Here is a 72,089-nt window from a genome sequence, read left to right on the forward strand (position 1 = left end):
AACTCCCATCAGCCCCAGCCAGCCAGCTGGGGCTGATAGGAGTTGTAGGCAAAAAACATCTGGAGAGCTACTGTTGGCCATCCCTGCTCTAGTACATTGCATTGGTTCTGCTGGGGTTCAAACCCCCCCCCCCCGGCTTGGAATATGATTCTGTGCTTGATATCAGTCCTGTTGATCTGGCATTGCCACAATGGCACTGGGTTCTTCTGGGCACTCTATGCTTTGCACTGCTCTGATGGGCACTCTGTGCTTGCCCTGTTACTGTGGACACTCTGTGCATTGTGCTGGATCTGCTGGGCTTGCAAATATGCCCCCCTTCAGTTTCTACTGCAGAGATTCTCTGGTTTGATGATAGCCCTGTTCAGTTTGCACTGCTACAGTGGCACTGGATCTGCTGCACACACTGCATTGGTTCTGCTGGGCTTGTAAAAATGGCCCTCCATCTTCAGTTTCTACTGCAGAGATTCTATGGGATTTTGATTCTATAGAATTCTAAGTGAATTCTATGCTTTCACTTCTGGTATTAGGCAGTCCTAATGTTGCAGAATGCAGGCAGGCATTTTGCTTGAATGCCTGTGACCACTGGTGAGGGAGAAATAGAAGCAAATGTTACAATTCTCCCAGATACCAGACAGTGCCTTTTGCCTTCTCTCAGTAATGTGTTAGTACTTCAATCAATGACATACAAAGGAATTACAGAACTCCAAGGATGTGACTCACCTATGAACACTCATGAAAATGCCTTATACTGAGAACAAAGTTTGAATCCAGTGGTACCTTTAAGACCAACAAAGTTTTATTCAAAGTATACACGTTTTTTTGCAAGCACACTTCTTCAGATACACTGTATTTGAATAAAACTTAGTTGGTCTTAAAGGTGCCACTGAACTCAAACTTTGTTCTACTGCTTCAGACCAACACAGCTACCCACCTGGATCTGCCTTATACTGAGTGAGACCTTTGGTCTTTCAAAATCTTTTATATTACCTATTACCTTTTAACAGGAGATAGCTGGGACTGAACTTGGTACTTTTTGCATTCACAAGAGATACTGTACTATTGAACCAAGGCCTTACCACAAATGTTTTGATGAAACAGGGTTGCCAGCCTCCAGGTGGGGCCTGGATATCTATTGGAATTACAAGACATCTCCAAATGACAGAGATCAGTTCCCCTTGAGAAAATAGCTGCTTTGGAAGGTGGACTGAATGGCATTACACCCTGATGAGGTCCCTCCCCTTTGCAAACCCCTCTGCCCCAAGGGTCCACATCCAAATCTCCAAGAATTTCCCAATCTGGAGGTGGCAACCCATTTTCATGTTTCTCTCATGATCAGATTTGTGGTGTCTCTGCAAATCTCACCAAAGTGATTGAAAAAAAATTGAACAATCAAACCCTAGAGCTTAGATTAATAGCACTGTTATTTGTCCTTAAGGAAAGGAGGAAAAAGTTATATATTAATGTCACACTGTGGGGAGGGGCTTGGGTGGCGGTTCTGTAAGTCAGTCTCACTACCATCATGCCTGGTAAGAAGATGGGTCCATATGCTTGTTTAATTTGGTGCCTGCTCCATGACATTTTGTTTATTATTTATTCTTTTGTATCTGTTCTGCTTGCTGTTTTCTTAGGTTGCCTTCTGCTATCCACACTTCCCATAAAACTGGCATGCTTTCTTTAATCTGACTGAAATTTAGTAGGAAGGCTCTCTGGGGTCAGGGGTACAATACCTGAGGAGTTCATCGTAATGGGGTGAAGGAGTTACAACCATAAATATGTTATAAACTTTATCCCATACTCAGTCCTCATGTTTTGGTCTCTGTTATGCTGGAATAAATTTTCAGTGCTTCATAAATTTTCTACAGTCATGCAGCTCTGCCCCACTTGCTGCTTAACATAGTTGAAATTATGTATTATCAAGAAATTCAACACAGCATTGAATTTTTTTTTGTGATTCCACATTTTAGAGTGTGATTTTTCTGCTGTGTCTCTGTTCCTCTGTGTTCTAAAAAGGGCATGGAAGGAAAGATTTGGAGGCAGCAACATGAGAACCCACAGGAGAAAAAAGAGGCTTTTTTGTTGTTGTTTATTCACTTGTAGAATCTAGGAGGGATTTAATTTTTAGCATTACGCACTGATGTGGCTTAGCCCATGGACCCCAGGAGCATGTGGATGGCTCACCAGATATTAGATGTAATTTAGGGCCAAAAAAAAAAAAAAAAATACAAGCCTGCAAAATTCTACATCTGAGGAGACCTAGAAGAGGCAAAAGTCTTCTTGTGGATTCAGAGAGAGAGAGAGAGAGGTCGGTTCTTATTTTTAATCCAGATTTCATCACTCTTTTGGTGTTTCCATGCTGGTTTTGGTGCTGCACCACGTATCACAAAATGCATTTCAATCCATTTCAACCTACTCACATGTTTCAACAGCTGTGACCATCCTCAGTTTTTGCAAACATCCACAAGGTGGCAATGTAAATCAAATAATCACATACACATGGCACAAATAAAATTATGTTCTAAAGATATACAGAAAGGTTAAGGTAATTTGACAGCAGAATTTCTCACAAAATTTAAAATTTAATGTTAATACTTAGACGTTTTTGACTGTGCCTAGCTGTTCACTGAGGATTAAAAATATTGAAAGAAAAAATCATTCTTCTAAGAGACAAAAATCATGTGGTAAATCCTACTAAAGCTGACTGTACCACTAGACAGGCTGGTGGAGGATTAAATATTATGAATGCTTTCAGCATGTTGGGACCCTGACACACTGTAGAGAAGTCCTGAGCCCCTATGTTCTAGTTTCTCACATTTGTGGGGTTTGCATTTTCAAATGTGCAACCTTTGTCTATATCTTGACTTCTTAAATGTTTTGAACTGATGCTTTAAATAGTTTTCTAGTTTGGAGTTTCAGAGATGATATATGGTTGGAAAGGCTTTTTAATTGGGGTTTCCATACAGTCATCAATAATCTGCAGTAATCTGGGCTGTGATGACTGGAACTATGGTAAAGGCAGACTTCAGGCAGATTGTTGTGTATGTGGACTAATGCTAATATTATTTGTGTTCCTGCCTGGCTCATTGGAGCCTTTAGCCTGAGCTTGGGGTCTAGAGCTGCCTGAGATCTAAAGGCATATTGTGGCTGGTGGTGGGGAGAAGCCTGCAATGTGTCAAATCTCATTTTATGTTCCAAGCTGAAGAACAACTTCGGAGATTTATGGCACATGATTCATAATACAGCTGAGCATTGTGAGCTGTATAATTATTATTTGTACATCCACATACATATACTGCATGTGGATGTGCAAGTAATTATAAATGTCAAGCCCACAGCTTTTAAAAACCAGCCCTTTCTTTGATCTACTGTGTTCTGGCTCCAACCAATTCTCAGACTAATGTGAATCTTCTAGGATAACCTAGAACTATTCTCTCTTGTCCCAGCTGAAGGAAATCTCCCAAGCAGCATTGCCAGTGATTCACCAAATCCACCTTTTGTAGAATCTCATGGTGGGAGGAACTTCTCCAGTCTTGTTTTCTCTTGACTTCTGCTTTTCTCTCATCTGTTGAAATAGAATGAGGACACAATAGAATGGAACATAAGGGAAATACAGAATACATATCCAGAATGGAGAGCCAGTTTGGTGTAGTGGTTAAGTGTGCAGAGTCTTATCTGGGAGAACTGGGTTTGATTCCCCACTCCTCCACTTTGTTATGGGAAATGCTTTTGTCTCCTTTATAATGGGGAAATTAGCAATATGGAGACTAAGTAGAGTGAATTAGGAGCAAAAGGATCTTTTCTTCAATAATGCAAAGGTTGAGTTTTCAAGCAAGAATACTCCAGGCAAGTATATTTTATAATGTTTACTTAAACTATGTAAAAATAATACATTTACACACACAAATACACAATACAGGCAAGCAAGAGGCTAGGAAGGGTAGAGGTTATTGATAGAGGAATTGAGGGGGTCTTGAGGAAGGCAATATTACCTGGTCCAGATGTGATGAGGTCCAGTTACAACTTGAAGATGTAGACATGCACTACCATGTGCCATGTCTGAGAACTCCCCTTACTTAGAATAATGGGGGGGGCACCAATTACATGTTACATGCGCTCAGGCTGACAGAGAGAGAGAGATGAAGCTTTCTCTCCTGTTATAATCTTTTCCGGAAAGGAAGAGGTCCTCCCAAAAGAGGGGCTGGCTTGTGGTGGGCAATGATTAGCCTTTTCTGGATACTTGATTGGTTGCTCACCTCAGGCCAATGAGCAGAACTGACTCTGGTCACCTGAATGGATCACCAGGTAACAATACAAAGTGCTGGTTTATTAATGTCCGCCCATAGGTTACAAAAGGTCAGGATATGTGTTAATTGTTTAGGAGGTTTAGCAAAGATACCTCTGAGGAGAGGCAAGCACAGAGATCAAAGAATTTGTCTAGGTATCAGACATTACCATAGCATTAGACAAAGAGAAGCTGAGTTGCAGCAAAGAGCCAGGGAGATGGCTGATTAATCAGTAGCTGAGGATTAGGGCATGAGCAATACTTACCAGTAGTCCCCATTGTTGTTATGCATTCTGTTTGGGCAGGGGAGAGGGCCATGGAGGGAACCTTTAGGTGAGACTAGAACAAGCTCTCTTCTGGGTCTACTCCATTTTGAATGGAGTATTTTCTTGGCCTGTTTCTGATCAAACTCCATTTTGTTTCCATAGCTTGGGGTCCCCTTTAGCTTGTGGCAGAGGCAGGCAGCACCTTCTAGTCACAACTTGCACCTGCTGGAATGGCCTTGGGTCAGCCATAGCTCTGGTAGAGGTTGTCCTTGAAAGGGCAGCTGCTTTGAGAGTCCTCTCAGCCCCACCCACCTCACAGGGTGTCTGTTGTGGGGGAGGAAGATAAAGGCGATTGTGAGCCACTCATTCAGAGTGGAGGGCAGGATATAAATCCAATATCTTCTTCTTTCTTCCCACTTGCAAATTTCTATTCAAGTCAAGCTATAACCTCCATTTTGCCAGGCACTGCTGCCTAATTCTTGCCAGCTACCATTTTTTCCTAATAGGAACTGAGTCACTTCATATGACTAGACAATAAAAGACCTTTGCTTTCTTGGGTTGTGTCTGCTGCTTTTAAAAGCTATTTCCCAAAACTGTGTGTGTTTGTGTGTGTGTGTGTGGAAACCCCTTAGTCAGCATTTAGTTACTATGCATTGCTGGATTTTTCACACAGCTAGGGAAAAGAATACTGCACTGGATGTAAGAAAGAACAGGAAAGGCTCATGATTCCCCAGTCAGACTTTAAGAGAATCTAAACAGGTTGTTACTTGGTATATTAAAATAAATTATAACCCCCAAAAATCTGTAATGGAAATGATTAATCTCTATAACATTCTCCATGAAATGTTGCATTTTTTCAAAGGCTTTCTCTTCTTTTTGCTGTCTAAATGTTAGGCATACCATTTAATTATTGAACATCAATGATGAAAAAAATGTATTAATTATGCATTTGCTAGGCCACAAAAAACATTTTAACTGGCTACAAAATGATTTTGTATGCATAAAAGTTAACATTTAATAATACCACCAAGAACATTTGTTTTAAACATTTCCATGTTCCATTCTTGTCTAATTAATATTTAACCATTCAAGAGATTAGTTATGCTCTTTTAGTTTCTTCCTGTGTGTATCTAAAGTTTTTTCTTGGCTATCTTTGCACAATCTTTGTGCAATACCCTGAAAAATAATTTGCTTTAATGACCAATAATGAAGTGCTATTAGGTGCAGAAATATTTATGATGATCTGTGGAAGATTTTTATATGATGAATCTACCCTTGCACCTCTCTTTCTGGATCTGTCTTGATTACTCAAACTAATAGGAAAAGTCATACTCAGAACCTCAATGGTTAACCTGTAATTAATGGTCTGATATTATAAAAACTCTAATGGATAATTTAGCAATCCTATCTGAAACTTGAGTGGTGGAAACGTATGACATGAAAGCCAGTTGTTTTCATTTGGGAAGTTCACCAACCATGAGTTTGGCAATGGCATCTACTGTTGAAAACTTCATCATTACAGGATTACTTGGTAATGGAGAGTACTGCATTGAAGTGGATGGTGATCCTTAGCAATGTCAATATGATATATTTTGTTTTTCCCCTCTATTATCTCTTTTATAAGATGCTCAATCCCTAGTACTACTATGCCTCTAATCAACCTAATGGTGTGATAGATACTGGAAATAGTTAAATACAGCTTCTAATGTTGCTTTTATATTGTCTCTGAATGAGGGGTCAGGGGAGGGAATCCTAGGAACTCAGACTCATCTTTGTTCTCTTTTCTGGCTGCAGATTGTCATGGAGCTGAATGAACTCAGAGATTTCACTGGCTGTATTTTCTATGTAGAAAGCATTGTGATATCCTCAGATAGCTTTCACTGAACATGGTCCTCTTTGTAAAGCTTGTATATAAAACACATGTAGGATATTTAGAAGCAATTTATAGAACATATGTAGGATATTTAGAAGCAAATTGTGACAAAACACTTCTATTATTCCTTTTTATTCCTAAAAGAAGAAGAAGATGAAGACTGCAGATTTATAACCCACCCTTCTCTCTGAATCAGAAACTCAGAGACTGATTACAGACCGACACTTTGGGTCGACTCAGAGATGCCTCTGAAGTTGGTCCAAATAATCCCTCCACACAGAAACATCTGCCGGGCATCCCCAGGCCACACTCACCCCATCCTTCCGGCCGCTCCACCTGGCTTGAAAAGCAACCACTTTGAAAGTGGTTGCAAATGTTTGAGCTGGCTGGTAGTTGCTTCCATGCTGTCTGAAAGGGGAGGGGCGCAAGTGAGGCGGCAGTGTGGCAGTGTGGAACTTCCAAGCTGCCCAAAACTGTTTCCAGTTGTTTCCAATGAGAGCGCTGGTGCGCATCAGCGCTTCCCTCGAGGGGGAAAAAAAAGGAATCTGGCTTCCGGGTCGCCTTCTTGTGTGGAGGCTCCGAGCTGTCTGACGGACCGGAGGCGGGCGGCTTGCGGGTGAGTGTGTGTAGGCTCCTGAACGGCTCTTTTTGCGCTGATTCAATTCAGGACACCTCCCAGTCGCCCCAAAATGTCCATGTGACTTACAATCTCCTATATCTTCTCTCCCCTTGATTGATGTAATTGTAACAGTTAAAGGTTAAATTGTAACAGTGAAAGGCACAAACAGGCATAAGAAAAGGCCTGCATGGTTAACAAACAAAGTAATGGAAGCTGTAAAAGGTAAGAAGGACTCCTTTAAGCGGTGGAAAACCAGTCCAAGTGAGATTAGTAAAAGGGAACACAGGCTGTGGCAAATCAAATGCAAGACTGTGATCAGGCAGGCAAAAAGGGACTATGAGGAGCATATTGCAAAAAACATAAAGACCAACAATAAAAATTTCTTCAAATATATTAGAAGTAGGAAACCAGCCAGGGAGGCAGTGGGGCCCTTGGATGACCATGGGGTAAAAGGATTACTGAAGAAGATGAGAACTTTTGCCCGCCCCAGAACCACTAATTTTGGAAGGGGTGTTGAAAGACCTGAGTTAGATTGAGGTGACAAAAGAGGAGGTCCTACAACTGATAGACAAATTAAAAACTAATAAGTCACCGGGTCCGGATGGCATACATCCGAGAGTTCTGAAAGAACTCAAAGTTGAACTTGTGGATCTTCTGACAAAAATATGTAATCTTTCATTGAAATCTGCCTCCGTTCCTGAGGACTGGAAGGTAGCAAATGTCATCCCCATCTTTAAAAAGGGTTCCAGAGGAAATCCGGGAAATTACAGGCCAGTGAGTCTGACTTCAATACCGGGAAAGTTGGTAGAAACCATTATCAAGGACAGAATGAGTAGGCACATTGATGAACACGGGTTATTGCGGAAGACTCAGCATGGGTTCTGCAAGGGAAGATCTTGCCTCACTAACCTGTTACATTTCTTTGAGGGGGTGAACAAACATGTGGACAAAGGAGACCCAACAGATGTTGTTTACCTTGACTTCCAGAAAGCTTTTGATAAAGTTCCTCATCAAAGGCTCCTTAGACAGCTCGAGAGTCATGGAGTAAAAGGACAGGTCCTCTTGTGGATCAAAAACTGGCTAATTAACAGGAAGCAGAGAGAGTATAAATGGGCAGTCTGCGCAGTGGAGGACGGTAAGCGGTGGGGTGCTGCAGGGCTCGGTACTGGGTCCCATACTCTTTAACTTGTTCATTAATGATCTGGAGTTGGGAGTGAGCAGTGAAGTGCCCAAGTTTGCAGATGACACTAAATTGTTCAGGGTGGTGAGAACCAGAGAGGATTGTGAGGCACTCCAAAGGGATCTGTTGAGGCTGGGTGAGTGGGCGTCAACGTGACAGATGTGGTTCAATGTGGCCAAGTGCAAAGTAATGCACATTGGGGCCAAGAATCCGAGCTACAAATACAAGTTGATGGGGTGTGAACTGGCAGAGACTGACCAAGAGAGAGATCTTGGGGTCGTGGTAGATAACTCACTGAAAATGTCAAGACAGTGTGCGTTTGCAATAAAAAAGGCCAACACCATGCTGGGAATTATTAGGAAGGGAATTGAAAACAAATCAGCCAGTATAATAATGCCCCTGTATAAATCGATGGTGCGGTCTCATTTGGAGTACTGTGTGCAGTTCTTGTCGCCACACCTCAAAAAGGATATTATAGCATTGGAGAAAGTCCAGAGAAGGGCAACTAGAATGATTAAAGGGCTGGAGCACTTTCCCTATGAAGAAAGGTTGAAACGCTTGGGACTCTTTAGCTTGGAGAAACGTTGACTGTGGGGTGACATGATAGAGGTTTACAAGATAATGCATGGGATGGAGAAAGTAGAGAAAGAAGTACTTTTCTCCCTTTCTCACAATACAAGAACTCGTGGGCATTCGATGAAATTGCTGAGCAGACAGGTTAAAACGGATAAAAGGAAGTACTTCTTCACCCAAAGGGTGATTAACATGTGGAACTCACTGCCACAGGAGGTGGTGGCGGCCACAAGTATAGCTACCTTCAAGAGGGGTTTAGATAAAAATATGGAGCACAGGTCCATCAGTGGCTATTAGCCACAGTGTGTGTGTATATATAAATTTTTTTGCCACTGCGTGACATAGAGTGTTGGACTGGATGGGCCGTTGGCCTGATCCAGCATGGCTTCTCTTATGTTCTTAAAGGTACATTGAAATTTGATTTTTTTTTAAAAAAAATTGAATTTTAAATGTTATATGCTGACTAATTTTTTTATTGTCCGTGTAATATATAATTTTAAATATTACCCCTCTTTCCTTATTTTCTTTCTGTATTGCTATCCTTTTTGTAACCCCCCCACTAATATATATAATAAAAACACACTTGTATTATATTGGAAGTGGAAGACTGTACACTGTCTCCTACCTCAAAAACTGCATCATAGATTTAGAAACATATAGAGAGGTCAGGACACACAAAGCATCCTTTTTTTCCTGCTTTCTGATATTATCTCTTTGAAGTAGACTGCTATTCCTAGGGACAATACTTCCTTCCTTTTTTCCTTCCTTCCTTCCTTCTGTGAGCAAGAATCCCCCTATTTTCACTTATATACGGATATCGTGATTACCCGTTTGGTTGCCAGGGTGCCTGGAGTTTCAACTCACACACTTCTGCTCTAAGACGTGGGTTTTACCTGCCATTTTCTGGCAGACTTATGTAGATACTAAAGACCTCAGCTTTACAGCAGCACTCTCTATCTCTAAATGGGTACTAGCCAGGAGTGAAGACAAGCTCTCAATCGCCCCATGCGTGTACAATATTGGCTGTTGCAGTGGAAGAAGTCGTGCCGCCATAAGCGGTCCCATCAAGCGGCTTCCAGCCCTTCCCCATGAAAAATCCTTGTTAGGCTAACATAATCAGCGACCATTTTCCTTCACTGCCAGACTCCATGACAGAGAAGCAAGAGGCTCACGTATCCAACAGCGGCTTTCAACATCTGCACAAGGCAATCATGCTTATCTTAGGCGTGTATCCTGCCAGACTGCCCAAGCTTTTGTCAAATGGAACTCTAGACAAAGAATGGTGCCAGCCAGAGGAGTAAGAAGAGGAAGACCAGCCTTAACCCAGAGCCAGAGCTACTGTGTAGATCGGGTGTCACCTTAGATATCAATTCGGCCCTCTATTGTCACTTTGAGATAAGTTTGTATAGCTTGTTTCAATCCCCTCCACTCATGCCTCCACCCATGCCTTGCCCAAAACTGTCACTTTGGAGCCTCCCCCTGTCCCATTGTTACCTGGAGATCCATTCAGGTGACTAGAGTCAGGTCTGCTAATTGGCTTGAGGTGGGCACCCAATCAGGTACCTAGAATAGACTAATCAGTGCCCACTACAAGCCAGCCCCTTTTCTGGCAGGATCTCTTCCCTTCCAAGAGACTATAACAGGAGAGAAAGCTTCATCTCTCTCTCTCTGCCTGAGCAACATGTAACCAAATTGTTCCCCTCTCCCTACTCTAAGTAAGGAGCATCAGGCGTGGCACATGGCAGGACATGTCAATATTGTCTAGTTGTAACTGGACCATAAGTCCATCAGGATCAGGTAGTATACCCTGTCTATGTTTTGCCCTTGTGTTACCCCTCTATCAATTTCATATCTGTTTTCTTAGGTCTGTATGTGTGTTGTATGATTTTATGCCCTTGTATGCTTGTCTTTATTTTATAATAAACACCCTTGATTATTAGACAACATCGTTATTGAGTGACTTCCAAAGGAGAAACTTCTGTATATACAGATCCAAAAGATCTCGCTAAAGTCTAATTGCCCACCCTTTAATTTCCCAAACCTAATTTTAGGGCAATTCAGGTAACACTTCCTTCTTTCCTTCCTTCCCTCCCTCCCTCCCTCCCTCTCTCTCTCTCTCTCTCTCACACACACACACACACACACACACACAAACACGCAAAGAATGAGCACACTCTCCATCTTTGGCACTATGGATATAGGACATAAATTCTGCATTGGCATCCGTTATAGCTAGTTAGATTAGATCCTATCTCTGTCTCTCACCTATGCTATCTAAAATGGAGCTCCCTGAGTAAAGGACTCTTATTGGTTTGAAACTGACAAAAGGCTCCATGTAACTTTGTAACTTTGCTAGTACACACAGTACTGAGAAGTTGCTGCTGTGTGTAAGCCTAGAGATTCATGGCTATGTTAGATTCCAGTAAATCTAACATATTATTTTGCACAAATGGCACTGTACATGGCTTTTTTCTTTCTCATGTAGATCATTTCATTGTCAGGGCTTTAAAACAGTTTCTCTCCAGTGTCTCTCTGATGTGGTGCATTTCCCTTGCTTTTCTTACACAACACTAGGGTTCAGTCTTTGATAAGATTTCATGTACATCTATGCATCTTTCTGGTAATCCACAATTTAGGAGCCTGTAAACAAGATGCTGCCCTTCCTAAAATTAACACATTTAAGAGTCTGAAATGATGGTGCTAGAATGAGGCAAGGAACAGAAGTATTGACCTAACAGGAAGCGTGAAATGAATTTAGATTTAATAAAGGTACTGAGCAAAGGGACAGGACTTGATCAAGAGTAAAGCCTTGATGCTTTTGACAAGCCTTTTCTTTATTCTCTTGAGCTAATTGTGTCATTTGACAGGTTTGCATCAGGGTATGTTGAAATTCTGACAGGCTAATTTAAGCTTGCGGTTCCAATGAAACGTACATACGACACTCGTTATATTTAGTGACAATCAGTGTCATTTTCTACTTAAATGCTAGTGGTTCAGAACAAATGTTCAGCTGGCTGTCTATTGGCAGATGTGAAGATTCTCTTTTAATAGTGCTGCAGTAAAAGGCTGGAGTGGGGTGAGATGGGATAGCGGGATCTGTTGCAGTGCCTGAAATGCCTAGCAGAGGCAAGGAGGATTGGGGAGGGAAACAAATTAGTAATAAGCTTGTCTGAATTTGTGTAGAAAACAAACACATGGCAAATATGTGTAACATTGATTGAATTATTCATCGCTTTGTAAGACCATAACTGGAAATACAGTGGATAATGAATAAAATAAAATCTAGAAGTATAAAATTCAAAACATAGTAAACTGAAAGCGAATATGTAAATAATTATAATACATATAGAAGTTAGAATCCTTGTCAGAATAAAAAAGTCATTAATTAGAGGATGTTCCTTCTAGTGTCCTGGCCACACTGGTGGACCTCCTGATGGCACCTGGGGTTTTGGCCACTGTGTGACACAGAGTGTTGGACTGGATGGGCCACTGGCCTGATCCAACATGGCTTCTTTTATGTTCTTATGTTCAAATCCACCTTATCCTCATATGGCTTTACTCACAAGAATCCAGTAGGGCAGGGGAGTGGTAGGTGGTTTGAGAATCCAATGTGCAATAATGTGCATATGAAAGAAAGAAGGAAGGGAGTGCCAACACACTATGATCCTACTATGTCATCTTAAACTAATCAGCCATTCCAGATTGATAGCAGTATAATATATATTGATCCAGATATATAACAAAGATGCTCCAGATTAAGAATTTCTGATTCTCTATTGGCAAAATCCTTCTTTTCATAGACAGTACAATAAGGTATTTTACAAAAACTGCAACCACTGTCCCATCAACTTCAAATTAGGTAATTATTGGAATTTGATTAATTTGTTCACTGTTTTGTATTTTGCCACTTGGTTGCCTATTCTTTATCTTCTTACAATGCTAGCTCTTGGCAACACATACCTTTCTCACTAAGTTTCTTTTCAAACTTATACAAAATCATCCTTTTGCTTTGTTTCTTTGCCTTGTATTTATCTCTGGCTAAACTACTGGAAACTTTCAAGGCAAAGGAGACATAGTCTAAAAATGGCAGATGTGACAAAATCAGCAGCTACATTCAATCACTTTAGAATGTAAATGTTAAATAAGAATACTCCCCCCCCACTTACCCAGGATTGCCAATAACCTGGGGGGAATGTCCTGGCATTCAATAAAGTCCTATTATATGGAAATGGGTAGCTGAAACTTTTCATGGCATAGGGATAATCTACACAACCAATCAGATCCCTAATGGTTACTCAAAAGTCCTGCTGGGCAAAACCCCCACCTGGGCCCAACTACTTTCTAAAAACACTTGGTAGGTGCCAAGAAAAGTGTTGGCCAGCCTAGTATGTTTCTCAATGCCATGAGTTTAATCAGCAAACATATTTCTTTAATTTTATGAACCCATTCTTAAGCATTAGGAAGTACAGTATATCCTATTTTCATTGTTTTACAAAAACCTAGCTACTGTGATTAAATGCAGAAAGATCCTGCAGACTTTCTTTGGAAACTGGTGTACAACTGAGTAATAAATCTGTAGTCCAAAAGGGAACTCCAATCTTAGTCCTTGCTTCATTGTATCTATAAACATTCCCCCCCCCCCGCAGACATTTACCACATATACAGGAAAGCAGAGTTAGTAAATTTACAATACCAACAAGACTCTATCAAGAGCGTTTGTTTTTTTCAAATTTCTGTGGCGTTCTATACCACTGATGTACCATGTTCATTAGATTCTTTTCAAATATAAGATATAGATATACTGAAATGATAACCCATAGGTAAATATAAAAATTGAAACCAGAGAATTGAAAACTAAGATATTTTCCCCATTTGAATAGAAAAATTCCTTTGCACATATATTACTATCCAATAGAATTCCATGCACTGGCAAGAATATATGTTCTAGTTCTTTGATCATCAGTTCCTTTTGTAAATTTCCTAATAGCTATCCAAAATGGAAATTTTAAAATGATGGCCATGTGCAAAGTAGAACAATATAGAAGGAGGCAACTGCCACAGGTACAAGAGAACCAAAATCAAATAATTATGACTGGTGTGTGTTTGAAATGTGTTCTATGAAGGTGAGGGATCAGGTGTGCTTGAATACCTGCTGGTTCCACTCATGTCTTGTTTGCCAGTCAAGAAAAGGGATCCAATTTTTCAATGATCAGTTGAATAGTTCGTCCATCTGTTCATTTGTGTTTGCTTCACTGTATTCCTTTAGCATATTCCTTCCTAACCATGCAGTACAATGCAGTTGGCTTGGTTCCAGGCATGTTATTGCACAGCCCAACTGAGTTTTCCTACCCTCCCACCCTTGCTGTGTAACTGCTCTGCTCAGCAGGCAACCGTTTAGATAGACAATTAGAGCAAGCATAAATCAGTCATAAACAAATTCTGTGCTTCAATAAAATCCAACCCTGTGGTGTTTGTCTAAAATAGTCCTTAGTGATGCTAATAGCTGCCAATCAGTTTGAATTGGCAAAATTTTTGTGCATGTGCAGTTATGCAAAAACCTAATGCAAACTAGTTTGGCAGGGATTCGAGGCTGGTTAGCATGAGCCAAATAGATTGAGTATTCAGCTTTGACACCTTTGAACACAGTGAGTTCCAACTTCAAACATGTTCATGGCAAAATCCACGGTGTCCCTCGCTATAAGGGATACAGCATGTGAATCTGTCTTAACATTATATTGCCCTATTAAATGCCAAGTGCGGCACAAATGAAAAGGCTACAGACTTCAACAAAACAGGTCTCAATGATTCAGAAAAAAATAGCATGGACTTTTTTGTTATGTGGAATGGAAACTTCTGTTAGCACTGCGTCATAATGAACATGACTGTTTCAGTCACTTGTGAGTTGCAGACATGACTCTTTGTAATGCGGATTTGTTAAGAAGAGAGAAAATTCATAATTTGCTGATTCCTTAGCATCTGAGTACACTGCTTTTATATGTTATATGCAAGATCACACCTTTTAACTCTGGATTAATTAACCTAGAAGAAATAACAGTCTTTGGTCCCATATGCAGTCATCAACAGAAATTATAGTCAGATGCCATCCATAAGCATTCAGTGGAAGAGTAAAAAGCTCACCTTTTTAACACTTCCTGCACACATCTATCCAGAATGGCTAAAGCATACATGATCTGCCTGATGCGATGAATTAACCATTTATTCAAAGAACAGTGTGACTATTATTCCAGCTTGGTTTATCACCTATTTTCCCATGTGACCATATGCTTCAAATCTAACTTAATTGAAATCTGCGTTGCTCTGATCACACAGAACAACATTGCTGTTGTTCTGACCACAAGTGCTGCAGGTGACATGGAAGAGTGAGTTATCAGTCAGTGCCTTAACCCAATTACAGGGGTTTCACTGGGTCCAAGTGGGTGTAAGATAAGAGTTCATATTAGAAATGGCAATGGTGGGAATATTTTATTTATTAATTTATATGCAGAAATTTATCTATTAGGGAATTTCAAATGTACCCAGAAGGTTTCCTAACCAGCCATTGGCCAGATCTGGGCAAACACTTTTCAACTATACCATGAGGCAAGTGAGAGACAAGAGGGGAGGAAGCAAGGGAATAGAAGGCAAGAAGAAGTCAATTGATGTGGGGAGAAAAATGTAATTACTCTGGAGTGAGGACAACAAACATGTGCAGGTAGTCAGGTGTGGCAAGAATCTCAGTGGGCTGTAATATACTGATGCTCCAGATAGGCACAGTGGGATAAGTCGCAAGCCATGACAAGTATTTAACCACCAGCAGATTGACATCACCTGACACCTAAGTTAGAAAACTTTAAAGAAGTGCTGTGACCAGAAGGCAGTAGGCATGCAGAGAAGGAGAGAGTGTCTGTTACAGTAGATGCCTTCAGATATGCTCCTGCTTGCCTCCCATCCCCCTGAACTTACAGGTAGACTTAATGACCTTGAGGCAGCCTCCACCTATAGGCTGCCTGGAAGACAGCAGGCAGCGTCCTTGACTATGAGATGATGCCATCCACATTTAACAGAGCACAGGCATCCAAAGACACGTGAGCGGCTGGATTGCTTATCTTCTTCAGGCTAGTTGCCAGTTCTCCTTGTGGAGGCAGGGCTCCCCCTCCACCAGGCCCTACCATCCAGTCACTGATCAGCTGGATAGTGGGAGGAGACTTACCCTGAAAAAGAGTAAGGCCTAGTCAAAGTTGCAGTGACATGCTTACATCACTTCCAATGTGACTCAGAATTGACATAATCACTTTAGTGACATTAGGGCAATGTATTTGGGCAAAAACTCTATGGTAGAAGATAATTTTACCATAGAGCTTTGCCGAAATTCCAGAACTTTGCCACAATGTTGCTGCACGATGATGTCACTTCTGGGTAATGTTGCTGCAACATTTGCTGGGCCTCCCTCCCTCTCCTGGTAAGTCCCCACTGGTTGCCAGGAGGGACCTGGCAACTCTACTTCAGAAAAACCATATTAGTAGAATCAAATTGGCCAGTAATCAAACTTTTTGGCTCAAAACTGGTCCCAGCTTTGGCCCCCACCTGCTGCTCACTTACTGTCAGGTGGGAAAATTATACATGCACAAGTGACAACCCAAAAGTAACTGCAGTGCACTGATATCTGAAACTCATCTAGAGGGTGGACAAAGAACCACCTATGAACTGATGTTTGCATCTGGGGGAACAATAGGCTTAAGACAGGGATGGTTGCCAGTTTGATCCTTCCATGAATTTGTCGGAGCGGGAGTAGCAGAGTGAGGGAGATGACTTGCCCGACACAGGGCTTCAGGAAAGAAAATCAGGCTTACACGTGCAACTAGTGCCAAAAGGTGTATTAACATATATACACAACAAGTGCTCTCTTGTGCAGTCTATACAATATCACCTCCACGGACAAAGTGCTTCGCCTAACCACCATCTCACAGGGAGAGACCTGTGTGATGCACACACAGATCATATATAGTCCAAGCAGCCAATCCTGGCCATGCTGACTCAGCAGATTGCATCACTTGGCTTCTGCCGGCTCAAGCCGGTCTGCTGATCAGGTCACTGTGACCTAGCCTGGCAGCTAGATCACCAGCTGTCATACTGTAGCTGTCAGACTGGGTTTATGTAGATTCTTGCTCCAACACACCTCCTAATCTATTTAAACCCAGTGCACCAAAACACTTTACACAGTTTACATACATGTCCACCAGCAACATTACAGTTCATATTTACGTAGCTCGGAACCCTTTCCGGAATTCGTTCAGGAACTCATCATGATTGTAAAACACATCATCGTGTTCCTGTTCAGCCAGCTCTTTCAGACGCTTGGCTTCAGCCTCCTTCTCCCTTGCCTCGCACTCTGCCACCCAGGCTTTCCATTTCTTAGCCTTTTCTTTTAACATTTCCTCAAATCCGGGTGGGTCTGGATTGACAGTCAGAGTGACATAGGGACACTTGTACCTAGCGGGACGTTGGCCTTTGGTGGACCTGGCAGACACCCGTGGCCCTGTGCTTGGACCAGCTTTGTCTTCTTCGGGTTGCTCTGTTCCCACCTCCTGGGCTGGTTGCTCTGCCCCTGTAATTGGGTGTTGAACCTCCTGACTCTCACACTTTACCTCCAGTTCCTGCATTTGAGGCTCTGCCTCCTGACTCTGCTCGTCAGGCTCTGTGCCAGCATTCGGCTCACCTTCTCCAGCCCCACTGGGTGCCACCTCCTGGGCTGGAGTTCTGGGCTGCGCTCCAACATTCTTATCAGTACTTGGCAGCATTCCCAGGTCTCTTTCCGTAGAGTGCAATCTTGCCCAGCTGGACTCACTAAATCCAGCGGACCTACTAAAGGTTAGCTTCGCCCGCTTATCACAAAAGCGATATGATTTGGTTTCTGGCTGGTAGCCCAGAAAGGTTAGGCTCACTGCCCGGTCACCTCCTTTCCTTCTATGTTTCAGAGGAATATTCACCCAGGCTTGGGTTCCAAATACCCTCAGAAAGCTCAAATCTGGGCAGTGGTTATATAGCCGCTTATAAGGCAAATCATTTACAGGCTTACACCAAACCCTATTATGTACGTATGCCGAGCAATGCATCGCTTCCGCCCAATAACGAATTGGCAGCTTTGCATCCTCGAGCATGCTGTGCATTAGTGTTTGTAACACGGCGCCTGTTCGCTCGGATAGCCCATGTTCTTGGGGCGTTGCTGGGTTCGTCAGACGGTGGGCAATGCCCTTGTTCTCCAGCCAACGTTTCATCTGGTTAGATAAGAATTCCCCCCCTCTGTCGGTTTGTACAGCTAGGAGATTAACCCCTAATTGTCTCTCCACTGCTTTGACCCACTTGGTGAATGTCTTATACACCTCAGACTTATGCACCATGGTGAAAACCCACGCGTACCTCGTGTGGTCGTCGGTGGCCACCAAGCAGTATCTCCTCCCCGACAGACTCTTTGGCAATGGGCCAATAACGTCTAAATGGACTAGTTCCAGGGCTCGTGTGCTTTCCCTTGAGCTTTCTTTAGCAACAGCACACGCCTTGCTTTTGGTCTTCTTGCAGACCTGGCAATCCAAGTGACATTTGCAAGGATTTACTTTCAAACTAGGCACAAGCTCCAGGGTTTTCTTTAACGCCCTAAATCCGCAGTGCCCAAGTCTCCTATGGAGCAAATGTATACAATTATTGTGCACAGGCTCATTCGACACCTGAGCCACCTGGGCACAATCACTCTGGACCACATACAGTTTACCTTCCCTCTTCCCTGTCACAAGCAACTTTCCCCCACCTCCCAGGATTTTGCAGCAGGTTTTCTCAAATCTCACCTGGTATCCCTGGTCAAACAGTGTGCTAACACTCAACAGGTTAGACTGCAGTGAGGGTACATACAACACATTTTGCAACATACATTTCAGTGCAGGAAATTCCACATTGCCTGAGCAAACAGAATTGGCAGTGGTCCCATCAGCCAATCTCACATACTTATGCTCAGGACTGTCAATGTTTTCCAACAACTCCTTCTCGCAGCAGAGATGGCTCGTTGCCCCGGAGTCTAAAATCCAAGCAGACCCTGTGCTCTCTACTGCAGACGTGACCAGCCGGGTTGCTTCCTCACACGGGCTGGCGGTCCTCCGCTCTCGCCGCACACGCCCCCGCCTCTTCTCCCTCTCAGGGCAAGCTCGGAGCAGGTGCTGCGACGACCCGCATCCATAGCAGCGACGGACTGCAAACGCAGTCGGCTCCACTTCCTCCACCTTCGGACGCCTGCCAGCAGCAAAAGCTGGCTCATTCTTGGCTGTCTTCCCGGACACACCGATAACAGCACGCTGCCCGGCCGACACCCCCGGACAGCTCACGGCCGCAATTCTCTCTTGGAAGTCAAGCAGGTGGGCACAGACGTATTCCATGGTCAGGGTCGCTACGTCCACCGTCTCCAGAGAAGTTATCAGGGGAGTGTACTCAGGTGGCAACGACGACAGCAAAATGTACACTCTGTCGTCTGGAGCTACAGTCTTGCCTCTTGCCTCCAGCTCAACGAAACAGTCCGTTAGCCGTTTGATGTGATCTTTCACACACCCTCCAGCCGGCATAACGGTGCGGAACATCCTCCTTGTCAAGGCCATGAGGGAACCAGCAGTGGTGCTAACATGCACCGCACTCAACGCGTCCCAGGCAGCCTTGGGAGTGTCCTTCCCTCGCACATAAACCAGCTGGTCATCTCCTATAGACAGCACTATGTTGGCCAGTGCCTTATCCGATAACACAGTCTCGGCAGGAGATAAGTCAGCAGGGGGGTTACTCACGAACAGCCATTGCCCTTCACGCTTGAGGTAGTGTTGCATTCTCAGGCTCCACACCGCGTAGTTGGCTGAGGTGAGCTTCTCAACGGCTACTCCAAGCTGTTGCTGAGCCATCGTGCCGACTCCTCCTCACAGCTGGCTGCCGACGTCCCTCTGGCTCTCAAACAGAGAACGGTGGTGCTTCTGTGTCCTTCACCGGCGTTCCTCGCCTCCGGCTCTTTCCAAACTCACAGTCAGCTCAACTCTCAACTCTCTCCTCCGCGCAGCGGAACCGCCCTGGGCCCATAACCCTGTCGGAGCGGGAGTAGCAGAGTGAGGGAGATGACTTGCCCGACACAGGGCTTCAGGAAAGAAAATCAGGCTTACACGTGCAACTAGTGCCAAAAGGTGTATTAACATATATACACAACAAGTGCTCTCTTGTGCAGTCTATACAATATCACCTCCACGGACAAAGTGCTTCGCCTAACCACCATCTCACAGGGAGAGACCTGTGTGATGCACACACAGATCATATATAGTCCAAGCAGCCAATCCTGGCCATGCTGACTCAGCAGATTGCATCACTTGGCTTCTGCCGGCTCAAGCCGGTCTGCTGATCAGGTCACTGTGACCTAGCCTGGCAGCTAGATCACCAGCTGTCATACTGTAGCTGTCAGACTGGGTTTATGTAGATTCTTGCTCCAACAGAATTAAGGGTGTGTTATTATAATAATAATAATAATAATAATAATAATAATAATAATAATAATAATAATAATAAATTTTATTTATATCCCGCCCTCCCCGCCTAGGCAGGCTCAGGGTGGCTAACAACAAGTTCAATAAAATTATACAATATATAATAAGTTTAAAACAGCATTTAAATCGTACAATAATTTAAAACAACAATATCTAAAACCAGTTCCGGTTGTCTAAGCCATTCCATAATTTAACAGTGGCGGTGATATTCCTGATGTTATTCTGTGCATTTATATAATGGCAGAGATCACTAGATAAATCGTTTGGTGGGTTGAACAGCCATCCTGTCAGCAGTCTACAAAGGCCTGCTTGAAAAGAATGGTCTTACAGGCCCTGCGGAATTGGTCCAGATTCCGCAGGGCCCGCACATCCTCTGGGAGCTGATTCCAGAGGCACGGGGCTGTAACAGAGAAGGCCCGTGCCCGGGTACTCTGTAATTTTGCCTCCTTTGGCCCAGGGATGGTCAGCATGTTCTTCCCTGCTGACCTCAGTGCTCTTTGGGGCTCATATGGGGAGAGACGGTCCCTCAGGTAGGCAGGTCCTCGGCCATATAGGGCTTTAAAGGTGATAACCAGCACTTTGTAGCGGACCCAGTATGTAACTGGCAGCCAGTGCAGTTCACGCAGCCCCGGCTGTATATGCTGCCATTTCGGGAGTCCTAATAGTGCCTGGCCGCTGCGTTCTGCACTAGCTGCAGCTTCCGGGTTCGACACAAAGGCAGCCCCATGTAGAGGGCATTACAATAATCCAATCTTGAGGTGACCGTCGCATGGATCACTGTTGCCAGGTCCCGGCGCTCCAGGAAAGGAGCCAACTGCCTTGCCCGCTTCAGGTGGAAAAACGCCGACTTGGCAGTGGCCGCTATCTGGGCCTCCATTGATAGTGAAGGCTCCAGTAGGACTCCCAGGCTCCTGACCTGGCCCGCCGCTTTCAGCGGAGCACCGTCAAAAACCGGGAGAGGTATTTCCTTCCCCAGAGCGCCGCGACCCACGCAAAGGACCTCTGTCTTCGTCGGGTTCAACTTCAGCCCACTCAGCCTAAGCCAGGTTGCCACGGCCTGCAGTGCCCGGTCTAAATTCACTGGGACGCAGTCAGGCCGGCCATCCATTAGCAGATAGAGCTGGGTGTCATCCGCATATTGATGACAACCCAGTCCAAAACTCCAGGCAATCTGGGCAAGGGGGCGCATGTAGATGTTAAATAACATCGGAGAGAGAACTGCTCCCTGAGGCACCCCACAATCTAGTGTGCGCCTCTGGGAAAGCTCACCCCCGATTACCACCCTTTGTCCCCGACCTTTGAGGAAGGAGGAAAGCCATTGTAAGGCCAGCCCCCTAACCCCTATGTCAGCGAGGCGGCAGGTCAGTAGCTGATGGTCGACCGTGTCGAACGCCGCCGACAGGTCTAACAACATCAGCACCGCCACGCCACCTTTATCCAGTTGCCGCTGGAGGTCATCCGCCAAGGCGACCAGCACTGTCTCCGTCCCGTGGCCCGGGCGAAAGCCGGACTGGCAAGGGTCTAGGACGGAAGTGTCATCCAGAAAACCCTGTAGTTGCAGCGCCACTGCCCTCTCAATAATTTTACCTAAAAACGGTAAATTAGAGACCGGTCGGTAATTTGCCAATTCGGCCGGGTCTGCTGTACATTTTTTCAGGAGGGGGCGGACCAAAGCCTCTTTCAGAGGTGATGGAAAACGCCCCTCCGAGAGGGATCTATTTATTATGTCCCGTTATCATAGCTAATCATGAGGAAGGGATTAATTCACTGAACTACCATGTACAAGGGGTGTCAAACTCATTTGTTATGAGGGCCAAATCTGACATAAATAAGACCTTCTTGGGCCAGGCCATGTTTATCATAAAATGTAATGACAGAAGAGATATAAACTCTTCTCTGTGACCTGCCTACTGCTGGCCCTGTCAGGCCAGAACCCCACCAGTCATCCTCTGATGTCTGAGGGAGGCAGTTTTCTACTGAGAGGTTCTACTGGAGCGTTATTGATCACTACTGCCTCTCCTCAGTCCATCACCCCCCCCCAAAAAAAAACAATGCTGCCACCATTTTGCTGCCTCCAACTAACACTCCCTACCAAAGTTGTATTCACCCAGTACACACACACATGCCCCTACTGATCAGGAGGTGAGGTATATATATATTATTTATAAATATGCCAGAAACTCCTTAGGGGCAATATTCTGCCTCTTCATTTACAGCACAGTCTGTGGTTGAATCCAGTGTGAACTAATATCATGTGGTAGACATACTTGCTTAAATAACACTGAACAGAATTTAATAACTATATACACTGACAGAAAACAGTTAAATCTCTTCAACGAACAGAAAAGGAATGTTTCATCACAATGAGGGGAGGGAGGAGTTCAGCAGCAAAGAAACAGACTCTGTATATTCTATGCTCTCGATACTCAAGTCACTTTTCCACCTGCAAATAGACTTCACTCTTTCTATTCAAATTAGGCTACAGTGGGCTGCTTGCTTTAAGAGGCAGGAAGTAATTTGAAGGCTTCCTTTCATTTGCACCCCCCCCTCCCCACCTGCAAGTGGGAGGGGGTAAAAGGCAGACTTCTAATGGCTGCCTACCTTCATGCCTGCTTGCCTGTCTTCCTGTCATTTCTCTATCTTCCTTCCTTAGAATCATAGAAACATAGAATCATAGAGTTGGAAGGGACCTCCAGGGTCATCTAGTCCAGCCCCCTATACAATGCAGGAAACCCACAAATGCCTACCCCAAATTCAAAGGATCTTCATTGCTGTCAGATGGCCATCTAGCCTCTGTTTAAAAACCTCCAAGGAAGGAGAGCCCACCACCTCCTAAGGAAGCCTGTTCCACTGAGGAATCGCTCTAACGGTCAGGAAGTTCTTCCTAATGTCGAGCCGGAAACTCTTTTGATTTAATTGCAACCCATTGGTTCTGGTCCTAGCTTCTGGGGTCACAGAAAACAATTCCACACCATCCTTTATATGACAGCCTTTCAAGTACTTGAAGATGGTGATCATATACCTCTCAGCTGCCTTCTCTCCAGGCTAAACATCCCCAGCTCCTTCAACTTTTCCTCATAGGACTTGGTCTCCAGACCCCTCACCATCTTCGTCGCCCTCCTCTGGACCCATTTCAACTTGTCTATATCTTTCTTAAAATGTGGTGCCCAAAATTGAACACAATATTCCAGGTGAGGTCTTATCATAGCAGACCTGGACACTATACTTCTGTTGATACAGCCCAAAATTGCATTTGCCTTTTTAGCCACCACATCACACTGTTGACTCATGTTCAGCATATGATCTACTAAGACCCCTAGATCTTGTGCTAAGACAAGTCTCCCCCACCCTATAACTATGCATGGGATTTTTCCTACCAAAATGCAGAAAGGGAGTTCTGGCAATCACATTTAAAGGGACTACACACCTTTTAAATGCCTTCCCTCCTTTGGAAATAATGAAGAATAGGGGCACCTTCTTTTTGGGCTCATAGAATTGGACCCTCTGGTCCAATCTTTTTGAAACTTGGAGAGTGTTTTGAGGAGAGGCATTGGATGCTAAGCTGCAAATTTGATGCCTCTATCTAAAACTCCCCCAACTCCCCTAGAGCCCCAGAGATCCACGGATCAATTCTCCATTATACCCTATGGGAATCATCCACAGGGAATAATGGAATGCCCAGCAGACATTTCTTCCTCCGCTGACTTTCTGATGACCCTGAAGTGGGCCTCTAAACCAGGGGATCCCCTGCCCCTGTTACCTGGGGATTCACTTCCAATGGACTTTCCAACTGGATTTTACTGTGTGAAGTGGCAAAATCCAGATGGAAAGTGCTTTGAAACTGGATTGAAACTGCATTATTTAATGTGTGTGATTGCAGCCTCTGTCCGTCTCTACCTTCCTTCCTTCCTTTTCTCTTTCTCTCACTCTTTTCTCCCCATCTTTTTCCTACTGTTCTTTCTCTGTCTCTTTCTGTTTGTCTATCTTCCTTCCTTCCTGCAACCTACACATTTATCACTCCCCTCCAAAATATTTTTCTAGGGCCCATTGAATGTCTTCCTACAACAGGCTTTACTGCTAGTATATAATAATATAGGAAAAAAATAATTGAGCGGGGGATGAGTAGGAAATGGGTTGTTTGTGGCATTCTGTGACCAGGCAGCTCAGCCCTGAAGGGTCTCCACTCCATCTGATTTTTCGGAAGCTCTTGCCTGTGAAATAAATCTGTATTACAAAATTAAATCTGAGATTTTAATATTTATAATGTTTCAAAGTCAAACCTTTGGGAAAAAACCTCCAGGCATATCTGTGTGTATTGTGGCTGGCATCTGATCCTGTATAATGTACTGTAAACATTCCACTCCCTTTCAGGATTCAGAAGGCTTCAGTGTAATTTATTCCAATCAGGATGTACTTTGAGAAGTGTGCTGAATGGGCCACAGCTGTTGTAGCAAAATGCCTTTTCTCCTTTTCAGCATCTCCCAGATGCTTTGGTGACAGAGCACTTTTTGAGTGGAGGTGGAGGCAGCTCTGCCAATGATTATCAGGCTGTGTTAGTGAGTGGAAGAGAGAAGCCTCCCCATCACAGGAAAGAAGCAAACAAAAGGGGTTGATTGGAATTGAAAAACAGTTCCCTGCTAAAGTTGCCATTTCAGTTGGATGCTGAGAATTTTCAAACTGCTTACTCAGTGAATTTCAATGGGACTGCTTTGAACTAAGTGGTTTGAAGATGTGTGTGAATAAAATTATCGAATAAAAGGACTAAAAGGCTACAACATTCTGAATCTGGTTCATGAACACCACAGCATCCCCACATGGATCAGCACTAGAAACTAAGTAGTCTATAGAAAGATAGCAGTAGAACATCTATCTAGCTCAGGTATTGTGCTACATCCTTTAGAAGAATGCAAAAAATGGAACTTTTTAGAATGTATGTCCAAATAATTCTGCAAGATTCTGCAAGACGCAACTGTTACCTTTGCAAGCTAGATATTAGATTTCTTTAAATTCTGTTTTGCACAAATATACTATGATAATTGACATATGATGAGGTAATTGACTTGCTTAGCCCTTCCATGTCTGTCCCTATTGTTGAAGAGATCTTTATTGGTTCTGTCTGAATTGCATAGCTGCCTTTCACCCATTTATGTTTCAAAGGGAAAAGTGAAATGGAATTTTTTGCTACATGGTATTCTTTATAATGACAACCAAACTACACATGAAGCAGTCATGGGAGGAAATATTTATTGAAGCCATAACACAGGGAGAAGGGCTAACTTGTGCTAAATCTTCCTCCTGCTCAATGTCCTTAATAAAACTGGCAACTGAATGAGCAGCCATAACCTCAATAGGGAAAAAAGATAGGCACAATAGGGATAACTATCCTTTCCACTGCTTAAAAGAGCCTGAAGGAACCATTTCAAGACAGCAAGAAGGTAGTAGGGAAGGATTAATTGCCCCCTTCCCCAGTTCATGCTCCAAATCCAGATCACTCCCATGGCCATTGTTAAGGTCACATTAGCTCCAATCATGGAACTCAAACACCGTGTTTGATCTTGTTCTAAGATTCAGAAAAAGGTACCTGAAGCCAGGCTGCTTGCTTTCACATTTAAATGTGTATGCCAGGAGGTAATCAACAGATGCAACTTTCTTTCATTGCTGCAGTTGCATGCATCAAAGGCTTCATCCATTAATTTTGATTTATTGTGCGAAGTTAAATGCATAGAGCCTCCACTCAAAAAAAGACAGCAGCTCTACTTTGTGCTGTTCTAATATAGACTGATGACTTATCCACTGTGCAAGTTTAAACTGGTTCAATAGTCATTTCTTCTCCCAAGGACACTCTGGCAACTGAAGTTCTTTGCTCTGGATAGTCTGTTCAGCAAATAATTGTCTGTTCACTAAACTACAGTTAGGGGAAGTTAAACTGATACAAAACCACATAGGTTAGAAATTTGAACCTGTGCCTCTCTTGGACCTATTCCAGCATTCTGAGGACTTTTCTGCAGTCTCCTACTCCATATCAGGTCAGGATTGTTTGCTGGATTTAGTGAAGAGTTCCGCACAATCTGTTCCTGATCAAATTTTTGGTCCTTTTTGCCTCTAATGCGAGTTTTCTGGACATTGCAAAAATCAGGAGTCTAGAAAACCCATGTTAGAGGCAGAAAAGAAGGACCAAAAATTTGATCAGGAGCAGAATGTGCAAAATCCTTCACTAAATCCGGCGCATAATCCTGACCTGATATGGAGTAGGAAACTGTGCAGAAAAGGCCCGAGTGTTATACTGTAATCCCATCTTGTGAATTCTGTGGGGCAGAACTTGGAATGAAACTTGCAATAATTTAAAGAGAATAAAACATTTTTTACTTTTTACTTAAGATCATATCATGTAACAAAAACACAGATCATAGTAACACAATAGAACAGTGATCTCTTAAAGTCCAAACAATTAGCTTTCCCCTCCTCCACAGCTTGCCACACCCAAGTCCATCTCTTTCCTCTTGTTGGTGGCCCAATAAGTCACCAGCTGAACACTCTGTGCACCTGCTTCCCAAATGAACTCCCCATTAGATAACACAGCCTGATACAATAATTCTAAAAATTACAATTTAGAACAAAAATCTCCCTCCCTTACCAGTTTCCATCCATAAATCATAGTTACCTAAAACAAGGTGTTACGAGCTTACGATTAAGGCTGAAGATCCCCAGCAGGGCAGTCTTGCTTCCCTCTTCTGATTTCCACATTTTCTGCAACCTTTGTGTCTAGAGACTCCCTTTCCTGTCTCATTCCACTTCTAGCTAGGGCTCCAACACCACACAGAATTTCTGTTCTGATATTCTTCCTTTTATATCAACTAGGCCATACTCCACAGAATGAGTCTCCCCTAGTTATGTGCAAAATACGATTTTGTGTGCGTGTATTGTACAAAAATACTATGATAATTGACACATGATGGGGTAATCAACTTGCTTAGCCCTTCTCTCTCTCTCTCTTTCTCTCTCACTCTCTCATCACAGCTAAGAAGAGTTGTTAGTGCATAAGTTAAGGGGCACTGTCTTCTATCAGGAAGATAAGCTGATCTGGAGATTGTACATTTACTTGGTATCAAAACAAAAAGCTGCACTAGTCACATGAAATAAAAAAAAAATAAGATCAAGGCTGATGGTGTAAAATTAGGTAAAATATATTTTATTATTATAAGACTATATTACTCATTTCCCTGATGAAGACTGTTGGTGAAATTTTGGAAATTTAACTGTGTAATAAAATACATATTACCTGATTTTGCACCATTGGCCTTGGACTTATTTTTCATCCCCTGTGACTAGTGTGGCTCTTTCTTTTCTTGTTACTAGTGGATATTCCACGTGAGTCTTTTTGTCCACATGGAATGGGACAATATTTTGAGTTTTTCTCAAGAACATATTGATAAGCTTCTAATAAAGTCATCTATTTTTGGATCCAATCCTTTGGAAACCTCCTTATCGTGGGATGATTTAGTCTTTCTCCCCAAAAAAGAGAATTAAAATTGATTTAAATGTGTCTACTCTAGGCATGGACATGAACTGGGCAGATGATAGTCATCAAAATCAGTCAATGTAGTCATCAAAACCAGTCACTATTCAGTGTTTGGTAGTGAATAGGCCCTTACTGTAGGAGGATATCATTCATTAGGATAATATCAATCTGGATTTCTTTAGCTGGAAGCCAATCTCCTTCCTTGTTGTTTCTATCATTTCTAGAATATGCTGAGATCTGAATCAGCAAAAATTGCAAACTTTGGGAGTTGGGTTTCAGTGACACACTGGAAAATATACAGAAAATATGTCTTTCCTAGGTAGCAGGAAAATATACCCATTTGATTGTTTATGCTACTTATTCACTACTAGCAAAATGCTCTTCATTCTGATAGAACATAGTAGAGAAAGAATTTGGATATTGAACAGAGCTTGATTGTGGATGCAGAGAATCTCTCTATACTCTACACACAAAGTGATCACACCGCTTGGGAGCAGTGACCATAACATTATTGATTTCACCGTTTGTATAAATAAAGAGTTGCCCCAAAAGACCGGCACAACCACATTTCACTTTAAAAGGGGTAAATTCTCTGAGATGAGGAGGCATGTGAAGAGGAAACTGAAAGGAAAGGTAAATACAGTCAAAACCCTTGGGGAAGCTTGGAGGCTATTTAAAACTACAATCCTAGAAGCTCAGATAAAATATATACCACAAGTTAGGAAAGGCACAAACAGGTATAAGAAAAGGCCTGCATGGTTAACAAACAAAGTGATGGAAGCTGTAAAAAGTAAGAAGGACTCCTTTAAGCGGTGGAAAACTAGTCCAAATAAGATTAATAAAAGGGAACACAGGCTGTGGCAAATCAAATGCAAGACTGTGATCAGGCAGGCAAAAAGGGACTATGAAGAGCATATTGCAAAAAACATAAAGATCAACAATAAAAATTTCTTCAAATATATTAGAAGCAGAAAACCAGCCAGGGAGGCAGTGGGGCCCTTGGATGACCAAGGGGTCAAAGGATTACTGAAGGAGGATAGGGAAATGGCTGAGAAGCTGAATGCATTTTTTGCCTCAGTCTTCACTGTGGAAGATGAGAAGTGTTTGCCAGCTCCAGAACCACTAATTTTGGAAGGGGTGTTGAAAGACCTAAGTCAGATTGAGGTGACAAGAGAGGCGGTCCTACAACTGATAGACGAATTAAAAACTAATAAGTCAACAGGTCCGGATGGTATACGTCCAAGAGTTCTGAAAGAACTCAGTTGAACTTGTGGATCTTCTGACAAAAATATGTAATCTTTCATTAAAATCTGCCTCTGTTACTGAGGACAGGAAGGTAGCAAATGTCACCCCCATCTTTAAAAAGGGTTCCAGAGGAGATCCAGGAAATTACAGGCCAGTCAGTCTGACTTCAATACCGGGAAAGTTGGTAGAAACCATTATCAAGGACAGAATGAGTACATTGATGAACACGGGTTATTGAGGAAGACTCAGCATGGGTTCTGTAAGGAAGATCTTGCCTCACTAACCTGTTGCATTTCTTTGAGGGGGTGAACAAACATGTGGACAAAGGAGACCCAACAGATGTTGTTTACCTTGACTTCCAGAAAGCTTTTGATAAAGTTCCTCATCAAAGGCTCCTTAGACAGCTCGAGAGTCATGGAGTAAAAGGACAGGTCCTCTTGTGGATCAAAAACTGCCTAATTAACAGGAAGCAGAGAGTGAGTATAAATGGGCAGTCTGCGCAGTGGAGGACGGTAAGTGGTGGGGTGCTGCAGGGCTCGGTACTGGGTCCCATACTCTTTAACTTGTTCATTAATGATCTGGAGTTGGGAGTGAGCAGTGAAGTGCCCAAGTTTGCAGATGACACTAAATTGTTCAGGGTGGTGAGAACCAGAGAGGATTGTGAGGAACTCCAAAGGGATCTGTTGAGGCTGGGTGAGTGGGCGTCAACGTGACAGATGAGGTTCAATGTGGCCAAGTGCAAAGTAATGCACATTGGGGCCAAGAATCCCAGCTACAAATACAAGTTGATCGGGTGTGAACTGGCAGAGACTGACCAAGAGAGAGATCTTGAGGTTGTGGTAGATAACTCGCTGAAAATGTCAAGACAGTGTGCGATTGCAATAAAAAAAGGCCAACGCCATGCTGGGAATTATTAGGAAGGGAATTGAAAACAAATCAGCCAGTATCATAATTCCCCTGTATAAATCGATGGTGCGGTCTTATTTGGAATATTGTGTGCAATTCTGGTCATCACACCTCAAAAAGGATATTATAGCATTGGAAAAAGTCCAGAAAAGGGCAACTAGAATGATTAAACGGTTGGAACACTTTCCCTATGAAGAAAGGTTAAAACGCTTGGGGCTCTTTAGCTTGGAGGAATGTCGACTGCAGGGTGACATGATAGAGGTTTACAAGGTAATGCATGGGATGGAAAAAGTAGAGAAAGAAGTACTTTTCCTCTTTCTCACAATACAAGAACTCGTAGGCATTCGATGAAATTGCTAGCAGTCAGGTTAAAACAGATAAAAGGAAGTACTTCTTCACCCAAAGGGTGATTAACATGTGGAATTCACTGCCACAGGAGGTGGCGGCAGCTACAAGCATAGCCAGCTTCAAGAGGGGGTTAGATAAAAATATGGAGCAGAGGTCCACCAGTGGTTATTAGCCACAGTGTGTATATATGTTTGTGTGTTTATATATATAAGAACATAAGAGAAGCCATGTTAGATCAGGCCAATGGCCCATCCAGTCCAACACTCTGTGTCACACAGTGGCAAATTTTTATACACACACACACACTACCTTTGGCAGGGGAGGGCGGGATATAAAAATAAATTTATTATTATTATTATTATTATTATTATTATTATTATATTTTTATCTAAACCCCTCTTGAAGGTGGCTATGCTTGTGGCCGCTACCACCTCCTGTGGCAGTGAATTCCACATGTTAATCACCCTTTGGGTGAAGAAGTACTTCCTTTTATCCGTTTTAACCTGTCTGCTCAGCAATTTCATCGAATGCCGACGAGTTCTTGTATATATATTTGGCCACTGTGTGACACAGAGTGTTGGACTGGATGGGCCATTGGCCTGATCCAACATCGCTTCTCTTATGTTCTTATGTTCAAAGGTACAGCTCACACAAAGTCCTTGAGAAAAAGGCCATGCACTGGAGGGTGTGTTTGCTCTCCTTGTATGAGTCTTCCCAGTTGCACTGGTTTCCTTGCCTCCAGGGGAGTAAATGGCAGCCATTCAATTTTATAGGGGGCTTGTAAAAAGGTGCTCTTGGATACTGTTGTGATATGTGTGATGTTTGTGTGTAAATTTACCACATGACCCTGGTGAGACTGGCCATTAAGATCCATGTCTGTTCCCTTCTTTACAGTCCTATCCTGTGTTCTTTTTCTTAGTCATGCTAAAGCATGACAGAACCTCAAGAATGAACAACTCTCTCCCTCTGGTTGCAAAGATCTATAGCACAATCCTAAAAAGAGTGACTCCAGGCTAAGCCCATTGATTTGCACAGTTTATAATAAAAAAGGAGTATACTCATCTTCTATAGTGCAATCCTAAACAGAGTGACTCCAGGCTAAGCCAACTGATTTGCAGTTTATAATTTGAAAAAAGCATACCCATCTTTATGGGGGGGGGGACCCTCTGGGGCATCCATCCATGCTGTACTCATTATATCTAGCTTTATATGTAAGTTCTACTGCTACTGGTGGTGACATGAAGCGGGCAAGAGACACAGGAGTAGAAGTAAAGTGAAAAGGAAGGAAACCACAAGAAAAACTACCATGGGAGCAATTTTTTCCTGGTTAATCATGTATTAACAGCATAGAGTATTAATGGATTATTCTGTTCCTCTGTGGTTGTTCATTCTCAGTTTCCAGCAATCGAGGGCTTAGGGGCACTTTGAGTTAAAAACATGCATGCCTCCCACTGAGGGATGATTAAAATGTTATTCACCTAAGTGTTCAGGCATCTATCTACACAGTGGGATAGCATGTTTTTATTTGGCTTACAGCATGAGAGAACCCACTCATGTCTCCCTGGTAGTGCTATGTTTTTCTGGCAGTGGCTATGACTAATTTGGAGATGCAGTATGCAGCTATGCAAATTCACACAGCAAGCCCTGTACAAATGATACTCTAGACTGCACAGAGAACTGTCTAGTCAGAGCATTTTTCAGTGCATCACAAGGAGTAGCTAAGATATGGTCAAGTTGGATGGAAGGGCCATGGGTCAGTGGTAGAATACATGCTCTGTGCATAGAAGCTCCTGTGCTCAGCCCCCAGCAACTTCTGTTAAAGGATCTTAAACAGTAAGTGTTGGGAAAGACTCAGAATAGAATAGACTGTCCTGAGTTAAGTGGTTTGATTCCATTTAAGGAAGCTTCACAAGCTCCCATATGCGTGAAGTTGCTCAGATAGCAACACTTTTCATGAATCTGTCTAATTCCTTTCCAATCTTGTAACATGGACCATTATAGAACTTTCTGGTAATGTGTCTGAAGTTGTTTCTCATCTTTTAAAAGTTCCATTAATTTCATCACATCACATTTCCTTGGTTCTGACCTTATGGGAGGCTAGAAAGTGATGGATTTCAACCCTGAAGAATTTCTGGGCCACGCAGATCCCATTACTGAGATCCACACCATTCCATCAAGATGTCCCAGGCCCAAGCACAAACCGCTCTATAGTAAAAAAAAAAAAGTTTTAATGCACATTATGCTATTAGCCAATTGTAGGATGAAATTAGCTATCAAGTGCCATTTGTAATGGTTAGGATTGCCAGTGACTGACCTTGCCAGTTGGAGGCAGAGAATATAGCCTCACAATGCTACAGCTATAGTTCAGGTTATGAATGCCTCTTTTCTGATGCAATTGTTAAAAGGTCCAGGCAGCTTATGTAATAGAGAGTTTGTGATATAAATAAGAACTTGATCATGGCCATCAAAAGCATGTGATTTAAGATTAACAGCTGTATGACAATGTTTTATGACACTTCCTCTGAATGAGACTTTAGTCAGTGGTCAAAGGCAAAGGGTTATCCAGATCCAACTTGCAAGCCAGATCCTGTCCCCTGTGACCTTGACTCTTGACTGCTGACTGCCGTGCACTTGGGGATGGTCATGTCACCTTGAAACACTGATAGATTTTCTCATCACCTGAAAAATAACCAGTTCACTCATTTTTTATGTTTCTTGACAAGCCTTGAAGATGTGGTTCATTCCTCATGATTTCCCCATTCTTGCTCTTCTCACACTCCGCTGATTCTATTCTCCTTGCAATCACAAACCTAGATGAATTCTTATGTAAGTGGCATGGCAAAGATTATAGGTTCAAAAGCAGCTGCAAAGAAAACTGCTGAATTCTCAGTCCCCAAATTAAATGGTATTCATTTCAGCAATGCTGATGTTCTTACAGAGCAGAATGACACTTGTATGGATATTATTTTAAAAAGCAATGGACAAATGTGTTTCTTTCAGATCCAAGAGTACCTGATGTCAGTCTTTAGTTAACATTGCCTACAATGAAGATATAAATGGTCACAGTTTCTTATGGCTATGATACCTCAGAATCTTTTGTCAGGATAAATAGCCTTTCTTTGCTGCAATCCATCTTGATTTCATCATATATAGGATCCAGTCCTGAAAAATGAAGTGTCTGTATAAGTTTTCAGGGTAGAGTTAGATGAACCAAAATCTTGATCATTTGTTTTATTTGAAGAAAGCTGTACTCTGAATCTGAGAACCAAAAATGAACTTCATTTTGGGAGTCAGTTACAGTTAAAGGTGGTAAACAGAAAATGAAAGGTAAAGTAACAGGACTGTATTGTTATATAACGCTGTATATTGCCCCCCAAGGTCAGAATAAAGAGTCGGACACAATACATTGGAATAAAATTGGGCCACTTTATTAACTTAACAGAATAAACAGCAAGGGCACCCCACCAGCGGCCTGGCCAGGGCTAGGGGTCACCACAACCGCTCCCCTGCCATTAACGGGCGAGAGACCCAGCCCCCCAGCCGGAGCTGATCGACTCAGCTCCCTCCAGGCAGGCCCAGCAGGGAGACCTGCACCAGAGGGCCCAAACCCAGATGCACATCTTGCTGGAAAGGCACCCGCTAGCCGAGCCTCCTGGACAGTCTGCATTCTCCAAACCCGGGTCTCCAAACCCAAGGTTGATCATGCCAGACCCCAAATTCCCCAAAAGGGGGATGCTTCGCAGTCCTCCCCTAGCCGCATAGTGTCCTAAACCCCAAAAACCTGCCAACTAAAGTGACCACCTATTTAAAGGCATCATCCCTAAGCCAATTCCACAATCCACTGTAATGCTATGCAGGGTAGGCAAATAACATACCCCAGCAACAGCCAAACAGCCGGAGCATAAAAAATTCCTACCCGGCTCCTCAAATGAGGCAACCAGCAAAGCCTACATGACATACAGGGTGGGCGGGAGGGCTGATCACCGATGAAGTGCTCCAGAGGGAACGTGGAGCTAGCCATTAACACGGCTATGCTCTGCCCCCAAAATTGCACGCCCAAACGGGCGAACTCCACCTCCTCCTCCCAGGGAGGCAAACGGAGCGAAAGCAGAATAGCAGCTACGCTGCAGGCTGCACGCTCTAGATTCCTGTAACATGTGAGCTCACCAACTGTTGTGGCAAGTACTAATCACAGATGAGCAAATTAAGTTGCCTTTACACTGAGTCAGACCATAGGTCTATCAAGGTTAGTACAGTCTGCTTTGAGGGGAGTACTTCTAGATCACATCACCTACTATTTATGCTTTTGATCCAGAGATGCCAGGGTTTGAACCTGGTACATTCTGCATGCGAAGCAGATGCTCTACCACTGAGCCTTATCCCTCCCCACACAATGGAGGGAAGATATTATACTAACATCCCTACCACAGAGTGCATACTTTAGCGACTGAAAAAAATAGCTTAAAGCAAAATGCTACAGTCAAATTTATTTCCTCTCCCCCTCATGCATCCTAAATGAGATGCTTCACCAGGCTTTTGGTCAAGAACAGCAATGGGTACCATCTTACCTGGCGCTCTCTCTACCTCACGCTGCTTGGATCTACCTCCCCTGCAAGACAATTTGAATTTTTGATGTTTTAGCACCATCTGAGAATGTTTAATTATATATTACCTAACTGCTGGAATTGTTTTATTGTTTTATGAATGTTTTTTTTATTGCTGTTCACTACTCTGAGCCCTGTGTACTCAGGGGAAGGCTGTCTCTAAATCTGAATTATAAACAAATATAAGTAGCTAGCTTGATCAAAATTAACTGTGCTGAAGTATGTGTCTTAAATATGGGAGACTGATCCAGTCCACTGAAATGGAAGTTGATTCTCCAAAATATAATTTTTTAATGTGGGTTTTGACTACAAATAGGTAGTTAATATGATTATCCTACAACTTGCTGTGTTCAGCATTTTCCAGAGTTCACCAAAGCAAGCAGTATTTTTGATGTAACAAACTGGGAGATGTCATAATTTCTCCTGCTTCTTCTTGGCAGCACAAAAGGATCAGGTAACTTCACATGTCAGCAGGGAGTAATGCTGCCAATGGCTTGCACATCTGATGGCAGAAGCTCTTTTTGCACCAGTAGATGTGCACAGGAACAGATGGAGAGGAGTTGGCAGAGAGCGAACATCTTAACCCATCTTTCCTTGGCTTATGGGCAAGTGACTCAGGAAATCTAGACCTCTCCTGTGCAAGTTCCATTCATATGGTCTTTTGGAGCATCAGCGATCATTAGGGCCATCTGTGATCTTCAGTTAGAGATAGATACTATGCAGCAGCTGGTTCACAACTCTTGTCAATTCCTGTGTTCATGGCTCCCTGAGGTCTTTTTACTTCAGGTAATTCATTACTCGCCTACCACAGAGCTGCTTAGATGCTGCAAAACACCCTACACAGAGAAGGCTGAGACCGCATGAGGGATTCTACACAATGTATCATGTCAATCAGTTATTTGGAGATGTTAATAAGTGGATCTTGCAGACAAAGTATCCTGTCATTCCATTGCTTGGAAATTTGCATTAGTCAAGCTTTTGATGTGATGCTTCAAAGTGGTTTTACAGAGGTTGTGTTAATGCATTATGTTAATCTGTTCAAAGTCCTTTATGGGGAAGGATGCTGCATTTGGCCTAATGGTGATCTCTGAATGCAGTATAGTTTTCCTGTTGCATATTTAGCAGAATAAATGAAATGCAGTACAATAATGCAGCACAGACACATATATGTTTAACTTCTAAGAAAAAATTACTTCAAATTAAGGAAAGGATTTATGGAAAGAAAACCACAACAGTGTAACTAACTCATCCCTCTGACCCTAAGAAGGAAGGAATGGATGTCCCCCCCCCCCCAAGCTCAGCCTCTTGTGTACTTGCAGAATAGCATGAATTATCTCCAATATATTGATTAGCCAATAGTCAATCTTAGGGTCCCATAAAGAATAAAGCTTCCCCCTTTTTGGTGGGAAGAATCTAGTCTACACCTAATTGATTCTATGCTAAACTTGCTGTTATTAGCTTACAGAAACTTCAGCTTAGCCTTTTCATGACCGAAGGGAAATTACTTGAAAAACCAAACACCCCTTCTCATGTGTCATATACTGAAGTCATGAAGGTTCAGTTTATTGTGCAGGTATTCAAACATTCCTCTTGAAAGTGGCTTGATGAGTATGTCAGTAATCATCTCCTGTATTTGAGTTCAATCAGCCCTTGTTGCTACATCTCTCTCACCAAATCCATGCCTGATTGTCTTCAAACAAGATTATTGGTTTAGGCTCATCTACATCAAAGTATTTCAGTAGACAGATGATCCACTCAAGTTCATTGCATGAATTTGAAGTAGATACATATCTAGCCTCAGTTGTTGATTTGGCAACTTGAAAAACATTCTATCCCCAAGGTTGACTTAAGCCCATTCAAGTGGAGTACTACTCCTTTAGCTTCTTTCATTCTTAGAGACCTGGCAAGATCCATAATTTTGTGGTTTGGGTCCAAGTGGAAACTTTCATTCTCAGTCCTCTCAATTATCTCCCATCTGTTTCACTTTTACCTTTGTTCATGTTCTCAGCAACTAAATCTGAGTAGACTTTCTGTAGCAGTCTCTTGCATACACCCTGCTGCTGTTTGCAACTTGGAGCAGTTCCCTTAGCCTTCAAGCAGATTTCACAGTAAACTTACATGTGATCATATTCAGTCATTTCTTTTTTCTTTGTATATTTGTGTATTTTAGGTATGTGTATGTGTTTAACTGCACCTGGAAGTCTTGTCAATCTGTGCTGATTGACCCCTACTGGGGGCCTGGAGGTTATTCAGAGAAGTGGCTGAAATCCTGCCTCTATCCTCCTGGCTGGGTATTTCAAGGACAGTCTCCCATCCAAGTACTAACCACAGTCAACCCTGCTTAGCTTCCGACATCTGAGATAGGGCTTGCTTGTGCTATCCAGGTCAGGGCTACATTCAGTCATTTCAATATTACACTCCTACCACAGCTGCTGCACAGACTGAAGATTTCTGTGTCCAGTCTCTTGTGCCATGCTAGGATACAATTAGAATGGGAGCATTTATTTTGTCTTTATGATATACTGGTTCATCAACATGTTTCATCTTTTCTCCCAGTATTTCAGCATCAAATTCAGGATGAAAAATGATACACACATCCTCTTTGATCAGGAACTGGTTTCCCTTGTTTACAATCCTTTCAACAGACAATAAATTCTGATCAGCTTGTGGAGCAAAAACACAGTCCTTTAGAACAGGGATGGCCAACGGTAGCTTTCCAAATGTTTTTTGCCTACAACTCCCATCAGCCCCAGCCAACATGGCCAATGGCTAGGGCTGATGGGAGGTGTAGGCAAAAAACATCTGGAGAGCTACCGTTGACCACCCCTGCTTTAGAAGAATGCCCCCTGCAGCACTTAAGACTCCTAGTTTAACTGTCTCAGTTCCTTCTATAGACAATGGAAATTTTCCTGAACCAAATCATGCCCACTCTCTTCATTCAGTTCCACAAAACAATTTTTATCATGGCAAACATGAGAAAAAGATCCAGAATCTAATAGCCAAACATTCTTCACATTTGGATCTTTATTGGATATAACATATGTGAACTGCTGAGGAGGCTTCCTTTCTCATTTACTTTTATCTCTCATCCTTCTTGGAGCAGCACTGTATATGGGAACATGTGCCTTCTCATCATTGTGCTGCTCCATGCTTTTCTTCATTCTACTGAATTTTGCAATGTACCCCTTCTGCTGGCAGTTATAGTATCCAACACCTTCATTTCCACACTTCAGTCTTAAAACAAAATGGCTTCTGTTGTCTCTGTAACCTATCTCTATATACCCTCATTTTTTAGGTAATTTAAAATATACTCAACATCTATTTGATCTTGTGTCTCTATGACTAGAATAGGAGCTTGGAAAACTGTTCAGAATCAGAGCATTTATTTCTCCTGGTGTGAGCTTTGCTCCTGCAGCCTGGAGTTCTGTTACTTGCTCCAAATGTGCAGAAACATCCCCCCTCATGCAGCTTAAAATTATACAATTTCCATCTCAAGAGCTGTGCATGATAATTTGATCTTTTGGATGTATTTATTCTCCAGCTTTAACCAATGTTCTTTAGCAGTTTTACTGCTACGCATTAAAGGGCTCTCCTTATCACCTATGGAGGTATTACAAAGCATGCTTTTACATTAGTTTCCTGTAATTTCCCCTTTTCTCTTGCATTCTGAGGGGAGTCATCTTTAATAGCATGCAATACTTTCTGAATCTTTAGTGTACAGAGAACTCTTGATTTCCACATTAGGTAGTTCTGGTCATTTAACTTTGGAGCTTGAAGGAAGGAGGACATATTTTCACTCACAGGCTGGTGAGCTGTGTTGCTTCTGTGATCAACAGACATTGTCACTCTTGCAGGTGGGCAGTTTAAATTCTTCGTTCCCTGCTGATGCACAAATTTACCTCTCCTCGCATAAATCAAACAAAAGGGATCTCTTCCTGCTATCTCACTTCAAAGTGGGCTCTAGGGAAAAATCCTTCTGCTTGCAAGTCTAATAGGTTTTGAAAAAAATGAATCCATAAAAAAGGTTGATTCCTCTTAAAAACATTCTAATCCCTGTTGCCTGTAAACTAAAACACACTTAGCTGCTTCTTAGAGTTTCTGGGCCCATAACCTTACATGTTGGCTATTTAGCAGAGTAAACAAAGTACAGTGGAATAATGTAGCACAGACACATGTGTGTTTAACTTCTATGAAATAATTACTTCAAGTTAGAGAAAGTGTTACATGGAAAGAAAACAACAGTCTAATTCTCATCTTTCTAGTTCTGATCTACTCCATTTTGTTTCTTTGTTTCCCTTGACCCTAAGAAGGATGGAATGGAAGTGTTCCATCAGGAGTGGCTGTGACCAGTTTCTGAGTCAGCAGCAATTACTCAGCACTTGCCACTCACCCGCTATAAATTTGAATAATTTTACCCTTTGTGCTGCAAAAATCTTTGTTTTGAAAGATAGCTCCTAAAGGAGGTAAGAAGGGGAAACAGAAGAAAGAAGTGCTTTGTGTTTAACTGAGTTCTTCCCAGCTATAGACAGTCCAACTACCTCATCTGCAATGCTGGGGAGGAGTGAGCTGATGGTTGAAGACAGCCTGCTTTCTGCAAACTTTTTAATGCAGGCATTAAATAAACAGTATCAAGAATTGAGAAATGATATCACAGAAATGTTGAAACCAGCGTTTCAATAAATGGACAAGTTAGAAGAGTTTCACAAACAGACAAATCGAAAGGTAGAGACAACTCTTAAGAAAGTTACTGAGCTTGAGAGTCAATTACCTGTGAGAATTGTAAATGCTTGGGCATGGAAATGGATTTTGTCTTTGGACTATCATTGTCATGAATTACATCTAAAATTCAGGGGGTGAAACCAAATGTTGAAGCTAGAAGAGACTTGAATATATTTATGGTGAATTGGCTAGTGGGCACTTTTAGCCTTGAAGCTGGTGTTACTCCCCTTTTGCAGAGAACTTGGCAAGGTATGTGACAAATCTACTTCTTCATATACTAGAGACATACTGGTAGAATTTAAGAACCTCCGAACATGGCAGAGGATCTTTGCAGAGGCTAGAGAGTGAGGTGGTCTTGACTTTCAGGGTTCAAAGATTCAGGTATTTCCAGATCTTCCTCTCGAATTTTTAAAAATTAGATCTTAAAGACATGACTGCAAAACTACAGGACCTAGGAATAAGATATTGCTGATTCTGTACAGGCAAGTTGTGTATTCAACACAGCTCAACTTCTTACACTGCCTACAACTCTGCCTCTGCTGAATTAATTCTGGCTGCCCTAAAATTTTCTCTTCCTACTCCATCTGCATCAAGAGAAAACAGAGCTGGAAAAAGGAAAGTGTTCTCTCACACCGGTGAAAACAACTCAATCATGTACTCCTGAAGACCACAAAGATCTTGAAGAGAGTTTGGACTCTGTTTAATAATAGGATTTGGGTAATATAAAGGGTTTTTTCTGATGCTACAAAAGCAATGGGATGGTGGTAGATGTCTGGGTATGTTCTCCCAATATTTATTAGGTCCTTGGAAGGTGGGGTTTTCCTCCCCTCCTGGTCCCAGTGATCTCTTAGGACCAAGCCTAATTATTAGTAGAATAATTAGTTTGTAGACCAATTTGATGATACATTGTAAATCTATTAGAATGAGCTAAATTTAATTTGAGAATCTTATAGGCTTTATTTATGGGAGAAGAAAGAAGAAGATGAAGAAGAGATGAAGATAAGCATCTAAATGAAGTTATGTTTGTCCTAACATAAATGATTTTGTTGGTATTGTTAAAATATAAATTCTTTCTTCAATAAAAGATATTTTTAAAGGAAGTTTTCCATCAAACCTCCATCCCTTGTGTACTTTCAGAACAGCGTGAACACTCTCCAATATATTGATTAGCCAACAGTCACCTCATTAAGAATAAAACCACCTCCTTTTTGGTGGGAAGAATATACTCTAAACTGTTTCTATGCTAAACTTGCTATTAGCATACAGAAACTTCATCTTAACCCTTTCATGACTGATGATACTTGCCAACCACAACATGACTTCCTTGCAAAAACAGTCAGTTCCAGGCTTTAATTTATTATTTATTTCATCATGGCTTTAATTTATTACTTATTTCATCCATGTGTCCATGGATCCCAATCCAACAAGGAGGATTGGCATGCAGAGCTGGCACAAATCCTTGTCATTTAGCTTATCTGTTCCCTACAGAAGTTCATGAATACAAATGTGAATGGGGATTCACATCTTCATTTGGGATTGCTAGTTAATCTTTGAAAAAGGTGAGCAGAGCTAGAATGGTTTCAAGATGTTTGAAGTCCACACTGCTTTGCAATGACCAGTATCACGCTCAAGATGATTCTTCCTTCAGACTATGCTTTCAGAAGAGGTCACAACCAGAATGCATTATTTTTTGTGCTCACAGGAACAGTTTTGGAGCCCTAAGGTTCTGTTCTTATTTCTAGCATTTCATATCAACCAATATGTATGTCTGATCACCTCCATCTGCTTTGTATTCCCTTTTCAAGCACACATCAGTATAAACTAATCATGCCAGTTCCCTGAAGAATCATTTATTATTTTCTCATTATTTTTCAGGTTGCACAGGATTTATATTTCTCTAATTGAGGGTTTAGATCAGTCTTCAAGGTCTACCCTCAGATGGACATAGTGACTAATATTAAAATTTGGCAGGCTGGAATTCTTATCTTCCTTTAAATTGTAAATGGTCTTTCTCTCAAAGAGATGAAACATGAGAGCTTCATCTCAGTATTTATTTTCTCCTTTTTTTGTTTTTACTATCTAGAAGAGACAAAGAGAAAGGAAGTATGGAGAAAGTAAATTAGAGTGTGGGAGGCAAGATGCCATGGTATAGCTCAATCTTGTAGGATCTTGGGAAGTTAAGCAGGGTCATCATTTGGCTAGGAGACCACAAAGGAAGGCTCTGCAGAGGAAAGCAGTGGCAAGCCACCTCACATGCCTTGGCAGCTTTTTGCTGGAGGTTATCTTATATTGGTTGCAACTTGATGACGCTTACATACATACCTAAATGTGAGGTTTTGAAAGACACAGGTTGAAATTTCATTATGGATTAACATTCAAGGTTTTGATTTCTGACCTCAGCTGACAAACAAAATTCCATGTTGAATTGAACATTGCAAAATCACTACATGTAAGCAGCAGTCATTATGCCCCAGCTTACTACAGGACTACTTGAGGTGAGCCATCCTTTTGACTATTTTGTTTGTTTGTTTATAGCTCACCTTTCTCCTCAGTGGGGACCCATAGTGGCTTATATAATTACCTTCTCCATTTTATCCTCAAAACAACCCTGTGAAATAGGTTAGGTTGAGAGTGTGTGACTGGCTCAAGGTCACCCAATAAGCTTTCATGGCAGGGTGGGATTCTAACCTGGGTTTCCCAGATCCTAGCCCAACACTTTAACCCTTACACTACTCTGCCATATATTCTACATTTTCATCCCTCCAGCTTGAAATAAACCTGATGTATATGAGCATGGAAGGACAGTGACTTCAAACTGTTGATTCTCTATGGCTGCTTTCCCCTCCTCTCCAGCTTTCCTTAATGGGGTTGTGACCTCCCCTGTCAGGACAGCCTCCATTGATTAATGACAAAGAGAAAACAACTGTAAATAGCTGACATTTTAAGACCATATATCTGGAGAATATTCCCCAATATTCATTTTTATTTTTAGAAAATAACCAAATAATATAATATAAATGCCAAGCATAAATGCTTTTAGTTGAGCTGATAAAAATTACTAGGGTTATCAAATGACAAACACTGGATCACTGGATAATTACCAAGGTTATCAAATGGACCAACATTATCCTGGGTCTGGAACATTTTGACCCTTTGCTGCCAAACCAAGGGGAAGAAACCTCCCCACCTGATAACACATCTAAATGCCACCAGGGATCGGGCCTTCTCGGTAACGGCGCCTTACTGGTGGAACCAGCTGCCGGAGGAGGTGAGGGCCCTGCGGGACCTAGGCCAGTTCCACAGGGCCTGTAAGACAGTCCTCTTCCGGCTGGCCTACAACAACTAACTGACACTGAGAATTTCTGGATGGAGCTAGAATGCATTTGACAGACCGCTGGTTTTTATGTTCTATGTTTTATTAATTTATTGTTTTAACTGTTACTATGTAATTGTTTTTAAGCTAAACTTATGTAAGTTTATATGTTGTGAGCCGCCCTGAGCCACTTTGGTGGGAAGGGCGGGATATAAATCGAAATATAAATAAATAAATAAATAAAATGCATGTAAGAAACAATTTTTCAGAACTGAATTGAAGTGTTCAGTATTTTAATGATGATGAATGTGGATTAATAAGATTCCTTATTATCAAAACCTCATCTGATTATCTTGATTCGATTGGAAGAGTGAAGGCAAAGATTTGGCATCAATAGCTCTATTTGTCCTTTCCATCTCATCCACTTGTGGCAGGAGATTCCTTTTGCAGTTACCCAGAAATGGTGATGAGTTTCACGAGGGCTAATAAACTGGAGATCAATCCAGAAAATTAGTGTTGCTTGGAAATACAACTGGCCTTAGAGATGGTATTCATGATAATGTAAGAACTGTGCAGCATCAGGTCAAAGGTCCACATACATACTCCAGCATCTTCTTCCCCATGGTGGCCAACCAGATGCTATCAGAAGGCCTTCAAACAAGGCATAAAGGTCAAAATCTCCACCCCAGGCTGACCACCAGTGACTGATATTCAAAGATACTTCCTCATAACATGTACATTTTATTTAGACACAATGAAAGACATTGATGAGTCTATCCTTGCTGGATCTCACTCATCCCATTTCAAAGCTATCTAAGCTAATAGTTAATATGACACCTTGTGATAATTAAGTCTATACATTAATGCTCTCTCTCACTTCCTGCCTTGGGTGAAACAGGAAGAGGGTTGCCCAGTTGCAAGATTGGTTGCTTTGCTTGCTGGAAGGGGAAGTTCTCCATCTTGACCTCAGATTGGTTGGATTGCAGCCTCCCAATACGCTGACCTATCATTCAATGTTGATGGATCCTAACACCAAACTGATTGGCCCTTGCTGCTCATTAAAAGCCAGTTCATTATGCCATTAAAGGTTCATTTGATTGACTGAAAAGTCAGTTCAAGGGTCCCACACTCAGAGAATCCAAAGACCTAGACATTATCGATGAAGTCATCTATTACCTTAAAGCAAATTATATTTAAAAATAATATCAAGAATGAGGCTGACCAAACTCTGATCTACATCACCCTCTACAGCTTCAAAAGCTTGAAAAAGCTGCAAAAGTATGATTCCAAAGGCCAAGGAGAAAAGAGAAATGTACACCCTTGGAATCACAAACTTCTCTATCCATGGAAAGCCAAGATTTCCACTCAACTCTATGCTAGACCCAGCAACAAGCAGGAAGAAGAGGTAATGAGAGCTTATCTGCAGCAAGTGAAGTAAGAAATTGGGCTGAGGCTTTGTGAAAAGGTCTTTGATCCCCAGAGTGACAAGCCTAGTAAGTGACCAATCTGTTTTGTGTAGTGGCAATTCATGAACTAGAGCCTGTCGGGCCCTGGACAGTGAATAGGAGCACGAGGAGCTATTTTGTTAAAGTACTTTGCTGCCAGTTGTACACAACTCTGCCTCTGTTTTAATATATGTTTTCTACTGAGAGAGAATAAGTGCTTTTATGTGGGCTGGGGGGTGGAGCCACTGACAGCATGAAACGTGGAACCAGAATCATGTGCAAGACTTCTTGTTCAGCTGGAGTTTAATGATGGATGATAATAATAAAAAGCTGGTTTATAAAATAAAGTCTATACATTAATGATGTTCTATACCTGAAGGATCACCCGCTCCCTTATGAACCGGCCAGGGGCGTAGCTAGGGCTTCGGGGGCCCGGGGCCCAAGATTTATGTGGGCCCCCCTACGTGTGTGCACGCCGCCAGAAACAGGATATGATGTCACTTCCGGTGATGTCACTTCCGCAAGATGGCCACCACTTGCAAGGGAGCCCTGCTGGAAACAGGAAGTGATGTAACTTCCCCAAAATGGCCACCACTTTTTTGGGAGGAAACTGGAAGTGGTGTCACTTTGGGGGCGGCACCCCCCCCCCCCCAAGATGGCACTGCTGGTGCAATCTAGGTCATGTGATTGATAACCTGATTACCCCACCACACCATGTGACAGGGAGAAATGCCACAAGCAGCCTGCTGGCCCAGCTGTTCCCCTTGTGCCCTCAACTTGTGGGACTTCTATATTAAGCAAGCTTACAAGAAAAACAAGGAAAACAAAAACAGGCATACTGACGTGGTTTTCAACACGCTCCTTCCTCTCCGCCCATGCAGTGTTAACAGCTCCTCATTGGGAAGGACCTGGAGAGAGATTTCTATGGCCATGGCAGGGGTGGCTTAACTGCGGCTCAGGAGCCACGTGTCTCATTCACACATATTGTGTGGCTCTCAAAGCCCCCACTGACCTATTGGCTGGCTTGGAGAAGGCATTTGTCTCTTTAAATCACATCTCCAAGCCAAGCCAGCAGGCAGCTTGGACTTGGGAGAATTCATCCAAAGTGAAAGTTGCTTTCTTTCCACTTCTCCCTCCCTCTCTCCATCGATTTGCCTTCCTTCCTTCCTGTCTTGTGGCTCCTCAAACATCTGATGTTCATGTCTTGTGGCTCTCAGACATCTGTTTATTCTGTGTGGCTCTTACATGAAGTAAGTTTGGCCACTCCTGGTATATGATCCCCTATATTGAAATATTGCTGTCTCTCTGTTGTTTGGTTTGGTCTCTTGAAAAAAAACTGTAATAATATTTATGCCTTCATTAAAATCACCTCGTAAAAAGTCTGCCGTGAAAGCAACGTCACCCCAGAGTCGGAAACAACTGGTGCTTGCGCAGGGGACCTTTCCTTTTCCTTATCATGTCACCCCTCAGTCATTTGTTCTCCGAGCTAAAGAGCTCTGCCTTCTCTAACCTTTCTTCATAGGGAAGCTGTTCCATCCCCTCAGTCATTTTAGTTGCCCTTGCCTGGTACTGGAAGAGTTTATTCCATTGCTGATTAACATAGTTCCTATGAGTCAGAAACGAATGGTGCTTGCACAGGGGACTACCTTTACCTTTTTTAAAAAAAGAGCTCTCCCTCTAGTTGCAGCCTATTTTGCTTTTTAGTATAATAAGAAGCAGCATCAAAAAAAAAAGTGCAGATGAAGGCCAGAGTACAAGTAAAAAAAGGTTCAGGACAGATTTGGATTCTATAGTCTGCTCCATGGAGTGATGATAAATAATTGTGTTTTCTACCACCATTTCATCTGCTTAGTGCTGTCACATCCAATTCAGATAAAATCTTTATCTGAGATGCCCTCAAAATTGTCTTAACACTTTTGTTATGGCACATTTCATTTGCTGTTGCCTGGGAATCTAAATAAGTCCTTTGAGAAGTGTGACTAGCTCTTCCTGCCTGAGCTGGGAGAAACTGGTTGAGGTCTCTTTGAGCAAAGAAGTAGTTACTGAGCCTCTGAAATAGGCCATGGTCAACATGCTGCAAAAAATAAAAAAACAACCCCCCCCCCTTAACTCTCTGTACCTAGAAAACTGCCAGCTTTTGAATATATAACTTCTTGGATAAAGTACTAGTGCCAGTGGGGAGTGGGATAGCTCCAGGTTCTTTTGGAAAAGGCTGATTTTCTGGACTCATTCCAATCCAGTGTTTAGTCTTGAGGGGGGTACTGTACTAGTTGCACTGATCTATACAAAAAGACAGCCTATATATGCTCAAGTTTTGTTTTTCCTGGCCCCTCGAATGTTTTCAAAACTATCAACCCAGCATTGTATCCTTTTGGGTCACTTGACACAGCTGGGAACAGGCTTTGCAGTGGCTCCAGAGAAAGATCCTGCCCCTAAAAAAAATGATGCTCCGGAACAGCCATTCTGGTATGTCACATCGTCTCATCTGACTGGAGTCTCATTATAGAGTTTATAGACTGGAGTTTCATTATAGAAACAGAAGCTTCAAAGTTAAAAACAAAGTTCCTCTTAAAAACACACACACGCACCCCTTGACAGCTGTTCATCTCTATCACTCCTGCTATGCGTGTATTTATCATTATGTCAAAATGTAACCCGCCAGAGGCGCATCAGGCGATGTCAAAGCCGTGCCTGCCTAGCGCTTCCACAGCAAAGATCTCGCAAATAAGAAACCTGGGCACTTCAGCTTCTTCCTGACGGAAGCGACGTTTTCTTCACCCTGAAAGCAGATCTCTCTCCCCGCCAACCGGCGCAGGAGGGCAGCCGCACACACCAACACGACCGAAAATGCTTTTACCTCGGCCAATCCTTGCGGCTCACGCCCCCCTCCTATCAGCCAGCGCAGCATTGCAAGAGGCGGAGTCCACACGACCGAGACCGGGAGTCCTGGGCTCGCACTGAAAGACGCTTCCGACAGTAGGGACGTTGCCTCATTCTCTCTTTCAAGCTAGACAGAACGGCACGAGTGCCGAGTAGATCGATCAGTCTCCTTGCAAAGGTTCACTCTACGTTATGATCCCCAGCATGAACGTGGCGCTCCAGGCAACGTGAGTGGCGGCGGCGGGGACGCCAGGCAGCCAGCTTCTGAGGGGCCCCTTGGCATTGCCAAGGGGCCCCCCAGACCCCCAGACCTGGGGTGATCCGCCCCCCCCGCCCCCCTCCTTACGCCACTGGAACCTGCTATGGTCATCTTTGGAGGTCCTGCTTCATGTGCATCTATCTTTTGAGATTAGGCAAGTAGAAACTTGAAAGGGCCTTCTCAGTCATGGCACCTCCCAGGAAGGTTCATCTATCTGTTGCGTGGGTTGATTTTAAATGGTCTTAAAATGTGGTTGTATTATGTATATTTAAAATTGCTAGCTTCCTTGGTGGCCTTGTAAGAGCAGAAAGACATCATACAAATCATGTAAATAAATAAATATGTGAAAACATATTGTCTTTGCTTTTTAATTTAATTTAATTCAATTTAATTTATTGGATTTATATCCCACTCTCCCCACCGAAGCAGGCTCAAGGCGGCTCACAAACAATAAAAGCAATACATTACAGTAAAACAGTTCAGTTTAGTCAAACATTAATTAAACATTTAAACAATTCACCAGTTCAACAATTCAACAATTTAAACAATTATAATACTTTGGTGCTAATGTCATTTAATTTCCGATGGCATTCAGTACTCTTAGGTCTCCTTTTATGCTACTGTATCAGCAATTCAGTTAAAGGCTAGCCGAAATAATGTTGATTTGCAGGCCTTGCAGAACTGGGCGAGGTCCCGCAAGGCTCTAACCTCCTCTGGCAGTTGGTTCCACCAATGAGGGACGACGATTGAGAAGGCTCTTTCTCTGGTGGTTTTCAATCTTGCCTCCCTTGGCCTGGGGATTGATAGAAGGTTTTGCGTTCCAGATCTAAGTACCCTCTGGGGAACATGTGTTAACTGTCTATTAATGATATTGGGTACCCTCTAATACTAACATTATGAGGGAAAAGTTCTCTATCAATTTCATCAATGCTATGCATATCACTATATATTTCTATCATTTTTTTTCTTAAACTGAAAAGCCCCAAAATCTATTGTCTTCTCCATTGAGAAGGAGCTCCAGCCACATGATGAGTGGCCCATTTTTGCACTTTTCCACCTCTATGATACTCTTTTTGAAAAAGTGCAACCAAAATCACATACAGTATTCCAGAAATGCAACCACATTGGATGCGATCTGTTATGTATGTGGACTCAAGTGAGAACTGAATGGGGTATTTCTGCGTGGCTCATTGGAGCCAGACAACCAGAGCTTGGGGACTTGGGAACAGTAGGCAGCAGGATCCAAATCTCTGCTGCCCTGCTCCAATCACAAGCCCCCTGCTGGTTTGAATGGACCAATAGATCGCTAGCGCAGGAACCCTGACATGTATATAAGGTTGGCCCCGTTGGCCCTTTCCCCAGTCTTATATTTAGGCCTTACTATTCTGAAATCAATAAAGAGCTTATGATTCACTACCACCTTGACTCTTCCATGTATGGAACCCACTATATTATAGTGGCGACGAAGGTGGGATCCCGGTGAGCAGCCCAGACCAGCATCGCAACGCACATCGCTACCTCTATTCCAGCACCGCACTCTGTACCGCCGTGGAAGAGAGAAAGACACCCCTGTACTGATTCCCAAGCCATGCACCCCTGGAATGTGATACTGCAATGTAACCCTAGAATAGTAATATGACACAGCAATACCCATTTGAATTGGAATGGTCTTTCTTGCACATAAGGGAGAAAAATCCAGTTCCTTCTAGGCCCCAGGCAGGCTGGAATGATGTCAAGTCTGGTTTACAGGCTGGACAGACATAGTGGCCAAATGCTGAACGGCTAAGAAGCATCCATCTTTCTGCTCCTGGAAATGAAGAATTCCAGGCCCAGAGAGGGACACAGTGGGCAGAGCTGTAAAAGTTCCTTCACTTCTTTTGGCAACCTTTTAAATCCTGTTATCAAAACATAAAAAAATAAGGGTTACCAGGACTCCTGCAACACAAATAAATGGCTTGTATATATATGTTCTGTTATTCTCCAGGGCAAGACAGCAGAAACACAAAGGCTAAAGGTTAAGTGGCCATCTTGTTGTGAATGTGTGGTATACCTGTAAACTGGTCTCACATTTCTGACAGGGAACAAAGTTTCTATTTTTCTTTAATTACTGCCAAGGCTATCAAAGTCAACCAATCTCCTGAACACTTGATGGATGCCTATCCATGTTTGACACTAAGGGAGAAATCTATCACTTCTTGGGAGCTTCAAAGGAATAAGTTTGGAAAAACAGGGCCATAAAGAGTCATTTGGCCAGTGTAATTAAAATTCCTCTATTGGGTATGGATCTATGACACAACGATCTCTGATTGGATAGTCCACATATGATACTCTGATTTTCCATTGATGTGACACTCTGCTTCCTCATTGGGTAATTGAATTGCTTGATGTGACGTAATTTACCCTAGAAAACAGGCAATCCCACCTGTCAGGATGAGAGAAGTTGGGAAAAAAGAGAAAAAAGGAAGAAACGGGAATTCCTCCATCCTCTCCTCCCTTTATCCCTTTCTACCCTCACCCCCCTTCTTCTCAAGAGAAATCTCCCTCCAGAGGCCTTGTGTTTCCTCTGACTGAGCCTACCCTGCAAGATCTAGGTATTGTATCACCTCCCCGCATCCATACTTATTCAGCTAACCACTGTATTCCTCTTGTATGCTTGAAATTGTTTGATTGGGATGTAACTATTTGAAAACCTATACCTATAATAAAATCCATTATTAACCAAAGAATTTTCAGTGGTCTATCTCCGTAAACATTGACAGAGATCCTTGCTCACCTCACCTCTCGTAGACTCACCATTTTGAGCTAAGAAATATTAATATTCCCAAATAAAAAGTTAGTTGAGGTGTAACACTGCTGTGGAAGAAATGACTGCTATGCCAAGACCAATTCCGGCCTTCGACGTGGCCAGGCCTGAGAGATGGGAAACGTGGTTAGAGCAGCTGGAGAACCACATCGAATACAACGAGGTCATGGTTTGCAGGAAGAAGGCACTGCTCCTCAGCTCCTGTGGATTGGACGTCCTGGAGCTGGTGCAAGGCCTCATGGCACCTGTGACCCTCAAGGCGGCCACCTTCGATGAGATCACCACGGCCCTCACTACGCACTTCGCTCTGCAGCCGACAGTCCTGGAGTGCCACCTCGAGTTCTCACAGCATAGCCACCGACCCAACAAGAGCGTGGCTGAATTCAGCACTGCCCTCTGCTGGTTGTCCATCTGCTGCAAGTTCCCAGACCTGGATGAAGCGCAGTTCATCTTTGGTCTGCGGGAGAAAAAGCTGCAGAGGAAACTGGTCGGTAAAGACGACACCAATCTGGCCAAGGCCCTCAAGGAAGCCACGGCCTTTGAGAAGACAAGGAAGGGGTGAGCTTCAACTTCAGCACATTGAGCTGCCACTTCATTGTCCAAATCCAAGGACTCGGGGGAGGACGACGCACTCAAACTCCAGCACGCGGCTTTGAAGCAACTGCCGAAACAGCCTTCTGGAAGTGCACTGGACAGTGAGCGTGCCAACTGCGGGGAGGACCACGAGTGTCATTCCTGCCGATTTCGAAACACTGTCTGCCAGCAGTGTGGAAAGATGGCCACTTTGCAAGGGTCTGCCACTCCGGGACAAGGCAATTCACCCTGAGAAGCACCAACCGGTGAAATGCGGGCAGACCCCAAGACACCACCATGGTGGAAGACCTCCACTCCATCTACGCCTTGCATGAGCAGGTATGCCAACTTCCCTACCTTCCCCTGGGAAGTTGCAAGAGACTATATTCTTAGAGGGCAAACTATGTAAAATGGAAGTGGACTTGGGGCTGGACAGACTGTAATTTCGCTCTGGACCTTCTGGAATTTATGCCCTGGGGGCGGAGAGAAGCCCATTTGCAGCCATTCCCGTTCCTGGTCCGGGACTACCAAAAGTGGGAGATTGCAGTAAAGAGAGTGGGGTTTCCGAGGGTGAAATACGGTGGCTTTTCAGAGAGACTGCCCCTAATAGTTGTGGAAGGGGACTTGAGCAGTTTGCTGGGCAGAACATGGTTCGGACCCCTCGGAATCTAGGTGACCGGATTAAACCAGGCTGCTACCTGACCCAGGGGCTTCTAGACATGCTCGTCTCGGACAATGGGACAGCCTTCACCTCAGGGGAGTTCCAGGACTTCTGCGGCTGCAACCTAATCTGGCACATTCGGTCAGCCCCTTTCCACCCGGCTACCAACGGCCAAATGGAAAGGATGGTGCAGTCCACAAAAGAGTCACTCCACCGCATCATCCAAGGGGACTGGTAGGCCTGACTCACAGAGTTCCTGCTAGCCCAACATGCTATCTCCTGCACAGCCACTGACTGCTGCCCGGCTGAGCTCCTCATAGGTCGGCAGCTGTCAACACTCCTAGACCACATGCACCCTGATTGGGCCCTGGACATGCAAGAGATACCTGATGCGGTCCGAGCACTCAGGGGTTTCGATACAAGGGACTTAGTGTATGCCAAGAACTTTGGGGGGGGGGTGGCTTGGCTTTCGGCCAGAGTCTCAAGGGTACTGGGGTCTGTAACGTATGAGGTCACCACAGAAGGGGGTTTCACCATGCGATGACACATCGACCAGTTGAGGTCACATGAGGCGCCTGGGGATGTGATCGAGGAAAACGGTAGGTCATGGGACTTGCCACTCAACACAGCTCAGACAGCCTCCAAGCCGGCAGTCACAGTGATCTCAACCCCTGCCATTCTGCTGGAACATGAGATAGCCGGAAACCCCGAACCACCGGCAGACATTATAGCATCACCGACCCCCCCACTCGCCGTGCCGGAAGCCACCGCCGCCCTTTCGTGCACCCAGACGACCAACATGGGAGCACCACAAGCCTGTGTACTTAAGGGACTATGTGTGTCAGGGCTTGTAAACTAGGAGGGGAGGGATGTTATGTATGTGGACTCAAGTGAGAACTGAATGGGTATTTCCGCATGGCTCATTGGAGCCAGACGACCAGAGCTTGGGGACTTGGGAACAATAGGCAGCAGGATCCAAAGCCCTGCTGCCCAGCTCTAATCACGAGCCCCCTGCTGGTTTGAATGGACCAATAGATCGCTAGCGCAGGAACCCTGACATGTATATAATATTGGCCCCATTGGTCCTTTCCCCAGTCTTATACTTAGGCCTTACTATGCTGAAATCAATAAAGAGCTTATGATTCACTACCACCTTGCCTCTTCCATGTATGGAACCCACTATATTATACGATCACATGAAAGATTTGGCCCAACCTAGCCACACTTCTCTTCTGGATTTAACATGCACAATCACACATGCATATCTGCCCCCTGAGCTCTGCCTGTACTTACCTCATTTTAGGACGGGCTGGGACTGGATTAAATAGCTACCAGGAACTTCCTGGTAGCAAATCTCTAAAGCACACTCAAGACCCATTTCCTGGCTGTCTGAATGGCTGGGTAGTGTGATGCATCTGCTCCGCAAGCACAGGAGCAGTCTGAATGCTCTTCTTGAGCATGTTTTGCCCGCACCTCTCCTGGAAGCAGGGTAGGGGCTGTGCGATTACCCCAGTGCATCTCTTTCTGGAATGGCTTTTATAAGAGAGACAGCCAGGCCAAATCCCTCATCTGATGCCACCCATTACGGATCTATGTATGGCCATTATAGGAAGTTTGAACTTTGAGTTCAATCTCAAATGTTATGCAGTGAAGACAAGGGAAGAGATAGAAGTCACTGGAAAGAAACAGTGAAAAAATGTATTTCTTCTCCCTACACATGCTTAGGCTTCATTTCAGTAGGGTGGGAGGACTGAGGCATGCCTTAGGCTGCACAGACCATTTGCTTTCGTTTGTCCTGGTACTCAAGGGAAGCACAACTAAAATGTACTGGGTTCAAAGCATGAGGACGCCCAAAAGATAGTGAGTTCAGCTCTTTATTCAGTGATTCAGCATAGTGAGATAGGAACAACTGTCTGGCAGGACCAACAGCCCTGCTTATATGCATGCAAACCTCCCCACCCAAAACCCCATAACTATCACACAACTATAGGTTAATAGCTGGCCTAATGATCTCTGATGGGCCTCCTTCCTGAATTCAGATGGCTATTATTTTAGGGTCTCAAGCTCAGCCAAGTCTCTGCTGGCCCTAAGGCCAAACTCCAGTTCCAATGCATAACAACAACCCATCCAGGATGAGATAGGACCAAAGAAGTTTAGGAAGAGCTCCAAGAAGATGTCTCCAGATTGGGTGAGTAGTCAGCAACATAGTAAATGGAAAAAGGTAAAGGTTCTTGTGGAAGCACTAGTTGTTTCTGACTCTGGGGTGATGTTGCATCATGACGTTTTCATGGCAGACTTTTTATGGGATGGTTTGCTATTGCCTTCCCCAGTCATCTACACTTTCCCCCCCAGCAAGCTGAGTACTCATTTTACCAACCTCAGAAGGATGGAAGTAAATGAAGTACAGTATAAATATGTATAAAGTGATGCATATTTGTCTGGGCAAAAAATATTAACATTTCATGTATATCAACCAGGTTTTAACTCATGATGACAAATTAGGAGAGAGAATTTAGGATTATGTTGCTCTGCAAGCTTCCATCAACCTATGAAACTTTCTTATATTGAATTAGACTATCAGTCCCTCCACCTCCATTGTGTACTCTGATTGATAATGGCTCTTCAAGGTCTCAGGAGAAAAGGGCTTTTCCCAGTACCAACACTCAACCCAACACCATATATGTCTAGTATATTATTTAATCTCTCCCCTCCTTCAAGAAACATAAAGCAGGGTACATGATTCTCCCCTCCTCCCCATTTAAACTGGGGATGCCTGAGGATAGGACTTGTGCTCAGCTACTGAACTATAGTCTATTCCCTAGGAATAAATGCCCTAGAATGTGAGAGGTAATGTTTCCCCCTCAGACAACCCCTTACCCAAAATTGTGTTATAGCTTATGAAGAAGATTTTGTAACCACATGTTAAGCTGGTTATCTATGGTGTGGAGAATTCATTACTTTTCCAGTGCTCCAGGTTCCTGACTGGGCACAAATGTAGCATAAAATTTTCCTTGCCACTTGGCATGATGTAATTGATGACAGGTTTACTGCATGGTTACTTATATATAGCTGGGTAAATTAATTACCACTTAGTAATGGATGATTTGTATTGAACTGCTGTTGTAGCAAAACATAGTGCCCCTATTTAAGTTTTTGAGAGGCAATCTAAGAGACAATAGAGGCATGAGCTGCTATTAATATCAGGTGGAATAGGAGGCTAATCATTGAGAATTATGGTGCCTCTCTGAGGCCTGCTGCTTGAAAACTGCTGAAACTTAGCTCGACATACAGCATTTGCTTGAAAAGCTCCTTCCCTGTTTCCAGCTTTGTGTTTTCCCTCCCCCCCCCATCCTATTTTGAAAGCAATGTTCTGCTCTCCCAGCTCTTTTGCTTTTTGCCATTTCAAAGTACCTTCTGCCCAAATGACTATAATTGAACAGCCTTTCCCAGTTACCCAACAAGTGCAGTACAGCAAAATATTTCAATTGCATTCTGCACAGTTTCCATAAGGAAGCAAGCAGGAATGGCTCCTCTGCCTATTGAAGAGACCTGGGATGTGTTTCTCTCCAACATTTATGTGTCATTTAAGATGTGTGATTATTAGCCCACCTACAAAAATTGCTGCTGCTTTCAAGGAGTTTCCCCCCGCCCCCCTTAAAATGCTGACATTTCAAACATAACACCTAAGTACTTAAGTGTAAATAAGTATGTTTACAGGCTGCTGGGCACATTCCATCAAGAACTTCTCTAGCATAAATCCCATTGAAATGAATGGGAACTGTGAAAAAGCAGTTGTAAAAGTCCCATATATTATGTTGGTGCTTTCACAGATTATGCTTTCAGTAGTTATATGGTGATCAGAAAGGTGTCAGTAGGGATAAGAAACTTCCCTACGGTTACTGGGGAAACTTCTTTTTGTACCATCTTCAGCATAAGATGATTCTAAACCTCCGATGACCATGGTTTGCTATGAAATGATGGATAGGCAACCTCTCCCTTTTCTTACATATCTGCAATGCTTAGTACAACTAAACTTTCAAATGCCATTTGTAGCTTGTTCATCCTTAACCATAATGTTTTTCTAATTTCACAATTTCCCCATATTTGACACAATATGTTGAAGATCCAGCACATGCATATCCAATAATTTTCACCTGGTAAAAGTATGTATGATTTAAGAGTCCAATGGTGAAAAAGGAACGGAATAAGCTATGCTGATGAAAAGTATGACCAAGACATTTTAGAATATATTTTATAAATATGCAAAAGGAATATTTTTAAGAAGGTTTGCAGTGAACTAGATTGTATCTCTAGGGTTGTGGAAGAGCTGACCAGTGGATTATGCTCATTCTTTAATAAAAAAAAATGATTGTATGATATATAGATCTCTATGTTGGATTATTCAGAAAGGGATCTTTTCACTATGTTGTATGGGCCCCTGATTTAGGCGTAGTTCATACAATTTTTTAAACAAAGGATTTAAAAAGAAAATCTTGTAGGTCAGACTGCATTACCAGGGACTTGGCAGACCTACCTCAAAGGGTAAGAGTTCATTTCCTCTTTGACCGCAGTGCAGAGTACTGGTGATCTGCTATGGATGGAGGTCCACATTATGTTATTTGGTCAAGGCATCTCCTTATCTTCAGAGGTAGCATTGTGCCCTAATAATGGAGTATCTAGAGCTATGGTATTTGACATACTGACCAAACTGAAATAAAATGCCTTTTATTATTCTTCTGAAACTGGTACCTTAATCTTCATCTTTTGTTGAAACGGGAAAGGAAACCTAAGCCTGACTGTGATTGTCCCTCTCAATGGGGAGAGGAAAAGAGGGCAGGGGGGGGGGGGAGAATCAGCTTGCATGACCAATTGGCTGTGCCATCTCCTTTGCTTTAGGTGGGCCTCAAGCACTGCTGCTTCCTTTCTTCAGGTGAGCCTCAGGCAGGCTGGGTGCAACCTCTTATCATGATCCTAGGTGTGTGGCCTCCAGGGAAGTCTGTATTGGAGTAGTAACAGGCCCTACATTTCCCAGGATCTCTTCTGTCCCTCTGAGTGGGTGGGACCTGGGAAGAAAGAATACATAAGCCTGGCTATAGAGGGAAAATGTTCTTTCTCTGGAATGGCTGCAGCAAGAGGGTTCCCTCACCCAAGGAGAGGTAAGTCTGTTGTCATTAGAGGAAGGGAATGTTTAGTTAGTCGTATCAGAGCTGTTATTTTCTTTGCATCACCTTTACTGTTTTCATATTCATTGTTGCACTAAAAGTTTTTACAACCCGTTTGTTTCTTCTTGAGCACTTATAATAAACCTGTTATTGTTATACAGCCCGGGTCTGCACACCTCTTCGGTCACAGATCAAAACGGCTTACAGGGAAGGAAGATAAAGGGGTTTGGGTGGGTGCCCTGGGCCTTCCCAGACAGACCCATACAAGAGTGGTGGCAGCCTGTTGAGTCTCTCCCTGGTCCCCTGTTCATGACATCTCTATTGCCTCAAGTGTGCTGTCCCAAGTGCCACTACCCCTCCTTTACTTTTTGTGGATCTAAGGTGTGCCATTGCAGGTACTGCTGGCACTGTTGCCTCCTTTGCCTCAGACAGGGCTTGGGAGGGCCAAGTCAGGTACTGGGACCTTATTTATCTCCTCTGTTGCAGGCTGGATGCTGCTTACCTCACCTCACTTAACATGAGGCTCAGAAAGAACTCCTATCCCTCACCACATGCAGGGTTCTGGTAGACCAGGCACTGCCTCCTCCATCTCACCTTATGTGATCTAGGTACTGCCTCTCCCACCTTGCACAAGGCTTCAGTGGGCAGAGCTCAGCCATTCTGTCACAGCGCTGTCCTGGTCCAGGTGGTGGAAGGGAGAGGACAATGACCTACTGGGTAGTGTCCTGCTGCTCTTAATGGTGAATCTGACCCTGCCTATGCAGTGAGTTAGGCTGAGAATATGTAACTGGCCCAAGGTTACCTAATGAGTTTCCCAGGAGAGTGAGATTTGACACCCTAATATGAAACTCTAATCACGTCATCATACTTGCTTTTGTCAGGTGGCTGCTATTGAACAGTAGCAAGCAGCCAGGCCTGGGTGAGTCAGAGCCGGTGCTAGGATTTTTGGTGCCCTAGGCAAGTTGCCCACTGGCGCCCCACCCCCCCAAAATAAGAAAACCAGAGAACTGTAGGAGAAATGAAAAAACTTGAAACTATTCACATTTTTAATTTACAGTTTTTTATTTTACATTTTATTTTTTTAAAAAATGTGAGATTAAGCAATAAAATTGTGATACTACTATTTGATCCTTTTATCTGGGGTGCCAGGGACAAGCCCTTCATGTGACCATTTCTACTTGCTCCTTTTCGTTGGAGGTACCGGTGACAAGACCTTGTGCATGTGAGAAAGATGCTCTACTACTAAGCTATGGCTCCCACCTCATAAAGTAGAGTAGGAAGGATGAGTGGCAGCATACAACTTCAACAGGAGCCAGTTTTTAGAAATTGTAATTGGTTCTTCTTCAGCATTGGTTAATTTATCCCTGCCTGGCTTCGAGGAGTACACTGCGCAGCTGGGCAGCATCTGTGCTCCATGGACCCTGCTTTCCATTGGGAAAGGCAGGCTCCAAGGAACACACACTGTGCTTGGGGAGAGGGGACACCTGGCAGTGACCCCTAGGCCAGGAGGCACCCTAGGCAGCTGCCTACTTGGCCTACTGCCATGCACTGGCCATGGGTGAGTCAGGCAAGTCACATGTTAGCAAGTTGCCTGATGGTTGCTGTTGTGTCTATTCATAATTAATCCTTCCTCAAAGGCCCAAACAGCCCTGGAAAGAGCCCTGCCTCTCCTCCTGCCTTTTCCTGACAGAAACCAAGCTAGAAGGCTGGCAAAACTGTTGTAGTTGCCTAGCAGCATTCACTGAAGCCATTCATATTTTAAAGCTACAGACAGTCCTTTGATCATTTGGGGATTTTTAAAAACCCAAATGTATTTTTTAATTGAATTTTCCTGCAGGCAATTTTTAGATTCATAGAAAGATCTGTCTTGTTTTATAATGGCTCCGATCTATGGATATAAATACCCTCAAATTTGGCGATGTTGAGAGGTAGATATAGCGATAATAGCACAATTATGAGCCTATAAAAGACTATTTGGTAATGAGCATTAATGTTAAAGATAAGGAGATGACAGTGTATTTTGGGGTATGCTTGTACCTCCCTAATAGCCTCAAGGCCATGCCTTAACCATGTTGAAAACCTACTTGCGTGTTAGAAGACAATGCAGTACAGCTGAAACTAGCTGGAGCAGATTCCCCCCCCCCCTTTCCCCCCATATAGATTGAATTTTGGATTGTTTTGATCTGTTTTGGATTATCTTGGCCTGTTTTGATACAGTACATCATGGACTGGCAACTAGAGTGTTCAGAATGTTTTCTGGTTATTATGTGTGTGTAAGTCTGGTGGGATCTCCATGGCTGGCTTGTATGGCTAAACAAAGTAACAAGCCGCTGCACAAATAAAGAGTATTATACCAAATAGGTAACCATTCAACAGCTCAAAGTATCACAAATGTCACGTTGCACATACAATATAGTATCATTCCTCAGGATGGCTGAAGTCCAAACTGTAAGTGAGATTTCTGCAGACTTCGGCTGTATGGCTGCTTAAAAGACTTTGAGTCGGGGCAAAATAGCCTTGTTTTTTGGTTCTGCTGTGGACGCAACTTGTTAGACTTCCTCACCTGAACAATGTATATATATTGTTTTGTTCATGCTGTAGATCCACTGAATAAAACTGGATATTTGCTGCGCTTCGGGGATTTTTTCTGCCTAGATCTGGGAGCAATACATTTCTTAAAATGCAAGTAGAAAAGTATTCAAAAAAATGTTCAAGATATATGATTTAATGCTTTGTGAAGTGAGAAGAGCTGCCAAATACACATTTGATAATGTGTCTGGTGATTTGCACACTACAGTGATGCTTACCTTTAACATTTTTGTGGCCAGTTCCTTACATACAATAGGAGAATATGCATCAAAAATTAAATGGGAAGAAACTTTCAGATTAGTTGCAAATTAGTTTACTGCTACAATGTTATGGTTATTTTATGCTTTTACATGCTTCTGTTATTGCTACTGTACGATTATTTTTGTTTATTTTTATTGTTTGATTAGTTGTTTAGAAGGTTTATTATAAGCTCTTATGGATACATTCATGAAAGTATGACATAAATATTCTAAAGAAATAAACAATGTTCATAATAATCTGTATAGTTTGATTTTAGTTATTATGGGTCTGAAATCAAAGTCCTCTTGTTTCTCTGCATTAGATTTTTGCAACATGAGATTGCTCCTGTAAGTCATTCCCATGTCTTAAAATATTACAGTTGAACAGTTATGAAATATATTACACTTTTTGGGAAACACACAAGAACTGCTGAGGATCTGGGAGCATTTAGGTAAGTATTCTTGGCTTTCTTGGGGGTCATAATGACCCTTTACTCTTCTTACAACACAGATATGGGAGTGACTTGCAAACATACTTTGTAGCTAAAATGTAATGTTAACTGCTGAGCGATGGGACTAGTGGCCACCAAAGGAAATAATTGCTAGTGATGTACCTGTTGACCTCGTACAACATGATAATGTACTTGCTGAGATACAGATAATAAAGACGTGATCTATGCAGTGTTTAGAAGGTTGAATGGTGCAACTGAATTGTCATCATGAAGATAAAGTATCTTGTTCTACTAAACTGAAAGGGCTTTCAGTACTAGTGGCTTGTAAGCTCAGGCAAGCACTTTTTCAGCCTATGAATCATCCTCAGTTATAGTTATTTTGCTTTGTACATTCTTAGTAAAGCAGCTATTATGGGGAGGCTTGTTGCCTGCCACGTTAATACCACCAGGCACATTTCTCACACACATTAACCCAAACAAGTCCTTGCAAGTTGAGAAACATTGACTTTCAGTTGATGGTTCATTTACAAATGGTTCCCACAAATCATTTATCAATAATATCAGCATTTTCTAATTTGCCTTGTGAAGAAAGGAGAACATGGTTTTCCACCACACCTTAGGTGAAGCATAAGAGTTGCTGAGATGATGTAAAATAGACATACCTTCCTACATTTTTGGCGGCAGCAGCAACCCCCACTACCTAAAGTGCAACAGCATAAGTTTAGCCAGTTGCTGGAAAGAACACAGTAGGAGCACTTCGACTTCTAGTTCCAGACTGTAGGTCTAGAGGCTGTGGTGTCAGATTCAATTCAATTGCTGTTATGAAATTGCTCTGCATAAATAGGCTGAAACAGGCAGCAGGATCAGTGCACATTATGGAAAAAAGGAGACTCGGGGAAGAGGGAGTGGTGGAAGGTAATCTGATTTACTGACTCTGGAGGACATGTGGACTTGCAGGTTTATTAGTCTGGGGATGGGGCATGAAAAAGCCCACAGACTAGCCAGACAAGACCTTAAAATCATGGCCTGAAACATCTCCTCCTACCTCCATTTTATATTGTAATATACTGATTGTTGAAGAGTTCTGGAGAACTTGAAATCTTGCACATTGTTTTGACTCATTTTGATAGGTCCTAATAAAGATATTAGGGGGAAAATCAGCACTATTTGAAGCAGATAATGTAGTCTTGATCAGGATTCATCATCATGTACTGAGGAGTTTTCCTCTTTTAAAAAATCTATAACTTTTTGATGAAGTGAATCTGAAAACTTGCACATTGTTATGTGCCATTTAGTTGGTCCTAAGAAAAAAGTTGCTCTGAACTTTTGATTGACTAAATAATAGTAGAAGGTGCCTTAAAAATGATTTAGTAGGTAGATGGATAAGTAACAGTTGGTTCAGGTCAAGAGGTTTCCCTAGAATCTCATCAGAATCTTTTTAAAAAACTTTTCAAAAAATTATTAACGATTCAAATTTGTACAATAATCAAAAGAGAAAGAATGGTGTCAAGATATATCAAGCACTAAAAAAACCCCCAAGATGACATACTGCTGCAAATAAATACACGACAATAAAGAAATGCATATTATAAAAGTGATGCCAAACAGGAAATCAAACATATGAAAAAACAACCCTCTCCCCCCCACAAAAACAAACAAACAAAAAATTATTCCCAAAAGGGTTCCTTGTCTCAAGGTGTCGACCATATAATTCTGCATGGGAAAATAAAACTAAAAGAGAGATAAGGCCTATAGAAAAATGCAAGGAGGGTAAAAAAAAAAGCTTAGAATCAGAATTTGAACTCAAAAATTTCCATCCTTGTGCCAGAAAACAAAGACAACAATCAACATACATACAAATAAGAATTAGAAGAGAACTAAAGACATGTGGAAAGAGTTATAGGGAGGGATTTCTTGAGAGTTAATATAGTCCACAAAAAGGAACCATTTAGCATAAAAATTAGATGAGTTGGTATTCTGCAAATTGGCATGAATTTTTTCCATTACAAAGTGATCCCATACTTTAGCGAACCATGTGGTCAGTGAGACTGCAGTTGACGCTTTCCAAAATGAGGCAATAGATGCTTAAGCAGCAACTAGCAGGCTGGTAATCAGATCTTGACATGCTTTAGGGATGTCAGGAGTGTCCCATAAATTTAAAAATATCAGAGAAGGATTGAGAGGTATCCGATAGGAGGTGATAAGCTCGATATAGTGAAGAATGATGTTCCAAAAATTGATAATGGAAGGACATTCCCACCAACAGTTGGCGAAGGTACCTCTAAGGCCACACTTTTTCCAGCAATAAGGTGAAGTAGCTTTAGAAAAGAAGGATAATCTTGCCGGAGTGAGATACCAATGGTTGATTATTTTGAACATCTGAAGTCTGGTGGTGACAACTGGTGATGAGCATAAAGAAGAAGAATAGATGGCATTCCATTGCTCATTATCTAAAGAGAGGCCACAATCGCTGTTCCACACCAATTGATGTCTCAAAGGTCTAGTACTAAAAATTCTCAAAACAATGTCATAGATTGCAGATATGAGACCCTTGTGATTAGAGGTTGAGACATGTAGTAATTGTTCAAAGGCTATGAGTGGAGAATGAAAGATTTTCTGAAGGTCAAGTTTGTTCAGAGCATGATTTAATTGAGAGTAAAAAACCCAAGGAATATTGCTACTGATTTTTTGCTCCAAAATATTCTTAGGAAAAACCCCAGATGCTGAAGATACATCTTTAATTCTGGAGACATTGGCAGCTTTCCAGACCTGAATAATAGGAGACGAATGACAAGGGATAAACCGGGGTTGATTGGAGAGAGAGCAGTATCGCGAAAACTCTGGAACTAGATGCTTTCTGAGATCATCCCAGGTAGTGAGAATGATGTTAAGCATAGGGTTCAGTTTAACACCTGGGGATCGTGATTTAGAATCTGCTCAAATACAGTCCAGAGGAGAGAGCAGGAATAGAAGTGGTCTGAATTGTTTTGACCATTCTGCTGTATCTCCATGACGTACTATTTTGACCACTGATGAAAGCAGTGCAGTCTTATAATACAATAGTATATCAGGAAAATTGAGCCCTCCTTCAGAGATACGATGCCTGATGACAAGGAACCACACTCTAGGTTTCTTGCTGTTCCAGAGGAAAGAGTTGAATGCTGCTTGCCATTTATGTAAGGTCGGTGGAGGAATAATTAGTGGGATGGTATGGAATAAATATAAGAGTTTTGGGAGTGCAAAAGCTTTTGACAGGTACAGTATCCACAAAGGAGATAGTTAGTTTGTCCCATTTTATAAAGTCAGAGCAGATTTCTTTGAACTTTGCCACAAAGTTGAGAGATAGTAATTAAGAAAGATCATTGGAAGCTGTATGCCCAGGTAAGGAATCGAGAGTTTGGACCATTGGAAAGTATATCACTGTCTAAGGGATTTTTCTAAATCCGCTGTTAAGTTAATAGATAAAATGTTTGACTTCAAGTGATTTATTTGTAGTCCTGACACAGAGCCAAACATCTCTAGAAGATTGTGTAGATGAGGAATAGATAGTTCAGGTTCAGTGATGTAGAGCAGTATGTCATCAGCAAATAGACTTAGCTTCAGATGGTGAATGCCACATTGCACACCTTTGATGTTCTCGGAGAGATGAATTAAATCCCCCAAGGGTTCTATCGCCAATGCAAATAGGGCTGGAGACAGGGGGCACCCTTGCCTTGTTCCACATTGCAATATAAATTTATCAGAGGACTGGCCATTAATGCTTGCCATGGGTAGAGAGTAAATAGCTCTGATGGCTGTAAGGAAATTAGATTCAAAATACATACTCTCTAGAAGAACTAAAAGATATGATAGTTCTAGGGAATCAAACGCTTTCTCGATGTCAAGAGAGATTAGGGCCATGGCAATTTTGGAAGTCTTGCACACAGAGATGATATACAGAGTTTTATGTATGTTATCTGTTATTTCTCTGCCGGGCATAAAACCTGCTGGTCTGGATGAATGTAGTTGATAATCATAGAATTAAGGCGTTTGGCAAGCGTGGCTGTAAAGATCTTATAGTCCAAGTTTAGTAATGAGATGGGCTTGAATGAAACTGGATTTGTAAGGTCTTTGCCCTGTTTTGGGAGTACAATTATAAATGTCTAATTCCAGGTGGTAGGAAGAGAACCGGTACGCAAGATTTCATTACATATGTTGGTTAGAGGTTAGATGCATATTTCCTGTAAAATTCCAGACTACTCATCTGTACTTGGAGACTTATTGGTCTTGAGATTCTTTATAATTTCCAAAATTTCAAAGGAATCAAAAGGACGATCCAGGAACCGACGATGTTCATCAGATAATCTCTTGAATTGAGGATGTTGAGAAAGAAATGCTGAAATTGAAGAAGCTGATGGCAGCCTGGAAGAGTACAACTTTTTGTAGAAGGATTCAAAAATATTTATAATGTCTGAAGTTTTATGGTGTAGACGACCATCAGAGGCCCATGAAGCATGAATGTAGCGAGAAGTGTATTTGTCCTTGACCCTCCATGAGAAAAGTTTCAGAGAGTGTGGAGAGTTGAACCAATGCCTTTGTTTGAGATAAAGAAGGTTTCTCTGGATTTGGGAACTCTCCGTGGATTCTAAGATTTTCCATTCCATAGTTAGTTGACGATAAAGTTTCTTGCCTCTTCGCTCTTTATGAAGTTCTTCCAACTTTTGAATTCTAGCCAGGACTTCAAGCTTGAGAGCCTCTCTATGTTTGTTCATAGATGAGGCAAGAGAGATTAGGTTCCCTCTGATCACTGCTTTCAGAGCCTCCCAACGCGTTGAAGTTGAGGTGTTGGAAACTGCATTGTCATTTAGAAAGTCTTTTATATGTTATTTAATCTGGGTGGAGCACTCATCATTCAGCAATAAGGACCTGTTCAGGACCCAACACTTGGGAGAAGAATTAGAATTCTCAATCTTCAGTGTGCAGCAAACCCAAGCATGTTCCGACCATACTATAGGCCCAATGTCCAACTTTGTGGTCTTACGTAAAAGAGATGTGGAAAGAAGTATGTAGTCAATTCTAGTATTCACATCAAAACATGGGGAATAATATGTGTAGTTGCATTCCAAATCATACTGTGAATGCCAAATATCAACCAGATGATACCTCTTGAAGAGATCTGACAGATTATCCAGACGTGCACTTTGTCACTATTGTCTAGTAGAGTGATGGGAGCGGTCAAGAGTGAAGTCATTAATAAGGTTGAAGTCTCCCCCCATGATGAGTCCACCTTCTTGGAAGTTGTGCAAAGTATCTAGAGTCTCTTCCAGGAAGACCAATTGGTCTGTGTTGGTTGCATAAACCAAAGCAATGGTGACCTGCAAGTCCTCCAATTTACTTTTGATGAAGATTAAGCGTCCACAAGGATCCTGATGTATGGCCTGGAGATGAAATTTTACTCTTCTAGAAAGTAGAATGGAAACGCCTCTGGAGTTGGAGCTACCCGCTGCATGGTATTGGAATTGAAGCCATGGAGCCTCTAGAGTAGAATTGGTAAGATTTCACAAACAAGTTTCCTGTAGCAGAATAATATCAGATTGTGATTTTGAGAAAGTATTTAGGATACGTTTTCTTTTAATGGGATTGTGCAATCCTCTCACATTGAGTGAAGTGATGTTCCAGATGGGACCCATGGTGAGATGAAAAAGAGAGAGAGAGAGCAGCAGCAGAAGACATGTATGAGAAATGAGCAGTGAGGAGAAGGATAGCAGACAGAAGGAGACTAAGTAAGAAAAGAGAGAGGATAAAGGAGAAGGCACAGGGGTGAACAAAAAACACAGCACAAACCGACAGAAGCTTGTAAAAAAGAGAAGGAAAAAATAATTTAAAAATCTAGCAAAAAAGAACCAGAATCAATTTAATAAAATTAATTAATCAATAGACTATTATATAGAATTAATAGTTTACAATGCTAGAAAAGATAATCAAGCACAGACTCAAACTGATTATTAAGTTTGAACTCTAATATTACAACCACTACAATCAAGAAATAGAGAATTAATCACTTAAGAATCACTCTTGCTCCTAAAATTAATTGATGGAGAAAAATTACACATTGAATATCATAAGAACATAAGAGAAGCCATGTTGGATCAGGCCAGTGGCCCATGCAGTCCAACACTCTGTATCACACAGTGGCCAATTTACACACTGTAGCTAATAGCCACTGATGGAGTTCTGTTCCATATTTTTATCTAACCCCCTCTTGAAGAGATGCTTGTAGCCACCACCACCTCCTGTGCAGTGAATTCCACATGTTAATCATCCTTTGGGTGAAGAAGTAATTCCTTCTATCCGTTTTAACCTGACTGCTCAGCAATTTCATTGAATGCCCACAAATTCTTGACCCCATCCTTGTGAACTCTATTGTTACAATAATCAAAGGCAGAATGAATTAAAAATGACAGCAGACTAGGAACCTCTTGTTTAAAGTAGAGCAAAGAAGACCTTTTACAACCTTAAGGGAAAAATTACAGCTAAACAATGACACCTTGTGGCTGAAAAACAGAAAACAAAAATAATAAGTTATAAGTTAGCTATGCAAAGTCAATACCCAGCTTCTAGCCAACAATTCAGGTACAATATATTCAGCAAAGATCACCCTTGAGAAAGACAGTGTCCCCCGCACCCAGCTCATTCTTCGGTGGAGGAGGAGGAGGAAGGTGGATGCCATCTTTTTTTGAGAAGATTTGGAGGTTTCAGGGATCTTTATATGAAGGGACTTAAGCAAGGCAAAACCCTCCGTTGGATCATCGATTAGGTACAGTTTGACTTTGAAAGAAAGTTGGATCTTGGTTAAGTTTTTCCACTTATAATGAATGTATGCCTGCTGCAGGGCTTCAGTGACAGGCTTAAGAATCCTCCGACAGTTGAGGGCTTCGAGGGGGAGGTCAGGGTAAACAGAGATAGGATCGTTCCTGTATTTTATGTGACCATTAGAGCAGGCTGCATCAAAGATTATTTTACACACTCTGGCATCTGGGACTACAGCAATTATGTCATGTGGCCCCCGACATGAAGGGTTAATGAGTTGCCCTAAATGATAGGCATTGGAGATAATTGGAGTTGAAGCACCAGATAAATTTAGTTCACCTTCCAGCCAGTTAGAGATGAATTGAACAATATTTACATTCACAGTCAACTGTTCATTAAAGCCTTGAAATTTGATTTGATTTTGGCGCGCATTTGATTCCTGCAACAAAACTCTGACCCTGAGGGCGCCATTTTCTGTCTGTAGAGAGTTAATGTCTTCCTTTAATGTGAGGCCCATCTTCCTCACCCCTTCAGCCATTTGATTTACTGTGTTAAGAGCCTGCTTGAAGTCATTAAACTGATCAGTTAGCCGTTGAATTAAAGCAGTCATAGTGTCTTTTAGACGTAATTCCACAGCAGCCAACAGAGAAGTTAAAACAGGATTGGGAGAGGGAGGGAGGAGGGGGCCACAAGTATAGCCACAAGTATACGGCCACAAGTATAGCCACCTTCAAGAGGGGTTTAGATAAAAATATGGAGCACAGGTCCATCAGTGGCTATTAGCCACAGTGTATGTGTGTATATAAAAAATTTTTTGCCACTGTGTGACACAGAGTGTTGGACTTGATGGGCCGTTGGCCTGATCCAACATGGCTTCTCTTATGTTCTTATGCCCATTGCCCCTTCCTCAACCGCCATTTCAGGCTCATCAAAGCTGGCTGGCTCAGGATTTTTGTCAGAGGATTGCTTGGGAAAATAGATGAAAATTGCCTTACCACCAGCCGGATTAGATGAAGCTCTGTCTGGAGTGCTTTTAGAGTCTCAGATCGTCAATGAAACCAATACAATAGGAGTTTAAGGAAGTTTGGGGAGGAGAGCACCTCTATTAAGTAGCCATCAACCCAGGCACCAATGCCACGCCCCCTCACCAGAATCTTGTCAGGAATTCTATTAAAGGAATTTTATTCAATTACTGATAACAGCAACACTTTACACAGTTGTTTCTCCTTAGATGAGCATTGACATAAGAGAGAAAAATTAAAGTTCCTTAAAGGAAAAAATGATAGCACATACATTGCAGGCTTTTGCATCACTGACTTGGATGCATCTTCTTGCTTCCTAGATATATCTTCCTGCCTCATCATGATATAATGTTGGGTGTTGGAAAACAAGGAAACTGTCTGCAACAGCTACTACCAGAATTGACAAAGCTGGTAACAATCATTGGTTAAAATATGTAACAACTAATTCCACTTCAGTTCCTTTCACAGAAATTTACACTTGCAAGATTTACAACATGATCCACACCAAACCTGGCTGCCTCTAGTCCTCCCTCTCCAGTTGTGTAATTTTCCTTATAAGAATTCCCAAAATGATTTCTTCTTAACATATCTGCAAGTGAGTCTGACTCAGGAGAGGACAACATAAAATAAAAGTTGGTAGTCTTTATGGTACCACTGGACTTCTGGTTTATTTTTCTAGTCCTGTGGTTAAAATAAGTGTTACTATAGCTCTTTCATCCTGTATATCAGAAAGGTCATTCTCTTTCCTTCGTAGGGCAAAGATTTCTCTGCAGTCAAATATGGGCAAGCCTCTTACAATCACATGGCTGTTCTACATGGACATAAACATCTCTCTTAAAAGATGACTCTTAATATTATAACCAATGAGTTCATGAACAGAATACTAATTAGAAGAAATATATTCATTGTTGAATAATCCTAGCAATTTATGTATAGACTGAATTTGTTTTAATGAATATTTTAGTTAGTTGTGATATATTTATGGTTAATTTATGTAATAAAGATCTCCTTTACATAATTTATTTCTTTTCTCTTATTTTTCTTAGAGAGAGAGACATCCAAAACCTTTAATGGCATAAAAGAATGAAACAAAAACACAGACAAGATCCAAAATGAGTGAAACCGAGTAAAAATTACACTGTCCAGAAAGGCAAGACACCCCCCCCTCAAAAAAAAAAAATGCACAGGAGCAAAACTAATCAAATATTCATTGCCCTTACCGCAAAATACAATAGCACCTATGCAATACAACAGCAACATAATTTATTTTTGAACAGTTTTCTGAATCTTGGCGTTTGGTCACACCCTCTGTCCAGATTTGCTACCCAGCCCCCCTAGAAATTAAGAAATCCATGCTCCCGTGTTCTCTTTGTTTTTTTGTACAATATGTCTGTTTGGCCATCTACATGTCTGCCTGTATGTTTCTTTGTACCCTTTACAAGGTATTCAGTAGTCTACATTCTGCATTTAATTAAACATCTGCACACAGATTCTAGGAAGTTAATGCTATTGCCTGGCTTCTTTGCTCAGCTTAGAATTTAGCTCTTTAAAAATCCAGTAGATTGTACTTCTAGGGTTTTTTTAAAAATTATTTACTTCTTATTTATCCCTTGTGAAGGTCCCTCTAAAGACTACTGACATCTGGTGTACCTGCTTTTACAACTGTGTATCCTGCTGTCACAGAGACCTCTGCTTCTCCTTTACTTAATGAGGTTACGACAGTACTGAATGATTTTCTTTTTCTGTTCCCTCTGTGCCCCTAGTCAGTTCTTCAATAAGTCTGAGAAGATGTTTTCCCCTGTGATGGGAAGGGAATGTGGAATCCAATATCTTCAGCAGACCTGTCACAGCTACTGAATTCATTAAGACAGGTAGGCCTCCATGAAAGGTCAGGAAGAGTAACCTTTTCAGCTTTACTGCTCCTTAATCTCATTAGCTACCTTTAAAAAAGTTATAGTATCTTGTTTCAAGGGATGAAGCTAGCTAGAGCAGCAAGCTAAAAATAGCAAGCAACTTGGCCTCAGACCATCAGGAACAACTTCCCCAATGACAGAATGGCTTTGTGAAGTTCCTGAATATACATGTATTGACTAGATTTTCAAAATGATCAGAGGAGGGCATTAACTAGGCCTGATTTGCTGAAGTACAACAAAACCCCACAGCTACAAAATCTTTGCACAGAATCCCAAGGGACTCAGCTTCAAAGATGACATAATTACTATCTGTCCATGGTATCATTACTGAACTGTAATGTAAACTCCAAATGTAGTAATTATTAAGGAGAATTTAAGCTTAACTGCATGTTACATGGGAGTCCTATGACTGACTTTTCTAGCATTCTCTTTTTAAATGGAATGTAGCTGAAGGAAGCTGTCCATTTGATCTGAGTAGTGGCACTGAGAACGGGATATTTAGCCCTTTCCCCTTCAATAATTTTCATGATGAAAATAGTGCTTTCCTGCTTACCATACAGGCTAATTCCTTTGCAGGGGAAACAGCTACCAGAAGTAAGAGCATTTTATAAGGAAAATACCATAGGGAAAGAATTAAACACCTTCTCCTCCAATGCCATGACTCCTGTAAAACTAGCAGCTATCTGCAGCTGCATTTCAGTATAAAAGAAAACATCAGAAGATTCAATAATATGTTATTTGGCCCTAAATGTTAGTTGGTGAGACCCTATTAGTCAGCACCTGTGTTTCTTTTCAAAAGCCAAATTAATGTGAATCCATAAGGCTTTCAAGGGTCATCCTTTCACTCTTACAGGACCCTGTCTCAATTTGGAAATAGGCACCAGAAACCCAGAGATATATTACTCTCACCATCTATCAAGTTTGCGTGGTCTTCACGCGTCTGCACCTTCACTCTAGCAGTAGGTTCCAAAGTGAGTCAAAGCAAACTCTCCCATAAGGGTTGTGGCTTTAAGAAGAATATGTTAGACTAATGTTTCCTTGAGCAGGACCCTAGGGAATACTGGAAGGATACTCAGCCAGCTCTACTGGGATTCTGTACCTATATCCAATCAGATTTCCCATTGTACACAGAGTTCAGCAGCATGGAACTTGCTTTTGGGCGTTGCAATCCTATATTTGGGAAATAATCCATCATATGGATGACATAAATTAGGTGAGTCTTTCCCATGCTGTTGATGTCTTCCTACAGGGTGTCTATTGTATGAGAAAGACAACATGATTGATTCTGGCCACATGGATGCAGTAATCAGATGCACATTCCTATAGCAGGAAATTATGTCGTACAGAAGTTGTTCCCTTGCTGCACTTGTAAATAGGGTCTGTGATTCAGTTAGTCCTCATAGCATCTTGATTCAGTGTCTGCTGTTCATACTTTAGCAGCCTGATATCCATGTGAGATTTGGGAAGCATACATAATTGCCTACATACACTGTGGCTGATGCTGCCCTATCATCCAGTCTTAGCCATATTTGCTTCCATTGAATATAATCATGCTCTGAAGGCATTGGTGAGCAGCTCCTGCCTTCCAGGCTCATACAACCATCCAAATCTAGAGGTTTACATCATGCAATAGAAAATCCTGACCCCAAAGATATGCACAACTCTTATGGAACATACAGTGATTGTTCCAATATAGCTATATCAACATCCTCTGAATGGACAATCTGTCCTCTTGACTGAAAATTCATTAGGATAAACTTTTACTGCATATCTAGGACATAGAGTCCATGGCAGCTGGTGTTCTTTTAGCACAGCAGGCTGGTGAACAATCCTTAGTCCTCTCAACAAAGCTTCTTTTTCCATTTCTGTGTCATGTGATGCAGCTATCCTAAATCAGACAATGAAAGCCGCTGTTATTAATTACAACCTGCCATAAAGATGAGCAAGTCTAATAGTCTTCAATCTGCATTCTACATATTTGCTGTGGCTGAGTTGTATATCACTGTATGCTTTTGGAACTGTGTTACCATCAGCTAGAAATGAAAATAATCAGACATGATAAACTGATTAGTGTACCTTTTGTGCAAATCTTGGATGGATGTGAAACAGATTTGATCCATGATGTTATATGTATTTAAGAGACCTCCTTGCCCATAATCTTAATTCAGTTAAAAGGGACTTCAGTTCTCTGATGTGTATAACTGAGATGACTCACCGTCTGGCAGATAGAGAAGAGAATAATAAAGGTCCTGCCTTTTCTCTTTTATTAATCTTGGCATTATTTTACAACATGCCATAATTCT

The 72,089-nt window shown here is 42.3% G+C and overlaps 1 pseudogene; it reads left to right on the plus strand.

Moving 5' to 3' along the window:
* Positions 1-33,198: 33,198 nt before the first annotated feature.
* LOC132572914 (actin-related protein 2/3 complex subunit 3-like) lies at positions 33,199-44,767 on the plus strand (annotated as a pseudogene).
* Positions 44,768-72,089: the final 27,322 nt, after the last annotated feature.

Source organism: Heteronotia binoei, chromosome 1, assembly GCF_032191835.1.
Source record: "Heteronotia binoei isolate CCM8104 ecotype False Entrance Well chromosome 1, APGP_CSIRO_Hbin_v1, whole genome shotgun sequence".
Classification (NCBI taxonomy): Eukaryota; Metazoa; Chordata; class Lepidosauria; order Squamata; family Gekkonidae; genus Heteronotia; species Heteronotia binoei.